This window comes from Tauraco erythrolophus, chromosome 19 (assembly GCF_009769465.1).
Source record: "Tauraco erythrolophus isolate bTauEry1 chromosome 19, bTauEry1.pri, whole genome shotgun sequence".
In the NCBI taxonomy this organism is placed as follows: Eukaryota; Metazoa; Chordata; class Aves; order Musophagiformes; family Musophagidae; genus Tauraco; species Tauraco erythrolophus.
This window is the reverse complement of record NC_141483.1, coordinates 9,830,374-9,902,462: the sequence shown is the minus strand read 5'-3', so window position 1 is coordinate 9,902,462 and position 72,089 is coordinate 9,830,374. Positions and strand designations below refer to the sequence as shown.

Genomic DNA, 72,089 nt, shown 5'->3' with positions numbered 1-72,089 from the left:
GCAGAGATGCTGTTCCTCAGTACTGCAGTATATACTGCCCAAGGAGCAGGAAGCCTCTAAGGCAGAAAACTATTCCATTAGACTTGTCCCTGACTTACTGTCTGAGCAAAATAATGACTAGAATAATTAATGACTACTGGGGCAAGACTCAAGTGAATATAGCAATCTGCTGTTCACAACTAACCGTCACTTACTCGGTGTAAGTAACCTGCCTCTCAGCAGATGAGCTGGAGAGCCCTTGACTCATGTTCCCAGCAAGGAATTTGACTGGCACACAAATAATCTAAGACACCATTATGATTTGAAAACGAAATGATAACTAAGCCCAAGATTTATGTGAGACAAGACACCCAGGTTCAGCCCTGCAGTCCAGCTTCTGACTAACCTTTTGCTCACTAAATGATCAGGCTAAAATGATAGCAAAACACTTTTGTGTATAATTTAGCTTCAACTAGGATTCAAGATTTATTGCTCAGCTTCAGCTCACAAATACATTAATACTTCCTATGGGCTTTCTTCAGAAAATTAGGTATTTGAGGGATTCTTAAACTTGGTAGCAACCGTGTCGCTCAGTTTCTTTTCCTGTTCAATGTGGAAGAAAATCATAATGTTTTATGCGCTCCTGACCCCAATTCAGTGTAACACACATGTTAAATGTTAAAGTTTAGAAAAAGATTTTTAAAAGTTCCTAAAGCAAAACCTTGATGAGAACTCCACTGAGGGACAGGTAGCTTTAAGTAGTCAAAAAATTTGGGCCTGTGCTCAAAATACTGGACTAGGACTGACAACCTAGAGCTGGCCCTCAGTTTTGCTATACTTTTTGTGCATTGTCAAACACTACCTTCTGAGCAAGGAAGACAACAAAAGTTTCCTTTCTCTGGGTTAGGCCTTGCCCTGTTTCTGCAGAAAAATAACTCTTTTCAGTTGGTGCATCACTAATAGGAAGTAGGTGGGAGATATGCAAGATGATACCTTTGCCTTTTTGTATTTTCCGGATACAGTCAGGTTTCTCTGTACAAAGCCTCAGTCCATTTTTTACAAGGGCTTAATCCTCCAAGTTGTGCAGTTTGTGTTACAAGCCTTAAAAGAAATTACATGCTTCAGCCACCGGGAAATTAGGTTTCCATAGCAGACTACAACACATTCATAAGCAGCTCAAACCGTACATTATTCCTATACAAAGACAAAACAGCACGCAACCAAAGATGCATCTGGCCATGCAGTAAGGCTGCTACTATCTATCACTTAAAGAGATGAGAAAAGTTGCCAGTAAGTGCTGCCAACTGCTGCTTTAACAAACAATATTTCTCTCAACAGAAAGCCAGCACCATGTGCTGATTTATAGTAAATGTGCCATTCTTTCCCTGTGCTATCAGCACTGAAGACAATAACAAGTAGCTCAGAGCACAAGAATACATTTTTATAAAAACAAAACAATGGGTGTTGGCATGGCACCTTATCTGCTATATGTGAGCATCAAAGCATTTAAATTGCCCCAGTGGACACTCTAAGATCCTTATTATATTTATGCTGTTGGTTTCTTGAGCACAGGTTTGAGAATGAAGATCAATAAATTGTCAGTGAACAGTGTTCAGCAATATATTTGACACATTGGATCTATGGACATGAAAGTCAAATCAAAGGCTGTGAAGAAGTAGCAGAGGTTATGTCTTATTGCAGAGGTGAGTCGTACAAATAGTCTGAATCAGCCTGAACACATAACCAGTGGAAGTTAAGAGCTGAGCAAATGCTCTGGTTCACAGCTAAACCTGTCAAAATTCCTCGTGCGTCTTCCGAATGCCTGCTGTTCAATTGCCACCACTCATAAAGGGAAAAGGAGTCTCTGGAACAGTACAATCCCTCTTCATCATTAACAGCTGATGGAGAAACATCCTGTTTTGGAGACTGCATTAGCTTACACAAGTGTGAAGCTGCAATGTTCCAATCTCCCATCATGTTCAAGATGTTTTCACAGTCGGTTATTAGCTTGGTAGCTGTACTAACACTGTTTCTGCATGGTGTGTAATATTTATGCTGCTCAGCCTCCCCAAAATGCTCTTCAATTACCTATTTTCACATACACATACCGTCCTAGGGCCCATCACAACTTTCTACTCACATTTTACTCAAATCTAATATGAAACGTGCTTCATTCAGAATCGTGCATCCGCCTAATGCCACAACTCCTTAACTCCACTCTCAGCCCCCTTGGAGGCAGCCGTGCTCCATCCTGAACCAGCTACCCAGAAGGTCTAATGAAATGGCTTTATGGAAAAGTATCACTCTTACAAATTGCACAATTATTTACATTTAACTAAACCTTAACACATATTTTGCTAAAGTTAATCTTCCAAAAAGATACTTAAGCTTAGTTCAAAGGCATTTCAGGGCACAGCACTATGGATGTACTGCAGCAGTTGTGATGTATGTCTAATCTTTTCTAATTGGCATATGTCTGGCTTCAGTTTCCATCTGCTGATTCTTACAAAAACACTACTTAGGAGCCAACACTTCTTTTCTCACGAAAATACGACTTCACTGTAATCGAAACCTCTCTCAATCTCTTTAATAACTAAGTACACTAAAAATTGAAAAGCTCAGCCCATTTCCAGTTATACTTGCAATCTTGGCTATGCACATTTCCAAACCATCCTTCTGCCTAGATTGAGATTAAAGAAAAACATTTTGTTTTGCTTTAATTTCCCCAAACAACAAGGTTTCAACTGGTGCTCAGAAGCATCCACTTCCAACAGTTAACCTTGTGATTGGAGATAAAAGGGCATTAACTGGGGAGTGTCTGATTGACGAGATCCTGCCTAGAGCTGATAGTTATCTTCACAGATCATGACAGGGATGGTGCTGCTTGACAGCATTTAGCACTCTGGCAGACACTGGTAGAAATTTCAGGCAAACCTTCAATCCTTTTGTATGCTTAAAGCTGCCCAGAGACAAAGGCAGAGTGGTTTTAAAATAACTACTGATTAGTCCACCCTTTTTCATTGACAAACATCCAGGGTGAGTAAGAGCACATCAAATGTATTTTGAAGAGAGATATTTTGTCCTCCAAATTCCCATGTAGAGAAGAGGGCAGAACCCTAGAGACCACCCACCAGACAAGGCCACTTTCAGCAATCTGGTAGGTGCTGAACACACAAGCCCATGTGAGGTCAGGTCTCAAATCGTAGGAAGCAGCTCCCAGCGGTGGGGCATGTGAACCCACTTATTCCTCAAACCTGTGTGCTGGGCTTGTGCTGAATCTCTGCACAATGACCAGTGCTTCCATAGCTAGCTGACACTAAAAGGAGGCTTTTAGAAAGACAAAGTAGAGCAATTTTCACATATTGCATTTAAAACGGAGTATTTCTCAACAACAAAAGCTTTTTACACCACATTGTCAAGGGAGAGGTTCTGCCTTTTCAGTTAAGGCTTTTATATTGCTCAAACACAAACAGGCATTTAATTACGCGACAGTTCTAAAATAACAAGTTAAGGAGAAAACTTAGATGAAATTCAGTTCTATTCGTTCAAAATCAGAAGAGGTCACAACTGGCTAATAAATTGATGCTTCTTCCTAGTTGGGAACTTCTACCTGGTGTTTTAAGGTTTTTTAATCAGAAAATTGACTCTACAGTATGCATGCATTAAAGTATTATCATGAAAATATTTGCTATACAAATGTTAATTTGTTTGAAAACACATCAACGAATGAAGTAACTAATTACAGGCACACATGTTTGTTTGGGACCTACCCAAATAGCTAACAGATCTGGGCAGAGAAACACAGGATCCTTTAAGTGAACAGTAAAATGCTGTAAATTAAGCTACTTTCCTGGTATTTTCTGTGCATGTCTTGGATTGGTTTGGGGGGGTTGTTTTTGATGTATTTGTCGGGTTTTTTTATCTGGTTTGAGTTTTTTGTATTGGATTTTTTTTTAACTTTTGGGGCAATCCTGACCAATCCTGTCTATTATCTTACAGAGGCGATTGCGCAGAAGGTTTTTAAAACAACTGCATGCTCCAGGGACACGGAAATTGGCTCAAACTGTTGCTTTTTCTGCCCTTTTAAGCATCAACGATTAGCCAACAGTCAAGCCAGACTGATTTAACTATCTAAGTTAGCAGCTTTCACCACATCTGAAAAAGGAGGTGGTGATTTTGGAAGAAAATGGTTTCTAGATATCTTAAGGGCTGGAGAAGAGAATATAAAGAGCTTACACAGCCCCCAGAAATCAAGCAGGCTGCTCAAAACTCCACCAAAACAGAAAAACAATGGCAAGCTCTTACATACTTAACCTTGTGACACAGAGAAAATGTTTAATAGCTTTCCTCCTTCTGCAGTCAAAGTTACAATCACATTCTAGAAAGGTGAATGGGTGCTACTTAAGAGCTTTATTTTTTTTGAACAGTTCAAAAGAAATCTAAGTACTACCTGATTCCTTGATACAGAGAAAACAGCAGTATTTTCTTTATACTGAAGACTACAAGAACATTAAGCTTTTTTAGACAGAAACTGTGGCTCTTATAAAAGTTTAATAACTTTCACCTGGGAAATAAAGAGAGAGGGGGGGAAAAATACCCTAATTTTTAATTTTATCTGGGCTTTTGCCTTTCTTCTGACATTATGTGAGAAAAAAATACATCTGGAGTCTTCTCATATTGAAGCTGATTAAACACTTTTTAGACGTAGGCTTTTGGCAAAGGCAGCGGAGGAGGAAGACTTAAACAATCAGATGTAAGGTGGAAAGTTATCAAAAAAGGACAATAGGTTGAATATTCTTTTTAAATACTAGAGTTTAGTAAACAAATTTGGCCGCCTTTTTTTTTTTTTTTGTCTTTTTTGCTGTTAAATGGAAAGCCAAGCATATCTTTTCAAAGGTTTTATTGACCAAGGCTAAAATGAAGAAGTACTGACTTCTTCAGTAAATAATCCCACATAAAGTACTACTAAATTACCGCAGCATTTCTCTAACATAATGGTTTGAGGGAAAAAAAAATCTGTCAACAGTTGGCAGCTACTGTACACAGCTTCCCATTTTTCTGGAAATCCAGCCAAGTTTTCCTCCTCCCCGTGCAGGGAATTTAAGCCATCATGCTAGAAAGTATGTATTACCAAACATTCTTAGGATTTCTATGCTAAACACAGAAAAAAATCATTTGTTTCACGTGGGCAATGTAGATAATAATTCTGAAAGTTTAAACTTTTTTTTTTTGTTTTGCTAATTACTGAGCAGTTTCCCAGTGAACTTTAAAAAGGACGAGGCATTGCCAGCTTAAAAGATTCAAACTAACAGGCCATTTGTCAAAAAGGTGTAAACAAAGTCTCAGGAATATTGCAGACCAGACCAGCAGAACTTTCTGGGCACATGGCATGCAAAAAATAGCACAGGAGAACTAAATTACACTTTTGAACAAATAGAAAACCATGATCGAAGACAATCCTTTTTCTGTAGTCTTAGAACAGAGATTTTTCCTTTTATAATCACTGCACCAAACATGAAAGCATCAGTGCCATTGACCTTCTCATTAGCCTGTGCTGTTAGCTCTGAATATTGGCCAGCATCAAATTATTCTGCAACAGATCTAAATGTGCAATATATTCCAATTACAGGACTTCACTGAGCTGCTTAGTCCTTCTGAAATCACTGAGCTCCACCACCCTGTTCTTAAAGTCAGCCAAAAGGAGTATCATGGAGTTTATTTTCCCTTCAGCCTAGAGCAGGGCATTGGCACATGGTAGAGGCTCACAAGATATTCAGTCATTTTTGCCAACAGGTACTTTTCAAAGGCTTCTAACAGCAAGAATGGATGACTCACAGCAAAACGTTACCATTTTCAAACATCACCACCAAATTCTAAGTTTGTGCTTCTTCTAAAACCTTAAAAGAAGAGCTACAAGACCAATTTAACACTTTTTTTATTGTTTTGGTATTTTGGCCAGATCTGAAGTTATTTATACTCATATTGTACTCAGGCTTCTCTCAGCAATACCTCAATAACATCAGAGATTTTTGCCTAAAGAAAGAATCAGGTAAAAATGCCAGAATAATTGCATAGACAATAATTAAACCCCTCACTGCAGTCTCACACTAAGTAGTCACACTTTGCTGGTTCAATACACTGAATCATTCGGGAATTCTGTTTTTATTTATTGAGAGTGGGCTTTATTACATCTGAGTAAGATATGCTTTCACAGGAGAAAGTGGGTTGTACTGGATTTATCGTAGAAGAACACAAAGACCAGCAAAGGAGAGGTGTATTTTAAGGCTGCTTTTTTTTTTTTTTTAGTCAATAAACTGCTTATAAAGAAAGACAAAGATCAGATGCAATGTGGAACTGATGTTGGAAGGGGGATGAAAAGACTATTATTTTCTGTGTCTTGTGAGATGATCAGATCTCAAAGAAAGAATAAACTTATAAGACTTCAAAAAAGTAGTTAGAGCAGATTATCACACATGAGAAAGGCACAGAGCAGAGTCATTTCTGGCATTACATTTCTGGCAGCCTGAATTTTAAGACTTATAATAGAAAAAAGCCTTCCTTTGGGATAACAAACCTTATTTTTTTGCTGACCATAAACCTTTGAAAAACACTGATAAAATTACCAATAAAAGCAACAAAGAAGTGAACTTTGGGGAAGTTACATCAAGAACAGGTCTTTGTGGGGAAAAAGGAAAGTGCTTCTTCTCTAGCCTGCCATGAAAGAAGCGTTCCAGGAGAAAGTCAGCCTTAAATAATCCTGCTCAGAGTACACATTTGGGAAAGGTTTGTGTGGTCAGATCCTCTCTAATGGCAAAACTCCGTGCAGTGGTTTCTCAGACAAAGTATCTCTGCAGACAACTATCCATTTGAGAACACAATGGTATTTGCTTCCTGCATTTCTGAAACACTCTGTTAGACCTTCTCAAGCTTCTTATTGCAGTAATGGTACCCGCGGAAAACAACAAGGAAAACAACACTGAAGTGCTCCAAGTGTGTATTTCTGACATGGTTGAAAGTCTGAGTTTCTTTTAATAAGCACGGTTTCTTTTTCCAAGCAAACCACCAGTAACCAGACAGGAACAAGAGAGTCACCTACAGATTTTTTGTATTTGTGAGGACTAACACTGCAAACAAAGCACTCCATTCCTACAACATATTCCAAAACCACACTGACATTTTGCAGATACAATTAGGACAATAATTAATTAATGTAGCATGATCCAGAAACAAATCCTATAAAGACAGCAGGTTGTCAGGAGTCACCCAGGAAATACACAACTGAAAAATCTGTGAAAAAGTGTCTGTGCCCTGCTGCAATACAAAGACGATCCCATTCCGTCTCTGTTAAATCATGTAGCTTTTTTGAGCACAGTAAATTTTTGATAAGAAGACACTAGGTCTGACAGCATTAAAGTCTTTTTCCAGTGCTAGTTCATTGGTGTCTGAGCTCAAAATGCTAATTTTACCTTTAGAGGAGTTTCAGGATTTCTCTAATCCTGATGTCCTGTTTACAAAATATGGATATAAACTTATGTCTGAGACATCTACTCTGCTGTCAAAGTTCTCTCACAAAGGCTTTAAAAGCTTTTTAGTCAGTCTCTGTTTTAAAAGAAAGTCTTCAGCTTAATGTTTGCACCTTGCTTAAAGTTTGCATGTAGGAGTTCTGTGCTGTGGCTGGTTCATGCCTCTGACCCGCAGGTCAATGATCAAGGCCATCTCATTCTCATGCTCATTTAGCTCAAGCTCAGTTTGTTCCCCAGTCTCCACACTCAAACAGAAGTTCAGTGATCAATTTTCACAAGTCAAACATAGGCAACTATTAATATAGTGTAATCCCTGACGGCCTTCCTCTAGCACTCCTTGTCAAGGCCCTTTAAATCCACTCTCAGATTATGAGGCAAGACCAGAAATTCAAGGAAAGAAGTGCTCTTCATTCTCCTGTTGCTAGCAAGGTAGTCACACCCTCCTGTACACGCAGGCATACACCCATACGTGCTATTTAAAAGCAAAAGCTTTTCATTGATCCACTTCTTGGCAGAAGAGCACAAACATGATTCACATAGCTGTGCCACTGTCTGTTTTGCTCAAGGAAATACCACTTGTCTTTTGAAGATTGTCATCTCATCTGCTGGCAAGCATGAATTCCCAGGAAATGCAACAGAGGAAGAGTAACAAACTGTACTGAAAAGATGGAAAAAAATGGGAACCCTTCAGCAGTGGCAGCTTCCTGCATGACATGTAATTTAAGAAGCCTTGGTAATAAAGAGCAATGCAACCCAAGCCAAAATGCTGGAGAACAAGTGGAATTGTGGTTACAGAAGAAAACTTTAACATGAACAAAATCCACATTTTAGTTCTACAGCATCATAGTCCCCACTATCTATCCATCACTGCCTGCATCCCTAAAGGAGAGACAGACCCTCTTGAAATTATTGGGATCATGTATTCTCACACTGAGAATGTGTCAGTGGAAGAGGTGTACGGATTCACAGGATCATTCAGATTAGAAGGGACCTCAGGAGGTCATCAGTCGAACCTCCTGTTCAAAGCAGGGTTGCTATGAAGTCAGATCAGGTTACCCAAGGCTTAAGACAAATCCTTGTGCTGGGTATTGAATGTCTTTCACATTTTTTTAGCCAAAGATACTTCCCCTTCCAGAAACTGAATTTACAGAAGCTGCATGAAGCGAAGCTTGAGGAAATCTACTTGTCTGTAAAGTGCCCTGGAAAATAAGAAGTTTGCTATGAAATACCCACCCCAAGCCTCAGCAGGGAGTTCATTACTCTGGATTTTAGGGATCGCTGTGTGTGGCTGATTCTATTTTTCCTTGCTTTCATCATTAGGACAAAGATATAAAGTAGTTTCACTACAGTGAACTACTACTATATACTGCTTTATGTGCGTAATTAACATTCTCATTTCCGTTTGCATGTTATTGTCCATCCTAACTTGAGTTCTCATCACAAATATTGCTGCTTATGCCATAAATTAGATCTTTAAAACATTAATTCTATTTCCCAAGACATATCAAACACCTATGTGATGTTATTGCTTTATTTTCCTTTGAAATATGAACCAGCTGTCTGATCCAATATTTCAAACACTTAAGTTCTTAAACAGGAACCACCAAAGTATTGAACGTAAATTACTTCTAGTAGAAGAAACTCCAGGAATGACTGACTGCTGAGCATTTATTTCCTTTCCATGTTAACACATTCAGGTGTGCTCTCCTTCAGTCTGACACCCATTTAATATGGTAAGATATGACCAAGATTGTGCAGATAAGAATAGAAGCAATACAATGATAATTTGTGTGTTTTTCTGCCTCAGGTCCATAGCAGTAGAAACCTGGCTTACTGAAGAGGTTAACACAAAGTGACGTTTAACCCATGTATTGCTTGTAAAGTTTTCCTTTGACTCATCAGATTATTCAAGAACCACAATGCCAGTATAATCAAGTTATTCTGAGATACATTTAATGTCTTCAGCACGAGTGTACTTCCATACAAAATGTGACTGAATAAAGATTTAGGATTGCAAACAGTAGTGAGCCAAGAAGAAAACATTACTAAAAGCCTCATCCTACAACTGGATCAGCACAGACACACAGACATGCCTGAGCAGCTGTACTGATACACAGATCATTTTGGCTGCATAGAGACAGATATTAGGCTGAGATCTTTGTCTTTGAAGTTTTCCTGTATAATAAAATCTACAAAAATAGGAAAAACATCACAAGTCTTGGATTGCTTGAATGCTGAGACTTCAGTTTATCGTGCTGATCAATGTTGTCTCCTTAGTGCGTGTGCTTTCCTTTTATGTCAAAACTGCACACACTATGGAGATGGCAAACACGTCTGTCTGTCTGTCTTTACTAATCATGGCAGATTTAATTAACTTACCCAGCACTATGAAGCATTTGGTTTGGCTTCTCCTGTACAGGCAAGTTGTATTAACTGAAATGTCTTATGCAGTTCAGACTTTCAAGCTAAGAAACCACAACCATTGCATTAGACAGAGAGGCATCTTTACGAAGCATCAAGAGATCTTGAAGCAGTTTGCTTCCAGATTTGGTAGCTCAGGTTTTTTTCCCCTCAGAGCAGTCATGTTCTGAGCCTTGCACCTAGAATTATGTATTTTGAAAAGCAGCATCAAAAAAACCCAGAAGCTGTGGGAATTGACATCAATAGAGGAAGACAGCAAGACAGGCACAACTCTGAAAAAAATGTCAATTAATTTTAGAGTAATAAATTCTAATATAAGTTGTCTCTTTCATCACTTAATCTGCATTTTCTACTCAGATGTGTCACAGATTGAAGTATTTGAAATAAAACATTGGATACAAGTATACACCTTCAAGTACAGGCATCATTTCCAACTTCATTCACCTTCAGAAATGGATGTTATCTCTACCATATATAGCAGAGACAATGGCATTTAAGCACACTTCAATGAACAGTGGCACTGAGGGTTTTCTTTATTTTAGATTCAAGTCTTAGATACTGCCATCACGGGAACACTAACAATTTATACCCAGCAGGTCAATCATGAAGGTACAACTTCACTGGCTTCTCATTTTCCTCCCTTGATTCCAGCCAAAGTGTGAATGGGAAAGACAAGTGTTTTGCAAGGGATGATGGCAATTTGCACTAGAGAAAAGACACACAAAGACAGTGGCAAATTACATAGGGCTTTACACTGACTGATTTGAAGGCTCAGTGTGTAGCATGCTCTGAAAGCACCAGCTGTTGAGTATGAAACACTTGACACTGCTGAGACATTTGGAAGCCAAACATTGAACACTGAAAGAGAAACTTAAGGATTTTTCATCCAAGAAAATATGAAGCCATAGAGGGAAGAATTAACTGGATTTGATTACTCAGACTGGCTGTATCAATATGAAGGCACTTCAGCCTTCTTATTTGGCACCTCTTTGAATCACGCAGCCTTACAAAAGGCAATGTTGCTGGAGGTCTTTGCACAACAGTCAGCTTCAGGATGCAGAGAGCCATAAGCAACAGCACACAGCCTTTTGTCCCACTGGCACTAGGTCAATGTGTCTATCAGTGACTGCTTTCACACTCCTGACAAGCCATTACTCAGCTACATAACTGATAGGTCATAGAATGGTTTAGGTTGGAAGGGACCTTAAAGATCATCTAGTTCCAATCCCCTACCTTGGGCAGGGACACCTTCCACTAGACCAGGTGTCAATTGTAGTCTGCTTTGATTTGTAAGCTGTCTACCCAAAAGTTCCAATTTTTTAAAGTTATATTCTGACTCAAATCAATGTTTATTTCAAGAAGCATTTTTCAAATGTTTTAGACTTACAAATTTTGCTGCAGTATGACCTAATAAAAAAGCATATATGAAATACCACTGTTACCATAGTTGCTTATTAAGGACCTCACACAAACAAACTTTTACTCCTAAATCCACATGATTACATCATTTCATGCACACTATCAAAGGCTTGATAGCAACATGTCTGATTATGCTTTTTTAGGCAAATTTTCCATGTACTGGTTCCTGCAGTCCAGGCACAGTCCATCAGCAAATCTGAATGCAAACCTTTCAGAAGCAAACTTCTCTCCTCTTCACCCACACACAAAGGTTCAGACATGTTTATTGCTATTTGACAACAACATTACAGCTCAGTCTAATCAAACTTTAAGTTAATTTTCCATCAAACCTAAGCAAATCATAATTGTATTCATGGCTCACATGCTACAATATGGATGGAACTTCTGCTTTCCATTATGGATCAACAAAACCCCCAGTGACATGAATGGCAGTCTAGCAAGCAGTTGACTTGCTGCACAGACGGATTAATAGACTTAAGAAACTGCTATTTGTGAACATTCACAGGAATTAGAAAGTAATTGTGAGGCAAACAACAACTAAAAGATCAAAACTAAAAGATAGTAAAGCATACTCCAATCTGTTCACAAACAATATGCCAACAAAGTGGGGGGAAAAATAATTGGTGGTTTATTTTATCTTTTTACATTCCCACGTATCTTTTATGGATTAAAGGAACCAACAAACTAAGTTTATTGACATTCAACTACCAGCATTAAAAACAAAACGAGATCACCACCCAGTGTAGCCCTCACCATGGGAGGCTTGAGCATTCCTCTGAAGTCTCCTACCTATGAATCTTTTCAATATGTTATCTTGAATGACTAATCTTTGCTAAAACATTTAAAAATTCAGTGCAAACAAAAAGAAAATCTTAAAAAATACTCTGTAGAACAGATCACAGAACATTAAAGAAGCTAATAAACAATACAAACTGCTGCTGCTCCACCTTTTTCCTCTAGGAATAAGTAGTCTACCCAGCCTGAATCTTTAGTAATTATTTCCACACAGGAGTGCAGTATTGATTTCTGTAAAGCACACAGAGGGCCAGGAGTGCTTTAGCATCATTTGAGAGACAAGCCTCAGAAAAGCAGTGCCTGATGAAGAAAAACCTTTACTTCATTTGCAAAAAAAAAACCTCGAAACTGTCAGAGTCATGAAGTTTGCAAGGAAGCCCTTCCTTAGCTTCTATATTCATTTTATCATATCAAATGATAGCCATCTGTATTTCCTTTTGTTATTAGTCATAAATATGGCCTCTCAATCCTTTAAAGCTAATGAATCTGTCTTAGGTTCTTTAAGCATGCTGCTATTATAAATAAATAACAGTGGCTTTAATACAGGGTTACACAAGGGCAGACTTTGACCTTCTGATATCAGTATATTCCCAATGACAAAACATATGGCAGTAAAAAAAAAAAAAAAGCAGAAAGCATTTATTTCTTTGTGTATCAAGCCAGGTTCTCTTCAAGCAGCAGATCAATGATCATCCAGGTTTAGTTAGGAATGCTATCACACTGTTAGACGAATGTTACTGCGTGCAGTAAACCTGCTCAGCTATGACCTTCTCTTCTTTTGCAGAGGATTCCTCTTAATAGCTAAGAGGAGAAGAAATACACTTGGCCAGACTGCAACACAGGGTTGGCTGCTTTGTTGCACCAAAAATTTAGTGGAAAACCTCCCTGCCATATGACAGATACACTACCAACTTTGAAGATGCTCTCAAACACATCAGTGCTGCCTACAAAGTAGTAGTTCATTCTGATGCCTTTACCTGAAAGACAGAACATTACTTAAACAACAAAAACACAACAATGTAAGTTACTATTCAGTGACATCATGCTTTGCCAACAAAACCACAACACATTCCTTGTGGAATTTGTGTCATGAGTTTCCACAGCAAATCTATGATGAAAGCTGAATGTAAAGAGTTTGGTTAATTATAAACTGATCATATTTTAAGACTATTTTATTTTCTCTATAAATCTTTTGCACATTAACAGAAATTGTTTGTTGCACACTATAACTGAAAATGGCTCATACACAACCACTTTTTGGGGGAAAAACTGTAAGAAAATGAAGCTACTACTGTAAGAGAATTTGAGAGCACCCCAACATTGTTAGTGCTAATCATAAGCTTTAATTTACCCTTTTCAAGCACACAGTAATAAAACGCCTTATAAAATACAACAGTGAAGATGGTTTTGAATAAAGAACGGAGAAAGTAAAGGGAAGGGAAAGAGACAAGCTTTGTGTATTATTTTCTGTTTATATTTAAGTGCATCTTTGCTTCTTACAACCACCCTCATGAAAGCAGTCCTCTGGCCTAAAGACAGTAACCAAATAAATTAGTCATAGAAATTGGCAAGCTGTGAAATACACGCACACACACACAAAAAAAGGAAAAAACTCTACTAAAGAACACATGGCATATCTGTGCAACTTGCCAGAATAAAAAGGTGATCAATAGATAAAGATACTGTGCTAAAAAGAAGTAAGGGGGGATCATCTCATTTTTTAAGAGAGAGAGGTAAATAGAATCTTTATACATTTCATACAAGCGGTAAGTAACTCTCTGGATATAAAGTGAGCAACTAAGCTATGAATTACAGCAAGCTTATAATTAAAAAGTGCTGGAAATCCTTAACCACTGCTCTGCACCCAGTCATTAATGCAGCCAGTTACATACTGCAGTCATTAACATACCCATAAATTGTTTACCTAGCTACTGTTATACAGCAATTCTGTATTTAAAATGTGATCCTAACTCAATTGGATTGGAATTACCATATGTTTTATTTGTGGATGCTACAGTAATGGCAGAAGTAACAATAAAATCTGCTCAAAAAGTCATGATAATTGAAGTAATATATTTTTTAAGAGAATTATTATGTACAATTTCAGTGTTCAAGGAAACCTTGCAGGTTCTGTGCATCCTTCCCTAAAGAACACGGCAGCTCTTTTGTTGCAAGACACCACTGAGAGAGAATCAGGAAGTCTGACGGCACTGTGGGTTCATGCCAAGTTCCATAATGAACAAATGATGACCAAGAAAAAAAAGCCTTAGATCTTGGCTCCAGCCTGACTGAGTAGAGCATTTTATACAAAAATAACAAAACTACTTCAATAGTTTGAGAGTGCCAATGTCAAGATTAATATAGTGATACACAAGCTTTCTATTTTTACTGTAAAAAACATTGTGCTCATGTTGATCAACAAAATCCTTTATGGTAGCTCTCCATATACAGGTTTTTTTTCCCCTTATAAGCAATACAGAACAGTACAACTCTGTTCTTTGACTTTATACCAGATCCCATTCCCAAACCATATCTTTTTAATTACAGAAAAAATTTATGTGTTTCTGTACAGAACTGCTTACCTATCCTGTGCTTTGTTTTCTGCAGGGGCTCTAACTCCAGAGCTTCCGATTTCATGTCTCCCATGTGCTTGGAATAACATTTGATGCATTCTTTTGGCATGCTGAAAATTCCTTTATATCGCTGAAACATGATATAAATGGTATTTTTCTATAGAATCGGTACAACTAACTTTTCTTTCAAACGTACTTCAGATCTAAACAATAATATCTTGTTATACACTTTTTGCTAAAGATAAGCTGTAAAACAATACTAGATGACTACATTTCCATGAAAATAGAGAAAAAAGACTGGTATCAGTCTAGGAAAGACAGACTTGTTTTTACTTACTTTATTCTTGCTTTCCTACTTATAGCAAAATGAAAGAAGAAAAAGTGGGACAGAGAGAGATAAATTTTGTAAATTTTTCCCATTACAGCTAGCCTCTCTTCTTCACAATAAGGACAGCTGGAACTGATCAAGTATCTGACTGAAATAACATGAGCATTCTACCATCTAAAGACTTTAAAACAGAAGTCTATAGTAATTTCAGTGTATTTTTTCTTATTAGTAGATATTAAAGTTGGATGTGTCTTTAAACGTGGTAAAACAAAGCATACCCTGTATTATGATCAGCACCAAGCTTCCTTCCTGATGATGATGTACAGCAAAACCCACCAAAAATAAGGAATAATTTTACTTTTTTAGACATGCTGGGAAGAAAGGAAGGAATGGATGCTTTTTTACTACAATGCAAATTCATAAAGCGTTATGACATGCTTTCTTAAATACACTAAAGACTCCTGTGTGTAGTCTGCTTATGTTCCTACTTCTTCTCCTCAGGTACTCAATAATCTGAAAAAAAACTGTTGTGCTGTAATCCCATTCTTCCAGAAATCTCTCTTAATCTCTCTTCTGTTTACAGGCTAATCACATGTGAACAAATAGCCTAGAACATCACATGCTGTAATAAACAGCAAGATACTGCCCCAGGGCTCAGGTTTCATTTTGTCCCCTTTCTCAGAAATGCACACATGGTTCTCCCTTTTTGATTTCTTTACATTATTTTCAAACCATCAGACTAACACAAATTAAAGTCTTATCGCAGCTTGTTCTTAATAATTTAGTGGGAACATTATCAACACCTGGTGCTTTATTGCTCCTGAGTGTTCTGGTTGCCTCTTGGTTCTTCTACAAATGGCTCAGCTGGCTGGAAAATTGCTGTTTGTTCGCCTTTCTCCATTTCAACATTAAAAAGATCATTAAAACACTCTCTCCATCTTTCTGTTATTGCATTCTTTGTAACCAAGATTTCCATTTTTGTCCTTTATCTGACTCATGCTCAGTCCATGTCCTTGTCTCAAATGCTGATATACCAGGAAAATGGTCCAAAGTGATCTTATTACACTGCCACTTCAACTGCACAGAGCCATTTTTGTGCCATGCCATCTTTTTGCTGAATCATTTGCATTACCAGAAAACTCACAGAAGTCACAAAATCCTTGCCAGACATCAACGTTCAATTGCTTTCTTATACTTCTCATCAAAAACTGTTTATTTTGTTCTTGGAGTTTTCTGTTGTTTTCTCCTGCTCTTTTCTTTACTTCGATTGTTCCCCAGCTGGTATAAAATTGTTGCACATCATTCAAACATGTTGCCATCTGTCTTCTTGGGGTTCAGGTCTGTACTTGTTTCTCAAACGTGAGCATTATACTTAGAACCTATTTCTTCATTAAAACAATTCAGTATATTTTCACAAAACAGTAAGGTATGTCAGAAGCATCTGCCCTTAGGAGATTTGTTCACTGATAGCTTTGAAGTATCAGACAATTACTGGTAACTTCCGCATATTAATTGCAAAGGGTACAGATGTTAACTTTAGTAGGTTTTTAACCATCTTTTCTAGGACATGGACTGGCAGGTGGAACTGTATGTTTATTACAATTACCTAAAAGCAGCATTATAAACTTTGTAGTTCATTTGAAAGCTACAGTGGAAACTCCATGTATTACTGTGTTCAGTTTCATGACTCCAGATGAAAAAAGCGTCCAAGGAAGTTTCCAGATTTCTCCTTCAGTAAGGTTACACGGTAGCAGGTGTTTCTAAATGCTGACACAAGCTATCCATCTCTTCCGGTGCTTGTGCATTGCTCTTCTCAACCTATATTGCATACTTCATTCCTTGGCGTACAACGATGCTGGCAAGTTGGTCACACAGCAAAACTCCAGCAGTTCTGTCTGTGTTCGTGGGTATCCAGCATCTCCCAGAACAAAGACTACAGATCAGCTCCCGCTGTGAACTGCCAAACGCGATGTGCTCCACCACCACGTTTTATTGTGACATACGCGGAACGACGTGTTTCTTCACGCTTCTTGCAGAGCGAGAACAACAATCCTGAGGCAAACAGTATTGAAAATTTCGGCCTGGATTACGTAATTTTAGCGAGAACAGACTGGCGTATCAGTTTTTTGGAAAAGCACTCCGCAGCACCAAGCCCTTCCCGTTCCCGCTTTGGCTCCCGGGCCCCTTCCCGGCGCACTCCGCGCGCGCAGCCCGCGGTGAGTCCGCGCTTCCTGCCGCGCCGTCCCACCGCGCTGACACCGCGATCTCTTCCTCCCGCCAGCTCCCCGTTCTCCCATTAAATCCCTTGAACGCGCCCAGCCCCGCTCCCCGCCCGCCGCCGGGGCACGGCCGGACCCGGGCCCCGCTCAGCCCTCCCCCCCCGGTTCCGCACTTTCGCCGCGCCCGCGCCATCACAGCTCCCGCCTCGCAACCGGCCACTGTCGCCGCGCTGCCCCGCCGGCAGCGCAGCACCCCGCCGCGCTGCACCGCGTTCTCCTTCCATTGCGTCCTCGGGCTGCCAAAACCGACGGCGAATCTGCCCGCTGCCGGAAGCCGGCGCGGCCGCTGCTCCGCCAGCGGAAGCGGAAGCATCGCCATTTTGCTTCGGGTGATGGCGACTGTGGTGCTGTGGACCTGGGGAGTTTAGTGCGGGCCCGGTCTGCGGGGGGACTCGCTTCTCGGACAGTCGTTGTTACGGCGAGTTTCCTCCTCCTCGCTGCGTCCCCTGGTGATGTACGGAGGGGTCGGGGGTTCTCGACGGACCGCGGAAGAAGCAGGCCCGCCGCCCCTAATGTTGTTGTCAGGCGGGGGAGCGGTCCCCGGGCCCCCCGGAGGAGGTGGAGGAGGAGGTGGAGGTGGGAATAGCCGTGTGGAGCTGCTGGTGTTCGGCTATGCCTGCAAGCTGTTTCGAGATGATGAGAAGGCTCAGTACCAGGAGCAGGGGCGACACCTTATTCCTTGGATGGGAGACCCCAAGATCATGATCGATAGGTCGGTGTAACACAACCCCCAGACTCTGCTGCGAGATCTCCTGTGATAGCCTCTTTGTTCCCCACCCCTATGCTGTGGGCAGGTGAGGGCGGGGGATGAACGAAGGGTCGCTCCGGCACACGCGTGGGGACCTTCCTCGGCGGCAGAGCAGGGTGGGAGGGCAGCTCCCGGCAGAGCGCTCCGAGTGCTGCTCCTGTAACGCTGCAGGGCCGCCCCCGGCAGCGGGAACTCGGGGTTCCTGCTCGGGCAGCGTTGGGAGGTCCCCCTCCTTCCGACAGGCAGCGTGCGTTGGGTCTTTCTCCTCTACTTGTCAGGGTAGGGTCTGCAGGGTGGAGCGGAGAGTGGGAATGATCTGTTCCTGTTCAGTGCAAACTACAAACATCGTCTTTTCTCACTTGGAAACTGAGGGAGCCTTATTGCGTGGAAATACCTGTTAGGCGCTTTATACGTTCTCTGAGGAGTGGGCAGCGTGCAGACTAGAAAGGTGTTTATCCACCTTAGGGGAAACAGAGTTTTCTTATTTCTTCTGTGTAATTTGGCTGCAGGTTGTTGGTGAGATACTCCAAAAGCAGTTATTGACCTAATTACTTTTTCCTTAAGATTCACTGTGTTAGACAGGATGGCTTTGATTTTAGGTGCTTGCTTTTCAGATTTTATGATGGGGTGGCTCTTGGTTGTTTTGCAGTAGGTACAGGTTCATGGCCAGAGAGAGTAACAGAACCTGCTTTGGTGTTTATGCTGGTCTCTAAGTTGTTTCAGCAGTGCAGGTTGGGATTCAGAAATAAATTCATTTAGAATATATTTTCTGAATGTTTTACTGGAGAGAAGGAAAGTAGGTCAGGTTGGGTATATTTGAGTGGAGCACTGAAAGTACAGTTGAAGAGTTGTGGCTGACTCTGAAAACCTCAGTGGGAAACATGGAAGGATTTTGGTTTGAAAAGGATCACATGACATACTATAGATATTTGTTCCCTCAATTTCATCATTGCTTTGGTGCTATACATGATTTTTCTTGTTTTGATTTAACAACTGTGTTTGGCTTGGAAAAATACCGGTAAGGGAAGGTCTTTTCTTTTCCTTCCGTAAGACCGGGTTTACGCCGTTAATGATTTTTGTGATTGAATTTGTTAAATTGGAGTAAACACAAAAGACATGAAAAACCAACTGTGTATGTTTGTAGCTGTGTTTAATTTCTCTCTTACATGGGAATGGAAGTGTTACGATGCACACTTCTAATCCAGCTCACTTTTGTGACAGATTTCATTAGTAAGTAGAGGCCATTTTTGTGGTCCTGTGCAAGAGTAATCCAATTTACAGGTGCTACAGAAATTGTTGGGAACAAAAACTAAGTATGTGCATATAATTAAAAAAAAATCTGAATAACATACATTTGTAAGTTAAGGTAGTTTGCAATTACTAATCTTACAGACTCCTTCGGAAGCTTAGATTGTTTTTATCTCCAGCAGCAGAAAGCCTTCATTTTCACCATTTTGAGAAAAGCACATTACTATGAGAAGACATGGGTTGAAGTTTGCCTGTGGACAGAGCTTGATTAACCAGACCTACGTGTTTCATTAACTTTTTGCTATAAGACTATTTACTTTCTTTGTTTTTGGTCTAGCAAGTTGGCACAAGTCAAGAGTTGTGTGTGGGAAGACACCTCAGCGGAGTCGAGTTGACTGTCATTTTACTTTTCAATCAGTTTCTCTTACTGATGCATAAACATTATCCCAATGCAGTGCTTTTCCTGCAAATAAAGTTGTTTCTGCTTAGTAGAAAGGAACTGTACGTCATTGATCTTTGCCGGTTTTACAGTGAACCTCCTTAAATTGCATGTATATGTTACTGTTCCTATGTATGTGTGTCTCTCTATCACATAACCCAGAACTTATTTCCTCAGCCAAATGGCTAGGGGCCGAGCCTAGCCATGATTTTACCTCCAATGGACGCAAGTTTCTATGGTGAAGATATCTCCTGAGAGTTCGGGACTAGCAGAAAGAAGCGAGGAAATTTCGACCGTTTGGTTCTTACGGATAGGTATTTATGTATTCGGGTTTGTGTGAATGTAAGCTATTTGGCTTTCCAGAAAAACGTATTTTGCAAGTGACATTGATTGGTTGGTTGAAGCACGTACGGTAAGAGCTGTTAAGGAAATGGATCCCACTTAAACTATTAAAGGATAACTTTGCCTTTAATCGTAATAATTTTTTAGTTTCTTTGAGAGGAATTTAGACTATTAAACAAATTTTCGATAGTTGGTGACAAATGATTAGCAAAATTAAACGTAACTTGTAAAAGGAAATATGCTTTAACTTATAAGTATTTTTTTTCATTTTTAATGGGTAAGTATTTTAAGTAGTCGCATAAACCCAAACCCTAAGTTTTTTGCATTGACCAGCTGTTTCATCTTGCAGGTACGATGGGCGTGGTCACCTACATGACCTTTCTGAATACGATGCTGAATATTCCACGTGGAACAGAGATTATCAGTTGTCTGAAGAGGAAGCTAGAATAGAAGCCCTCTGTGATGAAGAGAGGTATTTAGCCTTGCATACGGACTTGCTTGAGGAGGAGGCGAGGCAAGGTATTGCTCAAGGAAACTTCCTGAGTTTAGCACATGTTTAAATAAGTAATTATGAAATTAAATTTACTCCTAATTTTATTGTCTCTTTTTCTGATGTTATCTTGACAGTACCCACTGGATTCGAAAAACGGGAGTCTTTGCGTATGTGAGAGGACCTCAGGATAGTTTAAATATAGAGCCACACAGAAATTGCCCAGATTCTGAGGGCAGACTGGGATTTCAGACCCAAAAAACCCCAAATAAATACATTCTGCATCATTTTTAGTGTTGTATAAATGAAATTCTGTGCTCTTGTATGCATAATTACTTTAGAATGTTTAACCTGCAGCCTTTATCTCTTCAGGAAGAAATAAATGTTCACCGTATGTACATGCTGTGTTTTTCTATTCTGTTTTTAATGAGAGCTAAAATGATTAGGTGAAAACTTCTCATTTAAAAAATAAAGTAAGAAATACTATCTTTTTTTTTTCTAAGAAATTAGCTTTTAAATATGTTCTAATGATTGGTAATTGCGTTTTTGTTCAAGAGGAGGAATATAAAAGACTGAGTGAAGCTTTGGCAGAGGATGGTACCTATAATGCAGTGGGATTCCGTTATGGCAGTGATTATTATGACCCTTCAGAACCCACTGAGGAGGAGGAACATCAGCCTGCAAAACAAAGAGGTAAGGGGTAAGAATAGTAAGGGTTAATTGAGAGGAAGGACAGAGGACCTCTGTGTCTCTCACTTGCTGGTGAAGGTTGAAATGTGTGTTTTGTTAAAATGCAAGTAAGAAATCTCAAAACATTTCAGCAAAGTCTTTATGGAACTGAGTTTTTTTGCAAACTTTGCTCTTGATGTGCTTGAATGTTTTCCTGCTACGGCACAGTCCTATACTACAGTAGTCAGGATAGGAAATTCTGCTGTCTTGCAGATTCTTACTCAGAACAAACTAGTACTTTATCACGTGGCTGGCTGTTAACCCTCTGTTTCGTGTGTTGTGAAGGAAAAGATCATTAGAAATATAGAATAGTAATTAACAAGAATATATATAGTTTAGATTTTGTCACCTTAATTATTATAAACCAGTCCATCTTCAGGATAGTGTACCCCTCTCTGTGATCTTAAAAATACAGAATTCAGCTTCTCATGTTCCCATCTTTAGGTAGGGTAACTTTACATTTTTAACATGAAGTCTTACGGGAGCTTTGAAGTGTTACTGAACTGTGTCTTAGTAAAGTTAGGATTGTTTAATTAAGAACTGGGTTGTCTAACTGCATGTCGGCAGGTTACTGTGGAATGGGATGTACTTTTTTTACCGAGGTGTGGGCTGCAGTGCAGGTTCGGTTTAGGTGCTGTTTGTTTAGTGGTTTTTGCTGCTGTGTGTGAGCGGTTGTGTCAGGGCCGCGTCCGTGCCACTTGCGTTGTACCAGGGGCTTCTCCTGTGCTCTTCAGTGCTGATGCTGAACTGCATTGCCTTTTCTGGGGTTTATTTTGTTTGTTTTATTCTTGTTTGTCTGGTAGATTTCATAACCAAATAGTTTCTAAGTTCTCTTTACATGCAGTTTTTGAGTGTTTCCTGTCATAGACATGTTTTTCATGTTGTATGGATTTGTGTACATATAAGGATAAGCCTACTGAAAAGTTGGAGGTGATAGAGATGTTTGTAGTCTGGCTCCTCGATCTTTCTCTACTACATAGAGATTAAAAAGGTGAATGTGCTCTCTCTATTGATTACTAAAAAGGAAATCTGCTGAACCGTAGAAGGCCTTTGCAAAACTGCATGAAAATGTGCCATAATGTTACAGAATCTACCTTTGATCAAATGTATAAAGAGTAAATAAAAGTTCCAGTTTCATTTGGTAAGAGAGCTGTCCTGAGTTCAAGTTGTGTCTGGGTTGCTCCGCATTATTTTTCTTTCTTAGAATGATGAGATATCTAGAATAATGTATTTCAGCCTTAATGAAGTCATGTTTTTAGGAATAGTGCTAAAATATAACGACTTAGTCAGTGGCAAAGAGAGATATAACTACCCAGTCTTCCAGCAAGCTAATATTTAGTTAATTAATATTTGATGCAGCATGGAAGTGTCATGCTAAGCTGTTAGGAGATCTTGCGGTGTAACGTGAGGATTCTCAGTGCTGCTGACGAGAAGCAGAGATCCTCATAGAGGGTCATTGGAACGTTGTCTCAGTTGTGAGCTTTCTTTCCAAACTCTTTACCTTCTAGAAAATTTTTAGTAATGATGGATATCAAAGGGGCGTTTTCTGTTAACACTTGAGAGTACTTGGGGAAAAAGTACTTGGGGCAAAAGTGAGAAACATCAGTATTATATTTTGCTGTAGTTGAACCATACAGAGTTTTAATAGATTGCTCTATGATAACAATTTCCAATAATACAGGACTATAAATTATTAACATTAAATTTTTATGAATCATAGTAGAGTAAAATCCAGCATTGGAAGATGCAGATAATGGTAATGCGTATTACAGGCTGTAGTTCTGTGAGCACTCCCAAGTGTTAGCTAGAGCTGCTGCCAAAAGAACCAATCCTATTCGGCTTTCCGCTTCTTCCTTCTTTCCTTGATGCCAAAATTTCTGCATCGCTTTGTGGAGTTCATTTAAAAAAAAAACAACCAGCCAGACAGCAACAAAGTTATTTCTCTTGCATGGGTAAGAGCTTGTGTGCAGTAATTGCTGTGACATCTCATGCGTGATGAGGCTGTTCCTCTGTGTGCCTAGTTGCTATAGTCAGGCTTTCATGCAGTTTGTGCTAATTTGTTAGGATAAAACTGGAATGCATCTTCGCTTAAAGCTAGTAGAATAGATAATAGCAAAAGTTAGTTTAAAAGGTAAACTTTCCACTTCAATTGTTATAATACCGAATAACAGAATGTAAAACAAATTGGCCCTTGTAAAAGCATAACTATTTAGATGAGTCGTTCATGTGATAAGTCTGTTAAATATTTGGATATGTTAAGCTTGATATAAAAGGAACCTTACCAACTTTAGACTGAAGTCATAGATGAATGGCAACATTTATTTTAATCAGTTAAGACAACTACTGATTTATCTCTGTAGGTGATGAAAGTGGATTTTAGCCTCCTTGTTGCATTCCCGTACAACTTTCATTAGGGTTAGGAAGCTGATGGAAAGTAGTTAGGTTTGTTTGCATAGAATGACATGGTTGATTAAGAGGGAACTAAGTGTAGATAGACCAGATATATGAGTCTTAACAGCTTTAGAGATGCTGGATATCTGTAATGTTTTAATCCGTGTTAGGAAAGGATTCACCCAGTGCATTGGAAATGGTTCCCCTTAATTTTGCATGGGTTTTCTGGTAAAATCAGAAAGTAATAGTCATGAAAATGAATGTTTTCTATTTGATTTGGCACTTGTTTGTCTTCAGCATTGTGGTCAGGGCTGAGAGTTACAGGGTTTTATTCTTTCTAATACATCTATTGAGGCCTAATTTATGCAATCTTAAATAAACTACACAGAGTATCAGGAAGAGGAACCGTATTTAAATGTCTTCAGTGCAAATACTGGTTATAGTTTCGTTTGAGAAAGTCCTTGATCACACATCCTTTTAGATACACTTTATTTCAATATTTTTTTTGTTAACGTTTGCGTACTTAGACTTGTTTTGTCCTATAGTATTTTATTCTGTCGTTTCTTGTAGAAACAGCTCAGACAGAAAACGTAGAAGAAAACGAAGAACCTTTTGTTGCCCCGCCGGGACTGAACGTACCTTCTGATGTGGAACTGGTATGTGTGTACATTTAACGCAACCTATGTTTCTATCAATTTTCAAGGAGTTAATGGTGCTTTTCTGATTTTTTTTTTTTTCCATTAACTTTTGTGTGGTACATTTGAAATTCTTTGAAAATAGTGGCTTAATTTCAAATGTTCTTTCTTGAATTCTGTCAACTCTCTTGAATCTTCTTTTCCACACTGAAATTGTTACAGTGCTTATGCTAAGTGCATTTAGTGTCGCTTGTGATACTATTTTAGATAACGTTTAAAAAAAGGCAGTTGTTCTTGGAATGGATACTTAGTGAGATGTCATTGACAATGCAAATGTGAAGGACCATTAAACCAAAAGATTGCTTCTTGCGACATTATTTTTCTTCTGGATTCTTTTTAATTGAGTCCCAATCTGAAGGAGATAGGAAGTGACCAAATATAAAGGCTATGTTTTAAAACTAGCCTATTCAAGGAGAAAAGCGATAGCTTATTTCTAGCAAATTCTGAAATTACTCGAAACTATTTGCATATAGCAGATCTTTTTTCATGTGATGTTACCAGAATTTGCCACATATTAAACCGTAAACTTAATTGCAAGTTGAGTGTTTTTCCTGATGGGAATTGAACAGTCTCCTGCTTGAGCACAGTTGTAACCATGAGGTTTTTCAGTTTATTTCAAGTTTCAAAAAAGATACTGGGATAGTCAGATAATATTCCTTCTCCTATACTGTGGTCATGAAAGTGTTAATTTATATTTGGGCTACCTTCTCAACTTGATAACCTTGGCCGGGCAAGCTTCAAAGCACTCTGTTAGAATAACTAATAGTGAACACAGCGTATTTGTGTAAGAGCGTTTTTCTACTTCATTAGCTTTTAATTGAAAATTTTTGTCCTGTTCTGTTTGTTATATGAAATAAGAGCTATTTAACAAACATAATGTGCAACTTTACTTGTTCTAATTTTACTTTCTCTACTTTTCTTTACAATCTTACAATATATTTCGTTAGCGAAGTGCTTACAAACCTACTTCTGGGTCCAGGGAAGATTTTTAGATGTTATTGTCTTTAAATTATGAGTTATTCTTTAGTGTTAGAATAAAAACGTTGAGTTCTCAGTGAGAAGCTGCTTATTTAGCATTTGGATGCTGTTTCCAAAAAGTAACTGCTGATGAAAGAAGGTTTGCTGGTTTAGATAGCTGCTTTGCTTGAATTTTGTTCTGAAAATTAAGATATGCTTTACATGTAAGCTGCAGAATGCATTGTGGGGCTTACTGAAGTAATTTCTTAGTCAGCTGTTGAATGCTAGTGTATTCAAATTAAGAGAAAGCTAATGTGGCCATATTTGGGTTTTATTTAAAAAAATAAAACAAACCAAAATGTCTAGCAGCAGCTCTGAAAACAATGTATACTTGACTTTGGATTGTGAGAATTTGTTTTGTAAGCTGTGGTTATTTGTTGTTGTTGTTCTAGTCAAGTGATTCAGTTTTACCATTGAATATGTTTATTCTGTATTTTTTAATTCAGTTGCTGTGAAGGGTAGAAGCCTGCTAGATTATTGATGGAGTTCTAACAGGCGTGTTTAAAACATATTTTCTCACTATACCCTGTTCCCATTTAAAGAAAAAAAAAAGAGAGAAATACATCATAAATTCCATTGCCTTTATGTCGATCCACAAATGATCAGAAAAGGTGAACAGATGCATTACCGATTAGTGGAAATGACAGAGTGGTGTTCTAGATCTCTCCTGAGTTTACTGCTAATTAACATTCACATTAAAAGACATGGCGCTTGTCGATGGTCATAATGGGGAGAGGACACTTGTAACCTTTGAATCGTTTTGGGGAGGAAACTGTAGTGCTTGGAAATAAGATACAATTTGAGAACCAGCTTGTTAACTTGCAGACTTTGTTCACAGTCTGCAAGGTGCAGTTCAGTAAAGACAGATGCACGATAGTTCCCACAACACAGAGCAACCCAAAGGGCAAATGTTAAATGCAAAACTGCTGCAAAAAAGATGCAGAGGCTTTAGTGAGCTGTTGAATGTTCAGTGCGTGACAACTCCAACTGCAGCAGCTCTGGAGCTTAAAATAGAGGAATTGTGTTGAGGATGCAGGAGGTCTTCCGCTGCTTAAAACTGTTATTATGAAGGTTGTGGGCAAATATGATTGTTGTTGACTGTTGCGTTTTAAGAAGTGTGTGGGTGCTGTGGAAGTGGGCCGTAGGAGGAAATGGTCTTACTTACAAGGTTACTTATGAGGAGAGGTTGGAAATTGCATTGTTTTCTCCGGATGAGAATATTGAGAGGCAACATAAGACTTAAGATTATTTTCCAGACTTACTAAAGATTGGTGGATAGTTGCTGAACTTGCAGTAAGGGAGACTCAGTCATGAAAAACTTTTCATTACAATATTAATTAAAGATTGGAACAGAATATCTGACTAAATGATAGCACTTATGTCATTGGAGTATTTTTCAGAAGGGTTTTTTCTCTACTCCAGTAAGTTTTAACAATTGTTGTCAGTTTAAATGTTTAGTGTTGTTATTAAATGTGATGGCAAGCTAGAATATGTTTATGATATCTGCACCTCTGTTTGCCATTTTAATGTTTTTGCTTTGTGAAGTTTCTGAAGTTTTGTAGATCAGTGGTGGTAGTAATCTTAGAAGTCAATTAAAAGCGTATTAATATTCATAGTGCCTGTTTTCCAGAGCTTATAGTGGCATCAGTTTCAAATTCAAGACAAAGTAGTAAGTTCAGAAGCTCTTTTTTGAGCTTCCTTGCTGATCTGCAGCTTTGTTTATGAATCTTTTAGCCTGAAGTGTATTTTGTATTTCTGTGTAAGAGCCACAGAAATAGAGAAACTTGATGTGTGATTAAATAGTGAAACTGGCTATGCACAAAATTTTATCCGTTTGTTGAGAACTTCATTGCCTCTAAGGAAAATAATCTTTGGTACTGCTTTAGATGGACAAGTAAAACTTGAAACAACTAATTATTTTCTATTTTGAACATGTTCTAATAAAGGATCCAATCAGCTACAAATAATTTCTAAAAATGTGCTGTTTGATCACATTCAGACCTTTTTGCTGAAATAGACACGACCACTGTCTTGTGTGCTTCCAGTCTTCTGAAAAAGATCTTCTGAGGTTTGAAACGTACTTCTGTATCTAGGCCAATAAAAATGCAAGGCTAAAACGAATCGTTAAGTGACACTTCAGTCTTTATAGGCACACTGAGTATGTGTTTCTATAGTTTATTGAGCACACGACACAACGGAGCTGTCTGAGTATGAAATTAAAGACAGCGAATGGTGAAATTCATTCATTCTTTAACTATATTCATGTTCTTTTCACTTCTTGGGTTTGACATGGCAGTGCTCCTTACAGGGGATTTCAGGAGTGGGAATGCGTGGATGTTGCTTAACTTTATTAATTTTCTTTTTTGTTTTATTGCCAAAGTGCCCAGTGACTCTTTATGGGAATGTGACAGCACATAAGAATTGCAATTCTTCTGTTGGTCTTAAGATACATGTTCCTTCCAAGCAAATGCATAGTAACAAGCTTTTCTAGCTGACAGTGATTATGAAACTGAGTTGCTAGAGAAAGCTGAGGAGAGGGGCAGGGAACTACTGCTCTTTCTAATTCCCCCTGGAGTTCTAACACACTTTATAAGCTGTTTATGAAAGTACAAATATATGTTATTTTACTCCTACAGCCACCAACAGCAAAAATGCATGCGATTATAGAACGAACTGCAAACTTTGTCTGCAAGCAGGGAGCACAGTTTGAGATTATGCTAAAAGCCAAGCAAGCACGCAACTCCCAGTTTGACTTCTTGCGATTCGATCACTACCTCAATCCCTACTACAAATTCATTCAGAAGGCTATGAAGGAGGGACGATATGCTGCTCCTTCTGAAAATAAAGCGGACGAGAAAAAACGTAAGTTGCTGCTTGTCAGATGGATGGCTTCAGGATGTGAATCACTGAAACATCCGCTCGTCTTTTTTGGTAAAAGAGCGAGCCTCATCTTTGTGGTGTGTTGCAATGGCCATACTGTTGTCCGACAGCTGAGATTGATGCCATGATTCAAAATTTTGCTTAAATTGGAGGGGATTTTTGAAAGAAAAGATTATGTTGGGGAACTTTCACATATAAGAACTGCTATGATCTTGGAGCTTTTATAAACACTTGTATGGCTCTAGCCCAAGGGAAAGTTGGTCTTAGGTTTTAATTTTATTGATGACTTGCAATATCTTCTTGTGTCTGTGTTTTTCACAAATCTGCTTATTCACAAAACTTTAGTTTCTTAAGAACACACACTTGGCCTCTACCATCTTTGTCTCCCCATGCAACTCCATAGCAAACCCAAATAAAATTCAGACATTGCTTTTATTTAGACTCGAGAGTTAAATCTGAGGAAGAAGATGATGACGACGATGATGATGATGGAAATTATCTGCATCCGAGTCTCTTTGCATCTAAGAAATGCAGTAGGCTAGAAGAGCTCATGAAGGTACTTGACCATATTAAAATGACTTTCTACCTTGTAGAACATGTAATTCATGGGCACAAAAATTCTACTATGCAGGTGTTGAGATCTTTTGTTAACAAAGATTTCCCTCCCTCCCCCAATGCTATGTCTTCTTAGTAATTTAAGTCTGCTGTGGTAAACTTTGAAGTTACCCTTTCTCTAGTACATAAATTGTTATTTTTCCATTTGTAAGGAGCTATATTTCCCTTTTTTTATGCCCTCTGGTATTGAGGGCATCACTGGAGGTTTTATCCCACAGAACCTGTATTGAAGCTGAAAAGATTAAGATATTTAATGCCTTCTGTATATAAGCAGAGAGGAAATGTTTTCTTTTTAGATTTTAGTAGATAAAGTGTTGACATGAAGTAATAGTTTCAGTGAATAATATTTCAGCAGAATTAGTACTACTCATTAAGTGTAAATTTTTCTGGATATGTTAACTATTTTTATTTTCTGAGTTTCATCAGTGATGGAATAATGGGAATGACAGATGGTTGTACACATTTGAGGCTTTCAGAGGAATTGCAGTGCTGCTGTCTTGTATTTAGACAAGTCAGGTTCTGTGTCTTATCTCAGCCTTGGCAGTAAATGAGTAAGAGTAGTACCCACGTTTTTGTTAGGTGGTTTGTTTTTTTTTTCATGTTTTGGATTTCTGTTCGCATTAAATTTAAGGTTTTTTTGTTTTGTTTCCTACAAATTTTCGAAAAACAATTTGATCCTGATGTGAGAGCTACAAAAATTGAAACTTCAGTGTTTGGACAATATTACGGATGTCTATTAACTTAAATCTGCTTTCGAAAATAGGTTGATGCTCTCACGCTTTAAACACGCACTTTGGATTTTAATCTTTTTTCCATTCTCCAAATTTTTTCAGCCCTTGAAGGTAGTAGACCCTGATCATCCACTTGCAGCACTGGTGCGCAAAGCGCAATCAGATAATAACTCGTCTACACCACAGTCAACAGATGGGGCAGCTGTACAGACATCACAAGCAGAATATTCTTCTGATTGTAAGTGCATTGTGATTAGGCAGCTGGTGGTGTGTCTGGATGAATTGTATGTGGATGCTGGTGGGGACAAAATGTGTTAGCTTCCTATTTGATCATTTGTAACTGATATTTATTCTTCTTCACTCTTCTGAATCTTTGAAGGTGCATTCTTCCACTGAGTAGCTGTTGACTTGTTAGCTGCTTAGGAAAAACAGAAACGGGGTGGAGGGGGTGGGCAGACGGGAGGCCAAGTCTCCAGTCTGAGTATGGTTAGCAGGATATCCTTAATGGTTTTGATAACTTCCATCAATTTCTATTAATGAAGCCTAATGAATGCCTTCACTATTGAGTATAAAACTGTCCTATGAAGTAATTCATGAGATTCCCATTAAAAAAAACTTATTGTATTAAGCAAAATGCATACGGTAAATCTGCTTTAAACAGTTTTGCTGGAGTGTCGAACACTAAGAAAAATCTGCAAAAGTAAAATCATGTAAATTGAAAGATCCCACTGAAGTGATAAAACCAGGTTTTAGTGTAATATTCTGTTCTAAAGCTGGAAGAGTTTTAGGGTGAATAAATAAGGCTTTTATTATACAGTCAATTCCTGTAATCTCTCATTATTTTACCTTTTATTCTATGCACTGGTGCAATGTTACATGTAGAAAATAAAATTCAGGAATATGCAAGATTCAAAGTTAAAAATTCATCTTTTAAATTATATTTCTCATTACAATATCTGAGAGGGAGTACCTTTTCAGTTCCATAGCTACAGAGACCATTCTGTAATAAAGGAGTAGATATTCTATTTTATTTATTTCTCAAAAGAACAGCAAAAGCCATGATATAATTTAAATTATAAGTGAGCAACGTGGAAAGTTTTGTGTTCAACTGCTTCTTCCGGGCCTGATATTGAAGTACCAAGACTTTCTCCCATCTCCAAATTATTATTAAATCTTTAATCTTGGATTTTCCTTGAACCATTTAAGATAAATATAATGCTGTCCTGTCTATAAACTCTTTTAAGAATCAACTTTGCTATGAAATTTTTAGCAGCATTATCTTAACTTCTCTATATGGTGTCTGGTTTCCATTATCTCTGAAGCTGCTAAATGCAGGCCTTGTACAAAGCTCATGCAAATTTTGTGAATTCTGATTCTCAGAAAGGTGAAGTCCAACTTAATTGGGTTTATTTGCCTCTATTTCTTTTCAAACTTCAGGATTCTGAAAGTCCTTGATTCCCTAGATACAGAAATCAAACTTACTCTTTCATTTATGGGACTTACATTTGACACTAGTGAGATCTAAGAAAAATTGTATTGCGACCCTCACTACAGTAGAGTTTCATGATATTACAGATTTGTAGGTAATGAGTAGTGTTACTTCAAAGTGGTGGTGGTGATGATGGAGTTCTTTGTTTTTTAGTAAGTCGTTGCAAATAAACATCACCATAATGATCTGAGCTGAAATTGATGCATTATAGGTTCAGAGCCCCGCAAAGGGTTTACAGGCATTGTTAGAGTGTAATATATGGAAAGGAATATGCATGGATGTGATTTTGGTTTAAAACTGTCCCTTAAAAGAATCTTAATAAGATTTCTGGGGAGAAATTGAAAATTACTGGTTATTTCAAGAAAGGCTGAAATCAGAATAAGTATCTCCATAGAATAATACTTGTCAGTTTTCTGGTTCCTTTCATGTCAGGCTGGAGTCTGAATGTATGGGATGCAAACTAGAAGATTCTAATTTAGTAGCAAAGCAAGTTAAATTTGCAACTCCTCTCCCTGCCTGTAAAACTTAGCAGATCTTTATTCTGCTCGACTGATAGATAACTTTGCTCTTTGAAGAAAGTAAATACTGCCACACAGGAATGTTTATGAAACTTTTAAGAGGATAATTCATTGTAACTTAATGCGTCAATTAAACTTTGTCTCCAGAAATGTAAACTCTTCCTGTGAATTCTTTGAAATATTTTACCTGAAGACTTTCTGTTTATATGTCTTTCTGCAGAAAATCTTTAGATTTTGGAAGTGCCATTTAAAAGTGTTAAGCTGATTAAATTATAAAATGTTATCCTTAAAGCAAGCAAGCCATAATCCTTTGCACTCTCAAGAAATAAATATTTAGAATTGGAGAAGCCTCTAGCATGGAAAACTTGCTCAAATTGGTTTTTTGTTGTATTGGTGTTAAATTGCAAAACATCTCTCCTTTTTGAGGTTTCAGTGAGTGTGTGTCCGTATATAGCGATATAGTGGTTTAATATGTGTGTAGTGATACTAGTGGTTTAATATCTTGATATTAGTTTTGAATATATGCACATTTCTTTCTTAATGCATACATAGATTTAACTGAGTTAAACTGCCAGAGGTGAATTCGATTAGGAAGAATGATTTCATATTAGGTCATTTTTTAATAGGCTTTCTCTGGTTCACTTCTTTATTCATACCTATTTGGCTTCCAACCGACCTTCAGTATTTTCTGATTCTGTCTCTTAATTGACATATTTCTTATTCATCTTAAGTGTGTTAATACGAACATTTTTTTTCTGTGTGTTTTTTACACAAGGAATTCGGTAACATTTCTTAGTGTGCTGTGTGAATCTGGATTGTCAGTGTATTTGTGCTGATGCAATAATGTTGTGGGTTTTTTAAATTGTGTGTTTTTCTTCTATTTAAAACATTGTTCTTAAATATGTCTTTTCATAGCAACTGTGGCAGCCATGTATTATAGTTACTATATGCTACCTGATGGAACCTATTGCCTCGCACCTCCACCTCCAGGAATAGATGTTGCCACCTACTACAATGCATTGCCCGCAGGGGTGACTGTATCAAGCACTACAGGGGTAGCAACAGTACCTCCACCCCCTGGTACTACACCTCCACCTCCCCCAGACACAGCTGACAGCAGCAGTGGGTTGACTTCTACCACAACATCTACAAGGTACCACATTCAGATTTGCTTGTTGGTTGGAGACGTGTCTTTCCTGCTCTGTTTAGTCAGGGTTCTGTTGTTGGTGATTCCTCAGTAACATTTTCCAGTGTTTGTACAGCTTTGATTACCTCCACTGTGGTCTTTGATATTGTACGTGGTCGTTGTTCCTCAGCTACTATGAAGTGTTTGCATGATGGAAAATCAAGTTATTTTAACTGCATAATGAACCCAGAGAGCAAACCTCTATGTTATGTTTTTTATTAAAGCAAGAGTCTGAAAGATGTTTCTGTTCTATTTACAAAAATGATGTACTTTTAATGTTTTCAGCACAATTGCTCCAGTGGTTGCCATTATACCTCCACCCCCAGATATCCAACCTGTTATTGATAAGCTAGCTGAGTATGTTGCTAGGAATGGGATAAAATTCGAAACCAGTGTTCGTGCCAAGAATGATCTCAGGTAAGAGAAAATGTTATTTTAACTTCTATTTTAAAAGTTGAGGTTTTCATTTTTAAATATATAACCTGGACGTGCGGGGCTCAAGCAGAGGTGTACTCTCATTTTTTTAATTGAAATTTTGGGACCTACTTAGAGGTAACGCCAAGGTGTTATTGCCCAAATCCTCAAAACAACCAGCCTAACAAAAATGTTTCTAGAAGACATGCTATGAATGTATGTCCTCTGGAAGTTTAGGCATAATCTGCAGCGCTTCCAGACATCGAATAGCGTTTCATCTGCTAGAGAAAATGTTCACGTGCATTTTCACATATTCAGTTTTTCTTTGACAGATTTGAGTTCCTGCAACCGTGGCACCAGTATAATGCTTATTATGAATTTAAAAAACAGTTCTTCCTTCAAAAAGAGAGCAGTGACAACTGTCAGGTACGTGCCGTTTTGTATATACCTATATTAAAAATGCAATGTAAATGAGAAGAGGACTTGTTCATCTGTTGTGTTATCATGAGACACTTTAAGAACGGAACTCTCTGAATTAGGAAGAAATTGTTCAGCAAAGGATGTGAATGCTTTTTTTGGTTGCTTTTCAGTTCTGTATAGCATTTAAATCAGGATATGTGAGGTGATGTGGTATTTAGTTCTTGCTTTTTAGTATAAGCAGCCACTCAGTGTGGTCGTAATATAAAATGGCAGCTTGAAAATCTTTTGGTTTTCTATAAAAGGGAATATAAGGCTTGTGGAGGTTTAGAGCTTTGTAGGATTGGGATTAGTGTTTTGTTGTCAGAAAGGTTAGATGTAGCTTTTTGACAACAGTACCTTCTCATATGCCTCATGGTTCATCATAGAACAGTAGCACAGTAGCTAAACTACTTTTCTGACATGCTTGTTTCTGAGGTTTTGTTAAAGAATCCTGTGATGATTAAGTGAAACAATATTGAAGCTTCAAAATTTCACATCAGTTTCCTACTCGCTGTTCTTTTAGTCCGTGTTATTAGAAGATGATACCCAGGCTTGGCATCCTTGTTTTTAACTATTCTCATGTTAGCTAATCTCATTAGATTGTTCTCTTACTGAAAAGAAAATTGCAAATAGTATCAGAAATACATTCTCTGATGTTAACTTTTCATGGGAAAGAGCTATTTTTTTTTTAGGCCCTATGTCATTTGTCATCTCAAGGCTTAGATTGGGGAGCCTTAAACTGAAGAAGGTAGGCCTGTGGGTAAACTCCTCAAAATCGCTTTGTGGAAAATGAAGAAATTCAATACTGGTTGCTGTTTGAAACACTTGTGTCTAATATTTTGTTTTAATAGTGAAAAGTGTTTTGAAAACACTATTTTTAAAGATAAACTGTGGTAAATATGATCTCGTTCAGTTGATAGATTACATGCAAAATTGTAGCATACCACAATGCTGACTGTTCTAGAATTTCTTATTTGCAAACCAGTAGGTTGAATTCATAATAGTTACATAATTAATGAGGACTTGTTAACATTTATTTGGAGGGGAAATTGTACACTAACCAAAGTGTAATAATAAAGAACTCATTTTAAGTGTTCAAATGAGTACAGCTAAGAAGCAAGCACAAACTGGTTTAAGTCCTCTGAGGTCATGTATAGCATGCATATTTTCCTACTGCATGGGTTTGTAGATAATGCCATTCTCTTTAATTTTTTAGAATAATGATTTCAATATTATCTTTATGCTTTAGTAATGTACATATAGGCAACTAATGCAATTGATTGTTCTCCTTTTGGCCATTAAAGTTAATAAGAAATTGTACTACTGACTTCAGTAAATACAGGATGAAGTCCTTGATTTCCTTGTGGTTTTCCCCTCCAAGGATTTTCAGAAATTAGTTTTGTTGGTCAGGGAATGGCTGCAGGGAGCAATGAAAGGATCTCTTCAATACCTGATATTGCAACATTAAGTGTACTTAACTGCAGCCAGTGGAAAACAACAGAACTATTTATTGAGAGAGGCTCATTTAAATGTTAAGTTACTTAATGTCATCCCCTGACTCACCATGTAAATATTTTTAATGTTCTACAATATCGATCTTAAAATTTTTATACTGTGAGTTTAGAGGTTGTCTTGAATGATTCAGTCATGTAATAGTAGAACCAATAATTCTTTACTCTTTTGAAAATCTCAGCACATCTGTACTGTATCGGTTTAACGCCACAAAAAACGTTGAATGTTCTTCAGCACAAAAATCAAACACATAAACCTGTGTAAAACTTGATTTTGTAAAGAAGATATCACGCAGTTGTACATTAGGAAACAATGTCGTAAGCTTTTGTTCTGTCACTGTGAATTAACTTTAATGGATTTTGTCCTGGAACCTGGAGATCAAGACCTAAAAGAATGTACTTTGGAAAAAAAAGTATATGCTTTTAGGGTCTCATTTTAAAAACATAACTTTTAGAACAGTTGTTGGCAAAAGTTACTGGCTGAAGAACATTTTCTTAGCTGTAAAATAACCACGTATTCTTACTGTAGGTCTTTAGCTTGTGCAACCTGTAGGTTTACTTGAAGCAGTGCATTATTTATAAGGAGCAGACTTCTGGTCATGAGTGCCTATTGATGTAGAATTAGCTGTTGATAATCTGATTTTTCGAAAAGACTGGCAAAATTGCAGCTCCACAGACATTGCATTAGTTCTTTCATGAACTACTCAGTTAGTAAACTTGCACATTTCTTTTGAAAAGGGAGTATCTTCATCTGAAGATGTTCCAGCAGATACTGCCGGTGATACCGCAAGTGAGGCTCAATTTGCAGATGAACATGCTCCTGAAGAAGCATCTGAGCCAAGTGCTAAGGGAGTTCCAGGAACTAAAAAGGATGTTGCTCCTCCTAAAACTGTCAGTGATGGTAAACTGGTGAAAGGTATGTTAGTGTGATTTGTTGGGCGTGGAAATATTTGTTGGCATATATTTAAGAAAGAAAAAAGGTGGAGGGAGAGGCAAGGGGAAAGTAGGGAAAAGAATTTCATCATGTGGAAAATGCTTTCACTAGAAGCATCAAAAAAGGCCTGAAATAAGTAATTTGATTGCTTTCATCTTTCTTTCTTATAAGACCATCAGGTATTTATGGTCTGACAGAATAAATTTTATTTCATTTTTGTGCAAAGTTGAAGGCTTTCAGCAGCGGCCCCAGTAGAATCTTATTTTTGTCATTTTAAACTTGACATTTACAAGATCTGTGCAAGAAAGTTACTCCTTCTGAATAGAAGCAGTAGTCTTATTTGAAACCATACGTATAGAGGAAGTACGCCAGGCTTCAGTCTGCCCATGTTGGATGTTAGCCATACTGGAAAAAAAAGACCCTTTCCATGTCTAAGTGGAATGTTTTTTCTGTTGCAGTCATAACAGCAGAGGGACAAAATGGGAGGATCTCTTGGAAGCCAGTCAAATGACGTCAGCTAGTAGTGTCCTGAGTTGGAGAAGCAATTGTTTATATCAGAGAACTGATTTTCTGGCCTATCAGGAAAAGACATCTTAAAATTTCTTCTTTTCAGTAAAAACTAGAAACATAAATCTTTTAACTAGATCTGAAATCCACTGAAAAGCAAAAACAAAAGCAAAACCAAACGCCACCCCCCCAAAAAAAACCAACCCACAAACAAACAAAAAACAAAGGAAAAACAGTCTCGAGGTCTGTTCCCATGGTCGGATACTGCCTTCCTGCCACTTTAGTGACTTTCTTAACTGGTGATAGGTTTATCTGCTCCCTGTGGTCCCTTAAGGAGTTCTCTCTTCCTGCTCCTCACTGCAATTTCTTTCCCTCCATGGGCTACAAGCTCCAGTCTTTGCTGTGATTGTCTGATTGTCCATACTCTGAAGGTATGAAAGAGGTACTCTGCAGGTATTTCTCTGCAAGAAACTTCTCTGGGCAGGTTAAGTAGCTTCCCAAGGGAAGGAGCAATCTTCCCTGTCTTCAAAGATGCACTATTAAGAGAATATAATATACAACAGAAAATTATAATAATTTCTTGTTGTTATGTTATTAATAAATGGCAAACTGAAGCCTGTACTTTTAATAGTAATAATCTGCTCAAATTTAAATGGTGAGATGTAACCAATGAGTCATTTCATGACAATCCTATTCCTATAAACTCATTTTTGTTTCCTCTAATATGGTACAAATCCCACTTTCTTGTAACCTAAATACAGTAGTTGGCTGCAAGACAGACATAACATCCTCACTAGATTTCTCTTCTGCCTCAGGAGTAAAATCCCATTTTAGGATGTGTTTTGTCATATGATAGTGATTTTCCAACCTTTTCATAATATCTCTTTCGTGGAATTCTTGAGTTCTTTAATTCTGAACCTACTTCCTTACCCCAGAATTACAAGATGCAAAGCTTATATTTTATAAACCTTGATATGTAATTTAATTATTGTATTTAAATTTCCCTAATAAGAACCTTATAGGATATATATATTTATATGCAAAAGGCATCCTGAGAGAGAAATAATCAGCAGACCATATGGTAGTAGCTTGGTTTGCTTGAGATGTGTGAGAAATTCCATTCTTTATTCTTAGAAGTTGCATTTTGGATAAATGGTTTAGGGATTAATTCTGTATTTTTTTCAGAAAATGATTCTCAAAAAACATTCCAAGGAAAATTCTGTGAGGCAAAAGCATTAATTCAGACTTAAATATAGTTATATATTAGCTATGCTTAGTATTTTTGAGGATGCGTTAATACAACCTTGCTTGAAATGATCCAGAATTTCCTTTTTGTTGTGGTATTCCGTGTTTCTTACAGACGTTCTTTTTCCTTTGAGTGTGCTGGCAGGAGTGTGTCGTGCCATCCTTTTGTGGTGGAAAAGCAGGGGCTGCCTGAAAGGAGTAGCTGACCACCAGTCTTGCTACAGCAAGACTAGCTGAGACGTTCGGGGAAAAGCACTTAGCTTTTGGGTTTATAGCTCCTGTAATGAAATGTTGTTAACTCCCCAAAGTAATTAATTTTCATATAGATGGAAATAAGTCCTTAAATACTGTTCTGTGAGCCTGCTAAATGCTATTGTTGTGCAAACTGTCGATTTAGCATGAAGGAAACATAAGGGACCATGTTATACTGTAGTGTGTCAGATAGGAGCCTGAGCATAGAGCGTTTTCATTGTAAGCCTGTAGTAGACTGTTCGTCTGGGAAAAGAAGTAGCACTGAAACTAACATTTATTTGGGATAGAATATGAAATGAATTATCTCATCTCAGGAAATGTAATTCCTGAGATGGTTTAGAGTGCCTTTCTTTTTCACTGCTGCTACTGAAGTATGAGAAAAAGACTTTGAGTTAGATCTTTACAGGGCAAATGAGGTTTCCAACGTTTATATAAAAAAAGAAAAAGAAGAAAAAATTGTGTTGTCCTTTTCCCCAAAATAATTAGCATAATGTAAGAATGATACAAGTTTCGTCTTTTTTTTGTGGTGTGGCCTGCATGAGTAATGGATAAAGTCAAGAAATTCAACCGGCTTTCTACTGTAGTCTAATGATGTGTAAAATCTTACTCATTCATTCACAGCATCATTTGCTCCAATAAGCTTTGCAATCAAGGCCAAAGAAAATGACCTTCTTCCTTTGGAGAAAAACCGTGTTAAATTAGATGATGACAGTGATGAGGAGGAAGAAGAGGGCAAGGAAGGCCAAGAGAATGCTAATAGTGCTTCAAACCATACTCCAGCTGTTACCACTCCTTGTACTGCTGCTGAAGAGAAAAAACCTCAGCTTACACAGGAGGAGTTGGAAGCTAAACAAGGTATCCCGTTTTACACTGAAAGCAAAATGAAAGATTGAGTCCTTCAGGCAAACTGCAAAACTGTCATGTGAATAAGTGTGAAATTTTAGGTATTTTGAATCTTCACTGTGTCAACAGGAATCAGAATTCTTTTCTTTTCCCACAGTTTCCTGCTTAGTGTTATAACACACCAGAGTTGAGTACTCTGCCCTAATGCATGATCTTTCTGAATTTTATTTTGCTCTTCCATTACAATCCCCGAGTAAAGCACTAAACTTCTAGTTCCCAGATGGCATAACAGAGCCCAGAAAAAGGCATGTCCATTTCTCATTTTCTTCAGAGAACAATGAAATGCTTCAAGCTATTTTTCAGTTATATAGGACTCCTGTATAGACTAATACCACCTTGTTGATGTTTTATTACTGGTATAATGCAATGCCATTAAGGCTTTGTTTGGGTTTTTCCTGTTACTGTGTTTATGTATGTAAGGGCAGAAGGGTATGCTTTGTGAATTTGAATGAAATGATCTTTTTAAAGGGATCAGATTTCCTCCATTCCTTCCCAAGGTCGTTTCACAGCAGAAGTTGTTTAATAAAGTGAAGATACTGTCAGTGTTTACCAGCTTAAAAACTTAGTATTTCTCTTACAACTATGAGTATGCCACAGGTATTAATTTTTTCTTTTTCAAAATCATTTTTTTGCTCCTAAGTAGCAGTTTGTTTGTAAACTTCAGTAGCACACAGTATGGTATGGTGATACATATCTAAAGCATAGATGAAGTATTTTGTATGATAAGGAAGTGTAAAACATGTTTGGAAAAAGTTGAGTGTTGGAAAAACTGTGCAATTGAAGAAAGAAAATAGTTGTCTTGTACATGAACAGAACGCAAAAGTGGAAGTGTAAGATGAAAAAGTTAGGTAAAATATCCATTAGGTTCGTAGGTAAATAAATTGGCTTATTCTCTTTCTGTAATCATATAACAATAACTGTTGGTTGTAACAATGGTAAAACAGTTTCTGAAAATTTCTGGAGCAGCCTTTTGTGTAAATGTTTTAAGATGTGTGTAAGTGAGGCTTGAAAATGTAAGGTAAAGATCAGATCTGTGGAAAGAGCAAAATGGAGAATTTGCATTGCTTTGACAAGTACAAGAAAAAGCTTCTGAATTTACGGTGCTACTTCTTTAGATAGCTTTTGTAAATAGAAAAGGACAACTATCCTGAATTTTCAGGATTGGATTTTCATGTCAATATCTTTAAGCTTAAAATTTTTGTTTTCGCCTGTATGACTTTTCATCAAGCAAATGATATATCTGTGAATTAAGATGCTTGGAATTTTGTAATTTCAATCTGATATATCCTTATGTCTTTGAATGGATATATTGGAAAGGTTTCAGAATGGTTGGAGGGGTTGTTTGTGTTGGTGTGTGTTTTTGTTTCAAGAAAACCTAAGTTCCCCAAGCGTGACTTACTCTAAAATTTATGCTTAATTATCTTTCTTAGCAAAGCAGAAACTAGAGGATAGATTAGCAGCTGCAGCAAGAGAGAAGCTTGCACAGGCCTCCAAAGAATCAAAAGAAAAGCAGCTACAAGCAGAGCGCAAAAGGAAAGCTGCACTGTTCTTGCAGACCCTGAAAAACCCTCTGGCAGAGGCAGAAACTGAGAAAATTGAAGAGAATTCCTTCAGTAACGAGGTAAGCAGGAAATAAATTTCTGTTTACTATAAAGCTACCAGGAAACTTACCTATAGAGTGTGAATCTGACAGTACGTTATGAAGTTGACTGAAGAGAGAGAAGCTTTTCTAAATAGGGAGAAATTTGAATTTTAAACACTGTTAATCTCTTCCATTTGCCTTACATATGTCTCTCATCTGTCATTAAAGAACTGGAAGAGAAATATGATGCACAATTCAGAGGTCAGTTATTTACAGAGAGGAAAATGAGTTTGCAAGTTTTACTCTCTACTAGTGGGCCATGAATTAGGGTGCCTACCTTTCAAGAGTATTTAGGTATCTGTTGTGTTATTTACTTATTTAATGTGTATTTTGATGTGAGTAGACAACTTCAAGTTCAGAAACAATTCACAGGCAACTGAGCTTTCTTTAAGACTTTTTTTGCACCTGTTCTGCTGGGTTTTGTTGTTTGATTTTTATTAATTTAGCTGACATGAAACCGAGATGGGCGGTTAGTGAACTGACCTATGTGATTTAAGGTTTCTAGCTGGGACATTCTGATCAAGAAAATCTCCCCACTTAGGTGGGAGAAAACTAGCAATATAATGGTTGCTCTTCATCATTTTTGTGCTAGTTGAGTATTCCATGTAAACTTCTTGAAAGCTTAGAATGCTAGGATGTTCTTCTCCCTTTAGGCCCAAGTTCAGTATGAGAGTTATAAAAGATTTTCTTTTATTATAAGGACATGATTTTTAAATTAAAGCTAAATTTACAGATAGTGGCACCAAATTCAGAGAGATGTATGTATTCATGTTATTGACTGGGCATAGTCAATGAAGAGTCAAAACAAAAAACTCACAGTGAAATAATTGAGGGGGCTGATTATTCTGCTAGCTGTCTTCCAGAGAACTGGAAGAAGGCACATTGCCTGTGCCTGCTTGATCATGAAATGACCTAATCCATAGGGTTTGTTCAGCAGAATCTCTTATTTTGGAGAGCAGAAGCAACTATCTCTCTGAAGCGAATCAAGTTGGAGTGTTTAGTATTCCTGCACTTCTTTCAAAGGACAATTTTTGATAGTTGTGTTAGAAATTTGAACCCTCTCCCTTCTTTCTAGAAAACTAGTAGGAAATAGTCGTGTGGCAGAGGCAGGCTGCTTGCTGGTTTTCTTCTGCCTTGTAATTCTCTTGACCCTTGCACCCATTTTCATTGTTTGGATAGTCAACCAGAATAGATAATTCTAGGATAATGTCAGCTGGAGGGCTTTCAGAAACTCTGTTTTGAATAGGTCGTCATGATATTGCACTCTTAGGCCAAATCTTTGAGTAGTCAAGGTTAAAGAGAAATCTTGGTCCAAAAGACTTTCATAATAGAACTTTTAGTAGTGAAATGTAAAACCAAACTCTAAAAACCTGTTTTGATAAAAGTCACATTTACTTTTTTTCCTACTAATAAACACAAAATGCTGTTTAAAATCGCTAAGAAGTAATGTGTTTCACATAAACCTTTTCTGATTTCAATGAAATAACTACAATTTTAAAAGCCTAAATGAGGGATTTGAATTTATTATATAGGAAAATCCTTCAAGTATTGATTTGTTCATGCATCGTACCACCATCCTGAAGCTTTTCTCTCCATCTGCAGGTTTTGGCAGCAGAGCTTTATTCTCTTATCAAAGAGTCACTTTCCCATTTACATTGTATATTTTCCTTTTAAGTTCCTAATTGCTTAACTTCATCCACAGAGGAGAATAGGCTATTTCCCTACTTCATTTCTCTTCTTTCGTTTTTTCTTTTCCCCTTGTTCCAGCTTTTTCTCTGAGCCACTCTCTCTTTCTGCCAGTATAGTGCTTGATGTAGCTTAAGAAGTGATACTTTTACTTACAGAAGTCTCACTTATTCGTATTCAGCATAAACGTAATTTTATCGTAAGCAAATCCTAATCCATTGTGACCTGATGCATGCTTGCTAAAGGACAGGGGAGTCTGTGTTTCCAGCACCTGTACAGACCCTTCCAACAAGTCCAGACAATCTCTTTTCTTAATGGAAAAAAAACTGTCAAAATCCATTTCCAACAAAGTCACCTTAGACTTACGTCTTCACTGCAATAGCTGTAAACAGATGTGGGGAAAAAGTAGGAATGGGATTTGGTGTAGACTATGTAGTTTCTTGAAACTTAACCTAAATAGGGATGGAAATTTATGCAGTTTGGGGTATTGTTGCAGGATCCTTCACAAGCCAGGTGGAAATTGCTGTGTTTGTCTGAATATGCTGCAGTCAAACCTTCCATGCACATTGCAAATGCAAATGTTGTTGAGAAGCAGAACCTCAGTCTCCCGATTTTGGAATTATGTTGCTTCCAGAAAAGCCAGTAAATCGCTCTTGGTTGTACTAATCAAACAACACTTGGTCTCTGGATTCTGGTAGTAAATTTCAGATACTGACTGTGACAGACTGGTTACAAGAATGAATCACATGGCTTTGCACCATTTCTTTTCCAACAGAAAGAATTTTAGTACCTAATAAGTAATTCATTGCCCAGTTCTGGATCTTTTTTTTTTTTCAAATAAATCAGGAATTACACCTCAAAACACTTTCAAGAGAACAGACAATTTAAAGAGACGTACCTCCAGTTTAGGTGATCCATGTCAGCACTGAGTAGCAGATATGTGAATTGAGTGTGGTCACATCCCAAAAGAGATCCCGTTTGAGATTCTCATTGATATTGCTAACAAATTTTCCCTGCCTGGCACAAATGTTCAGTACTTTTTTCCAGTTACATATTGAAGAGTGAATGCAGAGAGACAATGGCAATGCAAAACTCCCCAGACTTGCAGTTCAGTTCTCCTTCTCAAGGGGATTTCTCAAGGACGTAGATATTTCTAAGCTAAGGTTCTTTTGATATTTTGCTTTTAGAGAATGCCTGAAATCATAGAATCATAGAATCGTTAGGGCTGGAAGGGACCTTCAAAGGTCATCTAGTCCAACCCCCCTGCAAGGAACAGGGATATCTCCAACTAGATCAGGTTGCTCAGGGCCTCATCCAACCGGGCCTTGAACGTCTCCAGGGATGGAGCATCCACCACCTCTCTGGGCAACCTGTTCCAGTGTTCTACAACTCTCATGGTAAAAAATTTTTTCCTAATATCCAACCTGAATCTACCTCCCTCTATTTTAAAACCATTACCCCTTGTCCTATCACAACTGGCCCTCCTGAACAGCCTCTCCCCATCTTTCTTGTAGGCCCCCTTGAGTAATAAATAACCAGTAACTCTTCATAACAGCTGACTCTTTCAGGAGAGCAGATGAGTGTCCTCACTCATCTGAACTTACTGAAGTTCTAAGCTGAACTTACTAAAACGCAAGTGAATTTTTCAACAAAAAACTGCACCCTAACCCCATTTCTCAGTAAACTGATTTGCTAAAAACTTATTTTTCCTCTCCCATGTGTGTACAATTCCAGAGAAGGCATCTCTTTTTCTCACACAAAAAATTCAGTGCATTTAAGAATTTTAAAGTAGCCATTTTCACTGCTTCTTACCAATAGAAAGGGTTTGCAGGTGCTTTCTTTATAAAAGGGTTTATTTAGAATTTCAAGTATATATTTAAATGTTACTGATATGACCTTGCTTTTTGAAATAAAATTGACTCTTGTACTGGGGACACTACTACTGTGTTACTGAGCAGTCTAAAATGCCATAATGTCTTTGGAAGTAATGTTCCTCCGAAGTGTAGTTTGCTTATTGACACGCTTACGTATGTTCGTTTAGATACATACATATAGATTTTTGTCTATAAAAGTTTATTTTGAAACATGAATGTTTTTCAAGCCATTGTCTTTCCATTTGCTGTATTTGAAAAAGCTTCCATCTACATTCGTTCCAATGCATGATCTGCCTTTTGCTCTACTTGCCTGGTTTGCCTATTCGTAACAGCCCATTTGATTCAAGAAATTCTATTGGAAAAAGATAAGTGAAATCAAGTTGCAGATTTGTTAACCTCTGTCGTATATACACTGAGAATCCAGAAAGCTGCATCATGATGTCTAAATCAGTTTATAAGTAAATACGTAGCGCAGGGGTTTTTTTAAGCTTTTTTCAGTTGTGTTTCAGAAACAAAAAAAATGCATTTAAAAACCCTGATTGCAAAAGTAACAAGAAGTAACTACAGTGAGTGTAATTAAAAAAAAATGTATAAAAATAAAGTTGAGAGAGAGAGATGTGAAATTAGTTTTGTAGTTCAGTCAATGGAACTAATTGGGGAAATTTCAGAAAACAAGAAAATATTGAATGTTTAAGTCCGCTTAAAATGTCACTTAACGTGTTTCATCTCCTGTTTTGAGGGAAGGAGCATCCCGTGAGGAGTCCAGGAAACAAAAGGTTGATATGCAATGCTCATAGAGTTAATGTAATAGAATGATTTTTGTAGCTTAAAGTGTATCTCAAAAAGTGGAGTACTGCCTGAGAAGTATAATAAAACATGAAGAGGAGTTGAGTATATCCGTGGGAGATTCATAATTCCTGTGAGATTGTCCCTGCCTAATAGCTGTATCAAACCTAGTAGTGCTATTTATGTGTATACACAGTGTATATTTGTGCTGAAAGCCTGCTTATCGCGCTGGGTCGAAATGCGTTCAGTGAGCAAAGCTTTTTGACCTCTGTCAGATTTTCCTGATACCTGGTATTTCTTGAAAGAAATGCTGGTGCTGAATATACGTTGTACCTTTGAACAAAATTGATGCTACTAACGGCACGTAAAGGACAGTCAGTAGCACAGAGCATAACGCTTTTAAGCTTTTTCGGCTTCCGCTGAATCTTAAATAGTCAGGTCTGCTTTTTCCATATCTGAACTATTTCTTTTATATGGTTTCCTGTTTTTCCTTAAAGTGAAGTCAAGCAAGAGAAACACAAAAGGCTGAAAAATGAGCTTGAGCAATGAAGCAGCACAGCTTTACACAAATGGCTCCTCACCATTCTCGCATGCATTACAACAGTACAGTTATGCATAATATTTCCTCAAACTGGTGCTTGGAGAGCATGTAGGTTAGCTCAGTTTCCAGAACTGATCAGCTTCCAGTAATGTTGTAGCTAGTGAAGTCTTTGCGCTTTTTCAGGGCATGGGTAAACAGTAACTAGGTGGCATCTCACTTCTTGTGTTTACATACATAATTCATGTAGATGCTTTTGGTACAGGTAAATCACGCTAACTGGCACATCTGTCCGTAGTGTCAGTAAAGAGAAGTTGCAATCATTCTACAATGCACATGGGTTCTTTGTCCTATAGGAGCCAACAACCTGCAGTTTTAGCAACTGCAGTTCTAGATACACAGAGCTGGAGCATGCCAGATTATCTAGAGTGCTGCATTGAAGTGATTTTTTATTTTTAAACCAATAAAGTACGATGTTTAATAACATGAAATGAAAACCTTATTTCAAAATTATTGACATTAATTTAAATTTTTTGAATTAAGATGACCTATTTATAAATATTTATATATAAAGTAGAATAAAGGCTAGATGTGCACATTCCTATTTAGCAAAACCTGAATTAAGTAGATTAGGCAATGGGAGAGTTAAGATGGTATGTTTGTTTTGTTTTGGTTTCCTTTTTTTTTTTTTTCCCCTCCAGCTTAATAAAGCAAATGTGCTGGCTATTGGCACAAGTTGAATTCTGAATACAAATACCACCCTCTGTAGTAGGCCTTGGTATGGTGCACTTGGTATAGTAGATTCTGTCACCTTTTCAGTGATTGAAATGTTGTTTGTCTTCAAATATGCCAATTCAGAACTTTTTATTATCTGTGACTCTGTCTGTCTGAGCAGCATTGTGCTTAGGTGCATCTTTTGGAGGAAAAGGTTGAAAAAGAGAAAGGAAAATCTGTCATGGAGCTGTGATTCTCTATCTGTGTGCAGCTCAGCATCACAGAAGAAAACTGGCATGGTTCAGGGTCTTGCTGGTGAATACTTGCATAATGTTTTTGTTAACAGTGTTTGATAATGGTAGCAGGTTATAAGAGTCTTGCAGAGGGAAAATCTGTGCTGCCAAATGGTTGCTTCCAGCAAAAAGTTTTGGTAAATATAATTTGTGTAGGTGAAGTCCCCTCCCTGCTGTCCCTGTGAAAGGAAGGCCTGCAGACCTGCGGTCTTTGTTAAAGAAATTGGGTGTAAGTGACCATTGAAGTAATTTAATTGATAAAGTGTCTCCTAGAATCTACTGGTGCTTGTAATACCTGACAAAAATAGGAGAAGGGGTCTGCACTGGTGGCTGGCTAGACAAGGCACAAGTATTTAACTTCTTCAAAGAATTTACTTCATGTTCTGCAAGTGTAGTATAGTCCAATTTTTGTCTACAGGGCATAATTTAACTAATAATGTGTCTGCTGCGTTTCTAGTAAAGATTATTCTGCTAATCTCTCATGTTTTATCCCGTGTTAGAAATACTTCAGGGGTGATAGTACTTTGATATGCACGTAAAAGACAGATCCTTATACCCAAACTGTTACCTGTGTAAACCTTAGTATCTGATTTAAATAAGGAGAGAAATCCACAATCATAATGCTGCAAAAACAGACAAGCACGATTTGAAAGTAACTCCTTTTTAATGGAGTTGACCCAAATGTCGTCTGCTGTTGTGCCTCTGAATATAAAGATTCCATAGCACAAAGCAAAACTTAACTTCTCTTGGCTCTTTCATCTTCCCTGTTTTGAAGTCCTGTTTTATCATGTGTTTCTTTAGAGGATTCGTCCTTACTTTTGTCCTGTATGTAACAATTGTGGGTTTTTTCTGTGGAAAGTAGTCTGTTTACGAGTGAAATAGAAGTGTGCCATGTTTAAAAATATGATGCTATTGAAGTTTTGCCAGCCTAACAGGGTTATCAACAACTGTAGATAGTGTACATCTTTCAGGCTTACTGCTGTAGTTGATCTTACTTTTGTAGCAATGGACTGTAGATATTACTTAATGCCTTTTTGGGATACTAATGTATGACATAATTTTATGTTTGTGTATTTTCTAAACATTAATTTGTGGGCAAAATGTAACTGTGTAATGAAAACCATCCAATAAGTGTTTAAAGGAAAAATGCTTTAGAATATTTCAGGGCTATTCATTTCTTACTTGACTTTTTTTTTCAGAACATAGGCATCTATATCTTCTGTTTGGCATGGAACGGAGGGGGTGGTTGTTTGTAGATTTCCCTTATCTTGCCTTTTCAAAAGGACGGGTAAAAACATAAAACAAAATGTCACATAGTAATGTGGCATTTGGGGGCTGGATAGCGGGCTGGCATTCAGAAATTTTTTTATTGCGAGAACCCTATTATCAAAAACTACATGAGAGGTGTAATTCTCATACTGTAAATACATTAATTAATATTTAATAGGAGGAAAAAAAGGTAAATATCAGGAACTGCTATCTTAATTAAGATAGGCGAGGGAGTTAAGAATGTTCTGTGCCTTGATTTTTAGTCTTCAAAGTACTCAAGAGACAAGGGCATATTGATCCGTACAGCAAACAGATTCACGGTCACAAATTTCCTTACAGTTGGCCCTTCAAAACTGAGAATGCAAAATTCTGTCTGTTTCTGAAGAGCTTCTCGCCATCACTGTGCTGTTAATAGCTATGTTTCAGTGCAGCACCTAAACCCTGATGAAATGGAGTCTTTGAGTATTGAGTATTTAATTTGTATAGGAAATGTTTTTATCACTTCTATTTAATCATTTTTGGCCGTTTATTGAGGCTAGGAGTGATAAACTCTTCTAAAAGCAGTAACTGCTCGCTTTGATGCATGTAACAATCATACACTTCCATTGCTGGTAGACAGTTGCTTATTAATTCTCAGTCAGGGAAAAGTATTCCATAAGCTTTGGGGAACTGGCGGTAGAAAAGGTACAGTGGTAGAAAAGAATCTGGAGTATTTTCAGGTTTTAATGAAATAAAAGAGTTATTGATTAACTCTTCACAGTTGTGACATTCTTCTCTCTTTCCAATTTTGATCTAATATAGGATTCAAATTACTGCAAAATTCAGCTCTTCAGAACAGAAGAAATATTAGCGAGTTGTAAAAGTGTTATTAACACTCTAATGTTGGCTTTGTGTATTGATTGAGTAGTGTAACCCCAGAATAGCTAATGTGTGTTCTGGTCTTACAAATACTGCAAATATGCAAATGTCTTGTAACGAACTGAACTGCTCGTTTCTGTTCTCATATAGCTATAAATTCTTCCTGATACAAAGCTCTTTCCCAACCCATTCCTACTAAGCAAGAGTTGTTTTCCAAAAAGGTATCTCTGAAACATTTTTTTTTTATGCTACATGTTTACTGTAGAAAGTGTTATTTTAGTCAAGTTTGCTTCAGTCATGCAAATAAAACGCTGAAGAGCACTGCCAGTGAAATTGTCTGACACTGTAGCGTTTAATAAGGGACAAAAAAATGTGCTGCTACCCAAAACGGCCAAAGAAGTGGGATTCAGTAAATGTTACCAAAATGTTTGCAGTGTAACTTCTTAGAAAGAGCTCTCAAAAAATTTAAATCTCTCATCCCTTGAGATGCGTAATAAAATTCATCAGGTAACCAGTTTGTTGCTGTGCTTTCCAAAAGTGTGTTCTACTGGCCTGTAGGTTAGCGGAGCCTGGGTGATACACAGAGTGTTTCTGCCTTTGGAAATGCTTAATGATCTCCCGGTGTCTGTGCTTGCTTTGATATTTTGGGGTTTTTTTCCTGCATTTGTGCCTCCAGTTTTAGTTCCCATTACCTTAGTTTGCCTGGATCAGCCTTCACTAGTGAAAACACAAACCACTGACAGCTTCTTCTATTCGCCAGACACTAAGACTAAGACAGTTTATTTTTTTCCAAATGTTTTTATTCAGCAGCGTTATTTATATACCTAGAATTTTTCTTTGTGGCTGGCAACTTGCTGACGTTAAGTTCTTTCACTGAGCTCTATGTTCTGCTCTGATGGTGAATCAGGTCATTTGATTTGAATCATCTGGTGATTTTTTTTCTTTTCTTGAAGGCAACCAGGGTTGCCAGTGAGGTTTTTGGCACACTTGTTCACAGTCAATGGTGATGATGTGACCTGACAACTGTCACTGGAGCTCCTGGTCACAGTGGTGCGTTGCGTAGGTTTGGGCGGGTAGGTGACTTCTCCCTGTGTTTTAGCTGTTGTTTTACACTCCAGAACCTACATATTCACCTGGGGTAGCTAAAGTTACTTCTGTATGGCTTTCTATACATGATTTGTTAGTAACCTGAAGTGGTGGTGTCCGAATCTACAGCCAGCCAGCCTGCAGCCGTGCTTTTCTCAGATATCTGGACAGCAATGTCACTCTTTAGTGTAAGGTCCTGAAATTCAAGGAGATCTCATGGTTTCAGCATCTGATGCTTTTGGTAGATACATAGGGGTGCTTAGCATTGTGGGGTTCTTTGTTCTGATTGCTGAGAGGATCTCTATGTGTGAGCTAAAAGTATATATCATTCATTTATTAATTTCCTTTTTGGCAGTGGTATGATAACTTACATCTTATGCTGCCAAATGAACTTGGGTGCTGAAAACCATTGTTTTTTTCTTCCCTCTCTTGTTTTCCTCTTAGCTCTACTTTGCCTACAGCTATTTCGTTTCAAGCTATTAGAGGTGTCTACTTCAAGGCAAACTGGTCTATTACATATTCAGTAGTGTTGAAAGCAAAGACTAAGATACTGTATAAAGAGATGAATAACGATGTCAAGGAACAAAAGTTGGCTGCAGTGATCTCTTAGGAAACTCTGAAGTTTAGAGATGAGGTGTCTGCAATTACACGTGGATTGTGAAGTTAGTGAAATTGGAAATGGGCCTCTGGTAAACCAGTCACTTAAATAATCATGCTATAAAATGTTTATAATCCATGAAGCAAACTACTTTAGTGCTGCTTTATTGCTATTTTTGTAAATATTGTGATAGCCGTTACCAGTGAAAGCTCAGAAAAGTGTCATGGCTCTCTCACTTGAACCCAAGCTGGATTTTCGATTATTCAAATGTGGTCAATTATTGCCTTGACATATTCACTGTAGGAGAAGGATAAAAAGAAGGGAAAATATCACCTGTTTCTAATTTGGGTGTTTCAGGTTTTAATGTATTACTTTCGATTCTGATCACAGTAAGCATCCTTGTATCAAGTGGGTGAAAGTGTCAGACCAGGTGGAGCAGAAATTATGACAGAGGGAAGCTGATTTCTCCAGTTGCCTTGAAATGGCAGCTGGGGGAATGACAGGCTTTGAAATGAGGAGCATATCTGTAGTGCCTGACTTGAATTGTTCTAAACAAGGTATTGAGCAGAATTCTCTCAGGTACAAGCTGATAATTTGAAAAATTCTTGGAGTATGATAGGTTTTGCTTAAGTGATTGCAGTCAGAATTACTCACTGAGCATGAACTGTGCTGTCCTGTCTTTGAGATTAACGATGTTTGTGATCTTCCCAACCCTTTACATGCAAAACATTTATTTCAGAAAGTACAGAAATAATTTATATCAGGTTTCATTTACTTTGCTCTTTTCCTTGAGGCTGTAATCTAAACAGCACAGTTCGGGAATGAAAGTGACGCTAAAACTTCACTTCAAATGTCAGTAGTTCCTGATTGTATTTTCAAGTTTATCTTTTTTAAATAAAAGGGATAAATAGATTAAAAGATACCTGATAGTACCCATTTTTTAGAACACGTTTCTCCTATAATCTAAAGCCGAGAACTTCAGAACTATATCCTAGTTAAGCTGATAGTCTTAGCGTGTATATCCCAACTTTCATATGTATCTTTGGGGAACTGCATAGGCCTCCATTAAATACTACTAGGTGCATGTTTTTGAAAGTGTCAGCCTTACTTATGCACACTTTACATAATCCTGATGCAGCACGGTGAGGTTTTAAAGCATTCGTGGGAGGTTAGATTGTTATTGATTTAACAACTACTTTCTTAAGATGGATAGATTCCTCACAAACTTTTCATGAGTCAGAAAAATGTAAGATGATTGTTAGTTATTATTTGCCTTGCTGTTGTACTTGTTCTCCGGCATTTGTGCAAAAAAACTGTATTGTATATTGGCAAGACTACTGAGCAGGATATCTTAAGTTTCTTTGTCAGAACATGAAGGTACATGGCATGCACAGGAGAAGATGTAGCCCTCTGTTTAGTATAATGGACTAGAGATGTTTATGTATTGTCCACACTTACAAAACTTTCTCAAATTAAAAATTTGCATGTAACTTTGAAAGCTGAACCCTGTTGTTTGTTTACCTGTGATTTCAGAGCATCAATAGTACACCATGTCCTGTAACTGCAGTCAGAACTTTACCTGCCTTAGAAGTTAAACAAGCAGAAAGGCCTTCAAGCAGAAGTAAAGATCCTCCTAGGGATGAAGAAAGAGAAAAGAGAAGAAAAAAACACAAGAAAAGATCTCGGACAAGATCTCGATCACCGTTCAAGTATCATCATTCATCATCTAAGTCCAGATCTAGATCACATTCAAAAGCAAAGCACTCACTTCCCACTGCATATAGAACTGTCAGGCATTCAAGGTGGGTTTGGAAACCAAAGATATTCTTTAGAGTTCTGTGTGGGCTAACGCTTAAAACATTTTTACACTTCATCCATTATGTAAGTGTCTTTGTACCCATTACAAAGGGTATAGTCACCTTGAAGACAATGAATAAATATCATCGAATGTGGAAGACCTTTGAAAATAGTTTTAATGAAATAATGAGTCATTAATTTCTAATCATACAGTGCAAAATTTGTACCAGTAAATGCTTTTTCACCCTGGTCTGTGAAATACCTGGCGATATTACATAGGAATGTGATTATAGCAGGAAGAGAACTTGCTAAGAAGTCTGTGTCTGTTGCTGAAGTAAAGTAACCAGACAAGATAAGAAATAGAGGTAGATAACAAGTGGGTGAACAGCAAAGCTCAGAAGGAAAGCAAGCAGTTGGGTAGCATTTGAAAAAAATACGGTGGATGAATGACAGGAAAAAAATGAAGGGAGAAAACAGAGTTGGTGAGGAAGGGAGACCATACAAGAATGTAGCCCAGTGCAGTTAACTCAATGTTTTATCATTAAGGAGATTAAATTAACTGTATTAATTATCCAGCTATAAGATTATACGTATTGTGTTATAGTAATACTGTTACGTACATCTAAGACATTTGGGTCTAGGCACCTTTACTGTCTGTAAAAGTTGTCGTATCTAAATGCCCTGCCACACAGCAGTTGTTGTGGTCCGTAGGAGGTTCTTGAGATTGCATTCTCTGGATCGTGCTACAGAGCAGTGTTTAAGTAGCTTGTAGTTCAAATGAATTCTGCATATGAATACTACCACAGCTATATATGTATGTGATGCATGCAAAATCTTTGTAGCCATGCCTATGACATGTGCTTCTTCCTGAAAAACAGCTTCCAGCCCTTTACAGCAGTGTGGCAAAACTTCTCATCTTTTATTTTCCTTGTGTATTTTTTGGTTTGTTTAACAGTGTCTAACTACACTAATATGAGTAACTGTTAACACATTACAACTTTATACTAGATTTTTACGGTTAAATAAATACTTTGCTGAAGACATCTCTGCTATTCAGAGATGCAAGGAATTAGATGAACATAACTTGGGCTGAAACGATCAGTCTGACATGCTGCTTATTTGGCTGCCTTTGACAATAGATGGTCATCATGCTCTATGTTATAAGGCACATTCCAAAAAACTGTGTGACATTCCTTTTCTGTGCTTGTAAAGGAATGATGCTGAATGAAGCTTTCCTTGTTTAAGACGGGAATGAAAGTCTTCTCAGAGTTAACGGTATCTTGGGGAAAAGCCTCCTCAGGTCAATCACTCATCTTTTCAACTCTGTGTCAACCCATGTCTTCGCTTGAACCTCCCATGTCACTTCATGCAAGCTATGTTGCACAGATTTATCCATGATTTTACAAATATATGGTAAAACTAAGGAGGAAACATCCCAGTAATACTAAAAAAAAAAAATAAATTTTCTTCTATGGTACCTTGAAAAGGACAAAGAATCACTGAGAAGATCCCTGCCAGTACTTGGGTATGCTACCCAATAGGATAAAGATAATCCTGCGTGTTGCATGAGTTTGCATCAGGCAGTAACCACATTAATGGGAACTTGCAAGTTCAGTTTGATACATAGTGAGATATGTCTTCAGTAACTTCAGGGAGATAAGATATCTGGTCCTTTATAGAGGCTTGAATACTTTAACCAACTGGTCTGCATTTACTTCTGCTGGTGAAAAGACAGTCAGTCTACTGAAGTCTACCACATACATAGTGGGTAGTCTCATTATGTTTTGGTTGGGTGGTTGTTTTTTTCTCCAGTTCAGCTGGTGGAGAAATTACACAAGAGTCACCATGAATAGTTAATCTACCAGAGCTAATCTTTATGTGCCATCTTGTGTGCCACGTGGCGCAAATCAACTAACAGACATAAAAACCTTAATATCATGAATCAACACACTACCTGATTAAATCTGGTTCGATGTTTCCTAGATCAGCTGCTGAATTCTACAGCCTGAGAAGTCCAGTAAGCTCGATGCTGGCTAGCTGAATTTTGAAATTGTTTCAGAACAACTGCTCCACATCTTGCACTGAAAACATTTTGCACATTATAAAACTTGACAGAAGTTAGAGCTGAACAGGAAAGGCCTTTCCATTCAGCCTGTCTGTTCTGTTCTGTGAGTACCAGTTTAAAGGTCTCTGGAGGGTCTCTCCCATTCAGAAACCCATTGTTTCTGTGAACTTAAGACAGTATCATCAGTGCTGAGTGAGTGCCCGTTCCCTTTGAGCTTTTGCAGACTGTATAAAATGCTTTTAGTGGCAATTAAATCAGGCAAGAGACCTGTTAGAAATCTGAATGTGCCTTCTTATCTATAGCATTTCACAAGAACATGGCTAATCTAAACTTCTGCCCAAGGACCTCTTACAATTCAACTGTAATTAAGACCTTCCTCCTGCATCTGATACTTAATTTATTAACTGCATTGATTTACTTTAACGTAGTCAGTAAAGACAAGCAAGTCTTATGTAGGATGTATCAAGTATCTACCCATCTGGAAGAAGTTGTGCTGTTTGGTCTCAGCTAGAGGACTGTTCAGTTTTGTGCATCATTTAGAAGGAATTAGACTAGCTGGAAAAGTTTAGAGGGAATCATCAAAAATTTTCAGAATTTAAAAAAAAAAAAACAAAAAACAAAAAACAACAAACCACAGGGAGAGAGCTGGAATGACTGTTTGGAAGACTGAAGGAAGATTAAATGAGTCTTCATGTATGCAAAAAAAAAGAGAGAGTACAAGATTCTTCTTCAGTTCTTGGGGTTTGGACAGTAAGTAATGGATTTAAATTAGTAACAAAGAGATTAGAAAGGTTTTTACAGTGTTTCAGTGGGAAAGGTAGTTCATACAGCTTGTGAGTGTTCCATTGTGTGAAAGTTCTGAATGAGGAATTAGTTTGGAGAATATTTAGTAGTCTTATTTCTTGAAGTCTTTTCTAGCCCTGCCTTTTCTAATTAGGGTCCACACAGTCTCACAACATACAGGAAATGGGGATGGTTGAGGATTTGCTTTGTCGAAGGTGTTTGCTATGCTTTAACGTACTCACTGTATCACCAAAATTAAGGCTTTTGCTCTTGAAAACAGAAAATTGGTAATCAAGAGTGGGAGGCTGATTCATAACCCCGTCAGATGCTGATGTGTTTAGTCTCTCAAATGTTTAGAGAAAAATAGTGCCTTGTCTTAATAATTGCCGAAAAAGGCAAATTTTGTTGCTGAACTAGAAGATACAACTGTGTTTTTTTTCTTTCTTTTCTTTTTTTTTTTTAATTATTTATTTATATATTTAGTGTTGATTCAGAGAAAATTATTTCCATGCATTATCTTGTCTCATTCAAAACATGGCACCTATCACATCTCTTTGCTCCTCAGTTTTCCCAGTGCTTCACCTAGAACAATTTCTTTTTCCTAGATTCCCCAAACATTGGATGTTTCAGCTGACTGCTGAATGGTTATGTGAAGAGTCATAACCCCTTGGGATAAAGTTGTAAACTATTCGTAGAGGTTAATGTGTTCATCTTGCATTAAGTGGGTGGCTCTTAGAGATAGACTCTGCTGTGTGGGCATCAACGCCAAATTATATAGGAACATCCCTATTTTGAGTAACTGCTGTCTCAGTTTAACGTTGTATGTTTGAGATTTCGTTGCCTTATTATGTTCAAAGTGTATATTCTAACCTACAAATCTCAATATAAAGTGATTATTGATGCTTTATTTTACCTCAAGAGTAGACTGGAAAAAGCGGGAATTTTCCCTTTCTGTAGTGATTACTGTTCCAGATCCTGTTAATCAAATAATTTATAATAACAAACAAGAACTTTTTTTTAATAAACAAACTTTCATAACTTTCTTACAAAGTGGCATATTAGATTTGAAGCATCTGCACAGTGAAAAGTAGTATTTTGGATTTGAAGTTATTTAAACTATTATATTTATATTAACTGTGACAGCCAAAAGAGGAGTATGCTTATTTAATATTTTTTCATTAGACTATACGGCATTCAGATGATAATGAGTTGTGATCTCTACATTGTAATGATAACCACTCAACACATGCCCTGTGTTTGGGGAACAGTCTTAAAGCCTTAGATTTTTGTGAGGTTTTCATATAGTCTTTAGTTGAGCTTCTGTTTAAAAGTACTTTGAGTAGTTACTATTTAATGGTATAAGTTGTTTCGAAAAGTAAGATTAAATATCACCTTTACAGTATAACTCACTGTGACAAGTTAATAGGGAATAAGATGTGGGAAATTAAGTTAAACATAGCAATTTGCAGTAACTTTCTTTGCTCTGTACTCAAGTGATGTTCATTATACTTTTCAAGCTCTTCCTTTTTGGTTTTTGTATCTTAATTTTTTTTTTTTTCTTTCCAAAATGCGTATTTTGCTTAGAATTCCTACGGATGAGCTTTGCAATATACTTCTCTGTATACCATTTTATATAACTTGTTTAGAATTTATTTTTGCATTGTTAGAGGTCTAAAGGCTGTGCTTCATTTAAAAATAGTCTTTGGTGGTAAGATACAATTTTTGTTCTGTTGCCTTTTTTTAGATATATTTTTTTCTAATGCTTCTTCAGCAGTATTAAAGTCTAAAAATTCTGTTCGAATAACATCAAGTTGATTCAAAATATGTTTTGGATGTTCATTTTTCTGGGTAGCACAACCAAACCTGTTTTACAGATACAAGTTTAAAAAATTGTAGCTGTGTAAGGAACCCGGATATATTGGCTTAATTGTGACATGTGGTATGCCAACAGCAATGCTTTGTATAAGTGCATGTTGTTTTCTAGGCCAAAATTTCTGTACCGAAATGAGTCCCATAAAGCTCCTGGCATCATATGGTTTTAATTCTAGGCCAACATCACAGATTAAAGTTAAACAAAAGTCATGGAAACAGTAAACCGTGTCCAGAAGTGCTGTAAGTTCTTACAGCGTGGCTTGCTTTGGAGCTGTTAGTCCCAAAGAGATAATTAGTTGTTACAAATAAGTACTTCAGGTCACAGGTGGGGCACATTTGTTAAATCTGTCTTGGAAAACTAAACGGTCCTTAGTACCTTTGGGTGATCTGTAGTAGACACTTCATCAGTGTCTTTTTTCTAATCGACTTCAAAGCACCATTAAAAAGTTTGATGTGAAATGTACCTGATAGTGGTGCTCTTTAAAGAAGTGCAAGTTTCCGGTCACTGGAGTTTTCAGTGTGCTGTTGTAGCTGAGAAGTTAGGTTTCACAGATGGTTGACAGTAAGTGTAAATAATGACAGTGTTCGTCTGTGTCTCTGTTTTCTATGAGTAGATCTTTGTAGGACATCACCTAAACTAATGATGTGTTTGTATGTGTGAGTGTGGGGTGTGTGTGTATGCAGGAGAGGAGGGGAAGCAGAGGCACTTGTTGCATACGGAATGATTCGGGGATTTGGTTAGATTAAATTTGGATGCTCGTTTTGAGCTGGAGTAGAGGTGGAAAGTCTAAACTGCTCTTTGATCTTGATCATTTTTCTTTATACTGTTTGGTAATAGAGTAGTACTAAGCCACATAATATATCCAGTTAATGAGTTGTGGCATGCTTTATTGACATGTTACTTTTCAATAAATTTGGATAGAGTACACTGTTTTTTGTGTTTCTGTGAGACTCTTTGCCTCAATGTTGGAAAGTTAAGACACTTGGAAGTAGCTGTTCTTTATAAAATGGTTGTTTGGGTTATTTTTTTTTTCTCCTTCCAAACTGATTTTCTTATTGCTGAGGCAGTGTCTATTCACATGGTTTTAATTCCTGTTTTGTAATGAGGCATGCCTGGCTTCATAACCCTTTGAACTTCTGGGACCCTACTAAACAGAAGTGATACTGACTTTTAAGGAACAGAGTGCCTTTTGAAGTAACAGTCTAATGAAAGTAATAATTGATGTATTGCAGTAAAACTGTTAAAGCTGGTTTTAAGTGTTTGAAGCTAATGGCCTAAGTTCTTAACATTTGGTGATTGGAAGAATGTTGTAGAAGAACAAACATCAGTTCATAAAAATGAAGCTAATGCTTTTTTCTTTCTGATTGTTTGGACTTTTTTTTAGGCTGGTCCATGTAGGCATGTTTCACTAAGGTTCAGCTTTTGGTTAAGGGACTGAGCCTTTTCAGGATTCTAGTTAATACCAAAACTAGCACATTTTATTCTGAATGTGAAGTGTGTGCCTCCATATCACAGACTCACAGCATCCACAGGGACACTGAGAATGGAGCCGAGTCTGAGCAGCTCATCAATGGCAGCAGCAAGAGAGCGGGAAAATTATCAGTCAACTTCGACAACGAAAAGATTTGACTGCTGGAGCTCTTTTGAGGGAAATCCTGGTAAAATGTCAAGGTGTCTGACTGACCCCAAACTTTATAATCTGTTGGTTTTTTTCCTTATTTAATCCTTCTGAATGGCCTGGTAAAGATCAGATTTCTAAGTGACAAAGCAGTTAATTTGCAACACTTAACTGCCATTGTAATTACTTTTTTCATTTTCAGCTGATCTCTTTTTGTTGCTACTGTAAGAGAAATGGCTCAGGAGTGTGTGTGTATATATTAGATATATGGTGTGAGTCTGCAGAAGATCAGTGATTTCACCAATGGCTTCTCTTTTAGTCACTGCAAATTAGGTGTTTTCAGGAACACGAATGTTTGGTGTACGTGGAATGACATGCCTGTAGAAAATAAATAAGAAAGGCTTTAAAATAAATAAGCAAATAAAAGTAAAATTATTAGAACTATATATTTTAGTAAGAACAAAACTAACTTACTATCAGGAATTTTGTGCGGATTAGGAGTTCTGTTTTTTGTTTTTCTTTCTTTTTCCAAGCTAGGTCCCTGAATTGCCCCCTTCTCCATCTTCTCCCCTCTCTTCCATCTCTCAGGACTGTTTGCATTCCATTTATTTTTTTATTAAGAAATACACAGGTTTTACTTGCACATGGGCTTAATTCCAAATCATAGAGAAAAAGAGTTAAGCTCTGGAGTTGATCTCTGATCTTAACTGGGCATGCTTTCTTTTTTCCCTCTTGATCTCTTTCTCTTTCTTTCTCTTACTTTTCTAGGAAAATATCTCAAGTTGAAGTGCTAGTGCCAAACAATGCCGATCACGGGTTGTTGGTCACTTGCACAGGTGAAAATATTGACTGTGCCAGGATTATTCTGCAGCGTCAGGAACAAAATTTCCTGGACTTGTCAGTGTTGGAGATGCACTGAAAACAAAAACTTGTATTTATCTCTGTGATGCAGCAGTTCTAAAAACACACCACTAATTTGAGAAGACAAGGTCAGGCCTGACAATCCCAGGCTTCGAGCCAAATTGGACTTCTGCATACCAATGTACCAATACTCTGTTGCCACAAAAGTTGACTGGACTAAAGTAAAAATTTGCCGCCTACATTAGCACACAATACCAAAAATTAATTGCTTTTTTTCACCCACTGCTGGGAGTGAAAAGCAATGGATAACTACATGCTAAATGTCTTGGATGGGTAAGAAATTTTTGTGCAGCTGACAAGTCTTGGAGACTAAATACCGTGTGTTGGTATAAAATAGGCATTTGAAAGGTGTTGTATTTGCATTTGACAGCACAATTCCACTGAAATAAAAGTAATTAAATGAGTAACAAGAAGCAAACTTTTGAATGTTGTTTTTTCCTGCTCAGGTCACGATCGAGGTCGCCTAGGAGAAGGGCTCACACACCAGAAAGGCGGAGAGATGAAAGAAGTGTTCCAACAGCTTATCGCATTAGTAATAGTCCTGGAAATAGCAGGAAACGCCCACGTTCCAAGTAAGTATATCTGGTCCTGGAGAAGGTCATGTCCTGGCATTGTAAGAGACTTTAAACATTTCCTGATGTGTTGTATATTCCATAGATAAAACGGTGTGCTTTACATGTAGCAATTATTTTACTAGCAGAGAGGAATGTGAAATACGAATCAAGAGGTGACTTTTTTGAGAGCACCTTGCATATAGTCTCCCTGAACTTCTTATAATCAAAACGACATACCAACCATTATTTCAGCTCACCAATTGCAGAAGAAAAATATCTGCAAAGTGTGTGCCCAGAAGGCTTTGAAATGTTCTGTGTCTCTAATGTTTTGTGGCATGTTGTATCTTCAACATGCAAGGAAGTGAAAATTTTCCATGTCCATATACGTACACCTAAAGTGTACACAAAACGAGACAGACTGAAGTTACTAAACTGAGCATATAGAATTTTTCTCCTCATTGGGGAAAATTTAGTCTTTAACCTGTCACTCCATATCTCTTGTGGAATAAGAAGCAAAGAGATCACTTTCAACTTTATGATTATTAAAAAATTTTCATTTCTTAAGATAACTTTCCATCTCTTGACAGTCTCTAATTAATTGACGTGTGGTATGTGGAATAGAGAACTTCATGGGTATACTTCACCTGATTCAGCTTTTAGCATTCATCAACTCGAGATAACAGAGACTTCTGTGGAATTCAGCATGCAAATTTGGTTTATCAGAAAATATATGGAAGCTTAAAATGTTTTTCTTTCTTTCTATAAACACATGTGAGAATTTTTTCACAGCCCTGTACTGTTTTTGTGCAGTGTTGATGTGTCTGCTGCAACCATTCAGCATTTTTAGCTGGAAGTTATTTTTAGAGTTATGCCACTCTGAGTGGTAACTTATGATGACAATTGTGAAACAAACAATTCCTCTTTAAACAATATTGTTTATATAGGTGGAAATTGTAAAACACAATAAAATACAGCAGTAAGTGCAAAAAATGTAGACTTAAGAAAGAATATTGTAGTTAAAACATAGATTAGGATCATTTGCAGCTCTGATTGCTCTGATTACAGTGGTGTAATGGAAGCAGGGTTTGGGTTCAAGGTCTGTTAAAAGCTCTTTAGTTTTCTTGGACTGGTCTATATTTTGCCTGATAGCTGAGGGCAGGTTTCAATCTGACATGGCAGCAGTCAGCAGAGTGTTTTTTATTAACCATAGTTAAACTAAGAAGTGAGCAAGCTTTAGAATCAGTGCTGTCAGAGGACTGAAAATTAAAATTAGTACTTCAATGTTTAAAACTTGCTCGAGGCATTAATCTGATATCAGTCATGATGCTCAATAGCTAGCATTGCTTGTGAATTTAGGTATATTTCCAGAAGAAAATGTGTAAGAACTAGGAAGCTATGCTGTACTTAGCCTTGTTTGGGAACTGCTGGCTCACTGCTTGTAGACTGAGGTGTACTTCAGAATAAAGATACCAATTGTTTTTTTCTTCTGCTTTTTCTGTACCTCAGTTGCCATCATAGTCATTTTAAAAAGAAGTCTAATGTAAATTAGTGTTTTAATGTGACTGCAATGAATTACTTTCCACAGAGTATATGCATAGTTCTTTTATGCTAGCTTCTGTACCTAGAAAAGTGTTAAAAATAACCCTAGTTTTAGTAAGTGGACTGTTCTAAAAATAGAAAATTGATAGAAATATTCATTCAGCTGTTAACGATGTTTGTTCATCATAATCTGAGATGAAAAACATTGAAAAAGCATACTGTGAAATAGTCTTCGTTCTTGATGAATATTTGCTGAGATTTTCAAGAGTTAAGTATGAAATATGTTCACAGCTTGATTACATTATGATGTTTTAAGAAACTGAGCAATTACAGTACATAATTAGCTAGTCAAGGAATAACCGACTTTGTAGCTGATGTTTTTTGTATAGTCATGAAGATGTTAGAGGCCAGTAGAGCTGTGGGGTTTTTCTTCTGCCACTTAATGATTATTTATGCAAGGAAAGTGGAAGAAGGTTTTGCAATTTTAAGTCTTGAATGTTAAATTCTGTATAAAAATCAGATATTTGTGTGATAAATTCTAAGCATCAGAGGTGTACAGTATTTACATGGGAATTTAATATGCTATAGTGTAGCTGCTTTTAAAGTAGCAAATTCCCAAGAAAATGGAAAAAAAAAAGGAACCAATAACGTGAGACTTAAAAGATGGCTCAAAGATTTACAGTGGTTTAAGATCTAGAAGCTGCAACGACACTCTCCTGAACAGACTTCTAGCAGCACATGCCAGAGAGAGATGCCTACAATGAGGTATTGCCTAACTCTCGTTTAAGGCATTGCTCTAGTAATTCAAATTACAGTAATATCAATACTGGTATATAAATTATACTGACCTAAATTCATAACCATGTGTAAAGATTTTGATAGTTCTGTTTCTAGTATATTACTAATTGAATTCTCTTTGAGCTTAATATTACCTATGAGGAGGCTACCTCTGTTTTCCTCTTCTGTCAATGATGAACACATCAAATACCCGTAAGTCCTTTGTTCCAGCCCTCATAGGGACAGACATTTGTGCATCTAATTTCCAAGTCATAAACAATTTGTACTTAAAACATGTTGCTAGGTCTAGGTTTGTTTCAGTGACATACAAGAGCTTGTTTGTAATTTTGAGCCTGTGGCTTATTGCGTTACTGAGTGGATCACAAGGAAAGGGCTACTTTCTTTTAAAAAGCAAACAGACAAACCATGGATTTACCTTGTAGATTTTTTGCATAGCTATGATTCTATGGTTTGTTTGTTTATGAGCTAGGAAAATTGTAAGGGATCTAAACTCCTACATTTCTTGTTATATTCTAAGTGCCTGATGTTGTTTGGAAAGGGTCTCTCCTCCAGCAAAGTTATTCTGCAAGTCTCCAATGAAAGACTTTTCATTGTCATCCTTCAAACTGTCAAATATTGGCCAGTAATTCCTGTATACCCATGAAGCAGTATTCCAAGTGAGAACTTCAGATACTAGTAGTTGCCTAATGTAACACGTTAAAAAAGAGCTTCTGAGAAAGTCTTTTGCAGAACCATAAAAGTGCAGTATTGGAGTAAGACTAATGTTTGCTGAGAGCATGAGAAGTGTGCTGTGGAAGAGGGCTGTGTAAGCTTTTAGAAGCGTGAAAAGTAACTTCAACTGAGCTAGTGTGATACTGCTTGAAATATCCTTCAGTAAAATATTTTCTTCTCGCAGAAGTCCCCATGAAAAGAAGAAGAAGAGGCGGTCTAGATCACGTACCAAGTCCAAAGCTAGGTCTCCTTCACCATCCATGTCACCAGGCAAACCATCCACACACAAAAATTCTGTACATTCAACTAGTGTCTCTCCTGTGGAGAGCAGGGAATCCAGCCAGGAACGCTCCAGGTACTATGTTCATACTGTAATACTGAAGTACTGATGTCTGTTGACTCTGAGTGCGTCTTTTGACTTAACTTGTGTGGTGAGGAGCTCTATGTGTGTGTAATGTGTGCATATTAAAGTAGCAGACGCTGGGAGGACAGCACTATGTGCATCAGTCTAACGAAGACATTGGATCTCTGACTACTAGAGTAAACATCTCGACATACTTTTACAGTAAAACTGGTGCAGAAAATTATGCAACCTAATTCTAAGTTAGAAATTGGAAGCTCTCGCTAAATGGGATAACTCTTTGAAGTAGAGTATTCATAGAGTGGTTTGAATTGTAATGTGTGTGCAAGATTCTTACATTTCTACAAAATATAGAACAGTCTTGTTAAAAATTCCTAGGCTGTTGTTCAGATTTCTCTGTATCAGTTGTATGAGTGACTTTTCTGACTGTAACTTAGCATGGCTTCTCGTTGATTGAGGACTGTTGACTAATGTATGACAGACTTGTATAATAAAACCCAAAATCGTGATGGTCAGTGAAATGCATTTTTAAAAAATTACTATAAATTTCTAATTCTAATGTTACTTTTTTAGGGGAGTTTCTCAGGAAAAAGATGGCCAAATCTCTTCAGCAATTGTGTCTTCAGTGCAGAGTAAAATCACTCAGGTACAAATAAAAAAACCTCAGAGTATGTTGTCTAATTAAGTGTGTCCATCATATCGTTTTCTTCTCTTACTACTACTACCATGTACCATTCTGAGCTTTACATATGATGTAGAGACATGTTCATTGTCATTCTTAATCTGTTTGCTTATAAGAAAAACAGTTTTATTGCTTCTCTAGCTACTGTCCTTTCAAGTTTAATCAAGCCTCTAAAGACCAAACTAAATTCATTATGCTGCAGTATCACCACTGCTAAGATACGGAAGTCCACATTATGTGACAATACCTGACTTACAGACAGGTGTTACTGAGAGCCCACCTTCCCATGTAGTGCTCTTCACAAGTTTTGTAGAAGGAGGAAGGAAGGAGAAATGCCCTGGCAAAGGCTAAGTTTGTAGTGTTGGAAGTAGAGGAAAAATGTGTCCTCTTGCAGACTCCTAAGTGTAAGTGTATACCTTGTGTTAAGCAGTATCTCCAGCTCCCTTATCTTACTTTCGTTGCTGTTTATGTCTCTGAACTTTTCTTGTTATGATGTCGTTGATATGCCATGATTCAGAGTGTACTTGAATATGTCAAGTATGCGCCTCTATATGTTGTGCAATAATCTAAACGCGTTCAGCTTCCCTAACACAGTTTTAAGATACTCAGTCTCTGTCAAAATAATTCCATTTCTTTCTTGAAAGCTACTGCATGGTATCACTCTTCAAAATTTTTATTTTCACTCATCCTCTCAGAGCCTTCATGCATATTTAACTTTCTTTCAATCGAATAGGCCAAGCTTAGAGGAGGAGGGCTCTTAATTATGCTTCAGAAAATTTGCAATATAAAACCAGAGTTGCTTTTCTTCAGTGGATAGGTTATTTTTGTAAATTAATGTTGTTCAGAGATTTAGTTCCACTGGGGAAATAGCGATAATTCAGAATTAATACTAGTAGACTAGTACCTTACATACCATATTCGATCTAAGAGAAACCTAAACCAACAATATTCAGGAAAATAGAAAATAGCAAGTATAGGCACCAGAGAGGGAAAATGGAGTATTAATGCCATAGCACTTCTTAGGCTACCAAAAAAAAGCATGGAAATTCCTGGTATGAGAAATGAGATATGAACTACACCATGATCCTCAAAGTAGAGTAAACGTCACATCCTTTAAAAACACACCTTTCAGACAAAGGCGGTTGGTTCGTGTGTTTCTTGGGATGCGTATTGCTGATGGCGTAGCACTTGCTGGTTCAGTGTTAGTCTGCTTGCTTGAAGTGCGGCTGTAAGAGGAGGAGAGACTACTGGTTCTGGCCACTGACTTCCAGTATGGTTTAAAACACCTCTAATTAATAGCTTCCAAATCATATTAAAATACAGTTCTTAGTTACTATTTGCAAAAAGTAAGAAAGAGGAATGAAACTTTTGTAAACCTGCAAGATATTTTCCAACATAGATTAGTTTAGCATCTTTTTATCTTTAAGGACCTAAAGAAATGTAATTTACCTAATTATTAGTAAGGTTATTTTGCTGGCAGTGTGCTGACTGACCCTGACCAATTCAGTATCTTTTTTCATTCAAATCCTTCCAACTGTAAAGTGGAATAATGATGCTGAATTCCCCTATGAAGTGTTTTGAGAGCTTCAGATGAAGAATGCTTTAAAAGAACTAAGGATTTTAATTCATTTGTATTGCATTTGTGAAGATATGTTTTAACATATTAATTTTAACGTATGAATTTAACAGTTAACTTTAATTCATTACTGATACATGCTTTTTATTTTGTGATCTTTTTTTGCAACCCAGTTATTCAATGACATTTACATGAAATTTCATTTCCTTTTGTAATGCTGTTCCCACTGGATACTCAGGCAAGACTGAGAATTGCTGTTTGGTTTCACAGCAGTCTTAATGTTTCGGTCACTGTCATGTGAAAATACCACTGCTATGTAAATTTTTCATTCAGGTTTACAAAGCAAACAAAAAAAGCTTTCTGTTACAGAGGAATTGTTAACGCTTGTTCTTACCAGCTCTCTTTTTTCTTTTTCTTTAAACCTTCAGTGGTTAGTAGTTGTGTGTTCATCACAGTTTTTGTGAAGATACCGCCATGGTTTCTTTCCATTTCAGATAAGATGATTTCTGTGGTTTAGTGTATAGAAACTGCTCTAAATATTTATGCAGAGCACTTGGTAGCACTGTAATAAAAACAGGCTTCAGTTGCTGTCACAGGAACTTTCTCCAAATTATTCCACTCATTTAGCCTAGGAACTGTTAACATCTGATGATCATGAACCCAAGTATTCTGTGTGACTGGAGCATAAGCTAATCTTTTCATGCAGGTTTTTCCAATCACATGCTTTAGCTCTGTTCAAAGCCCAGACGTGTCTGATCATTTTCCTTTTATTTTCTACAGGATCTTATGGCCAAAGTGAGGGCAATGCTTGCAGCTTCCAAAAACATACAAACTAGTGCCTCCTGAGACCTGTTGAACTGACCATCAAGAACTTGTGTGAAAAAGAAAAATATAAAAAAAACTGCCTCATCTCAAATGTACAGCTGAGCTTAGCTCACTTGGTTCACAACTCATCTAATATTACCAGAACTCGAGGAGCTAAACCCTATCTTTCTGTACAGAAGCGTCTCCTTGAAATTTCATTAAACTTTTTCAGCCAGAATATCTTTGGAAAGTTTTTGGTTTTTGTAAATTGATTTTTTGACTAATTCTTCAGTAACATTTTATGATCAGCGGTCTATATGTGTATATTTGTAAATACCATGTTTCTGTGAAAGAAGTATTACACAATAATAAAGAAGGAAACATCTTTCATTAGCTAGAGTTTTTGTGGAGTCCTTAATTGTTTGCGGCTGACTTTTGTTACAAATTAACTTTCTTTTTCTTTAGTACGTTCTGCTTATTATAATAACAACTATGTAGCCTGCCTGACCACCTTAAGCTGAGAAATACTTTTCCTATTCTTTCATGCACAGAACGATCTAAGAACACTTGTTTGCTGGGATGTTAGTTGGGGACAGTTTTTGTACAAGGGACAGTGATTTTTCTGTCCATCATTTAGAAAGATCTCTGAGGCTTCATTTGAGGAGTTGACCCTCTGAAGTCAATAACTAATGGTCAGTAGCTCCTTTGTTTTAATGTGCCTTATTCTCTCTAGTTAGCTACAGAAAAGAGAGTGTAGGTCATTTTTGTGGTCATTTAACAGGCATACTTTATAGAAATCCAACATTCTTCTGATTTGTCGTTCATATGGTTGAGAAGGATGCTTGCTGACTTATGTTTTACTGATATATGACAGTTTGCAGAAAGCTTGTGGCCTCCCTTTAATTGCACATTTGTTTATTATGTATTCTTTGTTGTCCCCTGAGACTATTTCATTCTTTAAGTGAAATATTTTAAAATGAGTACAAAGGGGCATGTGTGAATTTTTCCCCAAGTCTGCTTTAACTATGAGTAGTTGATTTATTCAAAAGTTGCTCTTACTGGCAGTTACCTGATTCCGTAAAGAGTAGAATCGGGTTTTAATGACCTTTGAAAAACTGTGATCTATAATCAGAAAGATTGTGGTTATAGTGACTCATGTCCTGATTTTCTCAAATTTTATAGAAAATAGATGGAGGTTGGAGGTGGATTACAGAAATTAATGTGGTAAAGTTTACGCTTACTCACGGACTAGTTGGTACGTTTGCTACAGAGAGCTACACGGATTAATAACTCCAGTGCAAAACCTTTTTGTTCAAAGCAAGGGGAGGAGAAAGAATGCCTTGATACAATTCAGCTTTGAGTAACATGATGGTCAAAATGGCAGTTGGTATGCCGTCTGCTGGTACTCACTTGGAATGAGAGAACTATATTGAGATCACTGGAAACAGTCAATCAATCAGGTTTCTTTTCAATTTTTGGCCAGTAATAATTATCAGAGTTTACACTCCTAGAAACAGTATAACATGCTGTGTCTGATGCAGAGAAATTTCATTGTGCACATAAATCGTGATGAAACAGAACCATTTAGAGGGTAGTGTAGAATCATGTTATCCACCATTTACCTAATTATTTTGAAGTCATTTGTAATGTTTTGACTAGGATGAAAATAATTTTCAACCAGTGCAAGAGAGCTTACATTTTCTCTGTATGTGTTGATGAAACAGTACTGGTAGAGACAGAGATAAAAAGGACATAAAGTAAATTTCGTAGGCAACTGTTGTAGATGGTTGCGCAGTGTTAAATTTACAGCAGCTTTATTTTTCCCTCCTAAATGGAGTTAAAAGTCTCACCATGGTTAAATAATTGACAGCTTGGATGCCAGTAGTTTGTCATGTAATAGCAAAAAAGCCCAACTTTTTGATAAAATAGACTGGGCAGCTTGTTTTGCTGCTGCTTTGCAGATTTATTCTCTTTGGGAAGGTTATTGCTTTAATGACTTCTTAAAATATTTTCCCTCCTGTGAGCAAGTATTTTTCTTTTTTTCCTTTTTTTTTTCTTTTTTCCTTTTCTTTTTTTTTTCCTTATTCCCTTCTGTGGTATGAAGTGAGATGGAGCGTTTAGCTTCAGGAAAGTTGAGATTAAACTACATTTTTATGCACTCTTTATTGTTTACTGAGGCTTGTTTGCATTTAGCACTCTCATGGGTAGTTGTATTCTCCAGAATTTAAAAAGTAGTAGTGTTTCACTGTGTTACTTTTTCTCTTTCCAACCAGAATGGACATTTCCACCGTATTAAAGGGGTTTGAACTGCTTTACCAGAATAATTGCTTTGTGTGTATTCACATTCAGAAATTGATGCTGCTTTTTTGTTTTGTCTTCATGGGCACTAGTTGTAACTGCTTGCAAATACAGCATGGAGCTTGTGATACAGTCGGTACAATTCGTGATGTCTGTTGTATTGGGAGAATGTGTAACCATGGTCAGGAAAGTGTCTTAAGAACTTTGAACTGGAAAAATTTTCCAATTTATATTTTCCAGGTACGGATTTTCAGTGCAACCTCTGGAAGAGACCTCTCTGTGGAGGCAGTTACAGGACTCTGGGACCACAGGCAGCAGGTCTAGGATTTGCAGAAAAGCGAAAGGGATCTGCGTCTCCCACCCCACCTCCCATCCATGAAAACTGCGTATTCAATTCCTTGCCGTGTGGCAACACATCAAGGGGCCTGAAGAGGCTGTATTGCCAGAATCTTGTTTCTGATGGGAAATACATGAGGTTGCTACAACAAGGATTTAAGAAAGTGGGAGAGCTTCAGTTGGAAGAAAGTGGGCTTTGAGTAGTCAAGAGGAAGAAGGCACTGTGGCAGCTCTGAGTTGTCAGCAACTAGTTTTAATTTTTCAAATTTCTCACTTTTGTGGAAACAATAAAGCATGAGATTGCTTTGCTTTCTGTTTGGTCAAATACAGTAATGTAAGCAACTCTTTAGCTGTAGATACTTTGAGTTATTTCCTCTACATGCGTGTAACAAACCTGAAGGACTTGGAATATTAACGCTAGTTTTCCGGAGTGCTTTGGAAGGGCCATTTTGTTGCTACTGTGCTACCCAGTCTTTCCTTGCTGTCTTAGGAGTTCCAGATCATAGTTTTGAAGATTATATAAAAAAAACCCAAAACATTTTAAAAATTGTCAGTTTATATAGCAAAACTTTCTTCTCCTGGTATTCATGCAGAATAATAGCCTTTAAAAAAAAAAAAGTTTTGAACCACTAAATCATTTGCAGACTTGGGTATTTGTAGGTATTATAGATGGACTTTGTCAGTGATGGAGAGCTTTATGGAACAAATCTAATGGAACAAAGGCATTGCTACAGCCAAGGTAGTGAGTAGCCTTAATGTCTCCACCTTTTCATTCTTAAATGGAAGTGAAATAGATAATTGTTAGGGGCTTATACACATCTGTCTTCCAATCCCTGTTATCAGTTTCCTTCAGAGGATATTTCTCAGTACAGACAGTCTGAAGAATGGCTTCTACTTCATCAGCTTTGCTCAGTCTGCCCATCTGGGTATAATCTTCATAGTTCAAGAGATGGATCTGTAATAACGTGTATTAAAGGTGTTCTAATTTGAATTAATTAGATGTGTTAAACAGCTTCCTACTTGAGTCTTCAGTCAGCTGGTGGGTAACCTGTTAGTAAAGTCAAACTCATTTGCGGATCTCAGTATATAATTTTCTTTTTCTACAGGTGAAGACCTTGCTTCCACTTGTAGGGCAGCCTCCATTGAACTGAGTTAATGGTTTGGCATTGAACAATTTGACTCTGTCAGGAAGCTGACAGCTACTGAGATGTATCTGTGGTCTCTTAGCATTGATCGTGATTTCACATCAATTGTCACTTGTAACTCTGTATCATAACATTTTGTTTGACAGCAATTATTTTGGAACATGCGCTTTCTCACTTGTAAACTTCAGGCATTAGAGACGATCGAAACCATACTCTCCCATTTTTCAGGGGGGCAACAAACAATAACATTTAGAATTCATGTTTTCTTGGGTTTAAGGCAATGTCTGTTATTTTTTGTGAAGAAATTTTATTGGGAAATCCTATTTAATTAAATTTCTACTTAATTAAACTGCATTTATCATGTATTCCTCTTCTACCATTCCTACCCAGGAACTAATTATATAAAGCAAAGGAGTAAAAGATCTGTGGATTGAGGTTAGTAAAATGGTAAAGCTTCTTCTTTACTAATTTTTCTTTTACCTTGTGATCTGAAAGCATGAAATACGGACACTGCACTGATCTAACATCCTTATTTTCATCACGTAAATTAACCTGGATATAAGTTTAGGAAAATTTGTTTGAAATTCTCCTAAATGCAGATCTTAAAAATTGAAAGCTCAGTGTTTGAATTCATTTCTGTTGTGATTTGAATATGAACATGTTCTGAATATTTTGGGTTGCTATTGGATCCTTTCAGCACCGAAAGTGGAGTTGGTGTCAGTGTTATGTGGGAAAGGCTTTATTGGAGCAGTTGTTTGGAAACTAATACCTGCCTGCACGCTAATTAGATTTCAGTCTTTCTGGTGGCCAGCTGTTGTTGTTGTATTGCTTTTGTTGTTCTATTTGAACCATGGAAGGATTCTTGATAATTCTTGATGCAAAGCATGTTTTTGATTTTTGCCTTAATTTTCCCTGCTCTGGATTACACAGGAGGTGAATATAGGTATGGAAATACTCTACTGGATTTTGTGTGATCTTAAAGCAAGTACCGACTGTTTATAACAAATCCACTTTTACCTTCCAGTGAACTTGAAACTTCGATGGTATTAATTTAATATCTTTAATTTGAATGAAGATGATAATCTTTTGGCAACAATTAATCGTGAACATGTAGCATGACAAACATAAAAAGCTCTGCCAGATCGTTTTAAAAGCGATGGTGATAATCTGCCATTTCTGGATCGCTGCCATGCTCTCCTTGGGGGACGTGCTGTGACTTGTTTTTTCTGATAAGGACAAAATGGCTGCAGGTTTATATGCATGCTGACAAACTCGTTTTTCTCTTTAGACTGACTATTAAACTATTGATCTCTAAATAGAAAGCGGGATGACTTCTTGATAATATTTGACAGTGTTATAAATACAGCTGCTTGGTAAGGTAAGAGAAACTCCATTATGCAAGACTTTAGAAAGACAGATGCTGACTTCCCCAGACGATGTAGAGTGGCAGATATGATATGTTACCTCAGTGAAACTGGTGCAATTTGGGGATCCAAGCTTTTTCTGGTCCTGTTTCTGGTAAAATAAATTTTAAGGATTATTCTTCCAGGGAGAAGTCCCATATGTGCTCGTATTGCCTCTCTTCAAAAAGTAGGAGGATTTGGAGTTTCTTGTTAAAATGCAATCCAAAGATGTTTATCTGCAACTTTATTTACTAGGATATGGTAGCCTTGGTGATTGTAGGACTACCTGTTAAATTATTGCTTTTCCTTGTTACAACATTTTTTTCCTTCAGAAATGCCAAAGCTTGAAAAAACCTAAACTTAACTCTGATGAAGAAATAGGTCAGAGGGTTTGGCATCACAGGGAAGAAAACAAAAGTAA

At 37.3% G+C, this 72,089-nt stretch overlaps 1 protein-coding gene across 3 annotated transcripts; it reads left to right on the top strand.

Moving 5' to 3' along the window:
* Positions 1-17,650: 17,650 nt before the first annotated feature.
* Positions 17,651-66,861, top strand: SFSWAP (splicing factor SWAP). 3 transcript variants are annotated; one of them, XM_009980007.2, is made up of 19 exons: positions 17,651-18,029; positions 20,444-20,613; positions 21,140-21,277; positions 24,275-24,360; positions 28,053-28,278; positions 28,737-28,852; positions 29,745-29,880; positions 32,565-32,802; positions 33,121-33,252; positions 33,582-33,675; positions 35,958-36,135; positions 38,779-39,012; positions 40,491-40,681; positions 51,938-52,206; positions 58,438-58,593; positions 59,908-60,033; positions 63,248-63,418; positions 63,998-64,070; positions 66,463-66,861. In XM_009980007.2, exons 1-19 carry the CDS (start codon positions 17,770-17,772, stop codon positions 66,526-66,528), a joined length of 3,060 nt encoding a protein of 1,019 aa, XP_009978309.2. In that variant the 5' UTR covers positions 17,651-17,769; the 3' UTR covers positions 66,529-66,861. The 3 variants fall into 3 exon arrangements, with proteins under 3 accessions (XP_009978309.2, XP_086479342.1, XP_086479343.1); XM_086623216.1 differs by lacking the exon at positions 58,438-58,593; XM_086623217.1 differs by lacking the exon at positions 17,651-18,029 and having other exon boundaries at positions 20,533-20,566.
* Positions 66,862-72,089: the final 5,228 nt, after the last annotated feature.

Bases quoted from the DNA above. Each gene is read 5' to 3' on its own strand.
- SFSWAP (XM_009980007.2), top strand. From the start codon at position 17,770: ATGTACGGAGGGGTCGGGGGTTCTCGACGGACCGCGGAAGAAGCAGGC. The intron at 20,614-21,139 runs GTATTGCTCAAG...TTTTTGTTCAAG, and splicing joins TGAGGAGGAGGCGAGGCAAG to AGGAGGAATATAAAAGACTG. The intron at 28,279-28,736 runs GTAAGTTGCTGC...GCTTTTATTTAG, and splicing joins TAAAGCGGACGAGAAAAAAC to ACTCGAGAGTTAAATCTGAG.